The following is a 72,089-nucleotide window of genomic DNA, read 5'->3' on the forward strand; positions in this document are numbered from 1 at the left end:
ACAATTTCCTCCCACATCCCCCAAAAAATCATAAATTAATGTTTATAAGCGATAGGAGAAGAATGAAGCCATTCGGCCCATCAAGTCTACTCTGCCATTCAAAATGGTTGATCTATCTCTCCCTCCCAACCCCATTCTCCTGTCTTCTCCCCATAACCTCTGAAGTGTGAGTTAGTAGGTTAGGAGACCTATGTTAATTGCTCCTGGTTTGCGGGTGAATTATAGAATCTGGGAGAATTTGATGTGAAGATAGAGAGAACAAAATGGGTTAGGATCCGATTAGTATTAAAATAGCTGTTTGATGGTTAGCACGGACTCAATGGGTCAAAGAACCCTTTTCAGTGCTCTGTCTCTCTTTATGACTCTGTATTCATCTGCTTTAGAATTGCTTTGTGATTATATATCAACATGTTATCACAATGTGTTTGAAATTCAAAACAGTTTCAAATTCATTATTTTGCATTTTTGGCATTGTATCTATACAAAAATAATGAAGGATTGTTTCAAAGTTTACCAGACCAAACATAATATTATTCATATTTAAACATAGTTGGTAGTTCTAATTGTTAAATGCTTTAGGGATAATTTCATCTCATTTGTAAAGGCCATCTGAGAGTTTTATTTTAATTAAAATGTATTTATAATGAAATTTTATGCTCACCCCGACAGTGCCTTCATTGTTGCAGGGGACTTTAATCAGGTCGACCTACGAGCTGCACTCCGCAAATTCCACCAGCATGTGCAGTGCCCTACCAGGGGCTCAAACACGCTGGATAAAGTGTACACCAACATCAAGGACGCTTACAGAGCTCTCCCCTGCCCATCCCTGGGACAATCCGATCACCTTTCATTGTTTCTACTGCCTGCATACAAACCCCTCATCCGCAAGACCAAACCTGCAATAAGGACAGTCAAAATATGGCCCGAGGACGCCACCCTACAACTCCAGGACTGCTTTGATCGCACCGACTGGGACCTGTTTGCACAACAGTCAACCGGTGGTACAGAGGTAGACTTGGAGGAGTACTCATCCACTGTGCTCTCCTACATCAACTGCTGTGTGGAGACTGTCGCAGTGGACAAGGAAATAAAGATGTTCCCAAACCGGAAACCCTGGATGAACAAGGAGGTTCAGAATCTGCTAAGGGCACGCAACAATGCCTTTAAATCCAGGGACACTTCTGCCTACAGTGCGGCCAGGTCGAACCTGAACAAAGGCATAAAAAAGGCCAAAGACATCCACAGGCAAAGGGTGGAAGACCACTTCAATACCGCAGACACCAGAAGCATGTGGCAGGGTGTCAGGGACATCACTGACTATAAGAGCAGCCCCGCCTGCCCCCACGGTGATATCACACTGGCCAACAAACTAAACACCTTCTTTGCCCGCTTTGAAACTGGCAACACCACCAGGAGTGGAATAACCCCGGCCATGGCGGAGGGACAGGCCTGAACACTGAGCACACAGGAGGTTCAGTGCACTCTGCGTAGGATCAATCCACGCAAGGCTGCAGGCCCGGATGGAGTCCAGGGAAGGATACTAAAGGACTGTGCTGTACAGCTGGCGGAGGTATTCACGAGAATCTTTAATCTGTCTCTATCGCTGGCAACGGTCCCCAAGTGCCTGAAAACAGCCACCATGGTGCCGAAAAAGTCTAGTCACCAACCTGAATGACTACCGCCCGGTTGCCCTAACTCCAATCCCAATGAAGTGCTTCGAAAGGCTGGTCCTCTCCCACATCAAATCCAGCATCCCTGCCTCACTGGACTCTCATCAATTTGCATACAGAGCAAATAGATCAACAGAGGATGCCATCTCTCTGGCTCTTCACACTGTCCTGACTCACCTGGACAGACAGGGCAGGTGTATGTGAGAATGCTCTTCATTGACTATAGCTCTGCATTCAGTACGGTCATCCCCACCAAACTCACCACCAAACTCTACCAGCTAGGCCTCAGCTCGCCGATATGCGATTGGATCCTGAACTTTCTGACGGAGCGACCGCAGGCAGTGAGACTGGGCCCGCACCTGTCCTCCACTATCACCCTGAGCACCGACACACCACAGGGCTGTGTACTAAGCCCCATGCTCTACTCCCTCTTCACTCACGACTGTGTTCCTGCATTCGACACCAACACCATCGTGAAGTTTGCAGACGACACAACAGTGATTGGGCTGATCACCAAGGGGATGAAACAAAATACAGAGCGGAGGTGCAGAACCTGGCGGACTGGTGCGCACGTAACAACTTGTCCCTAAACACCTCCAAGACCAAGGAGCTGATTATTGACTTCAGGAGGTCCCATAATGGAGAATACGCCCCAATCTCCATTTACGGGGAAAGTGTGGAGAGAGTGTCCAGCTTTAAGTTTCTGGGCACTCACATTTCAGAGGACCTCACATGGTCCACCAACACCGCTGCGCTGGTCAAGAAGGCACAGCAACGACTGTTCTTCCTGAGGACATTAAAAAAGACTGGTCTGCCCCAACAGCTGCTGACAATGTTCTACCGCTGCACCACAGAGAGCATATTAACGTATGGCATCTCTGTGTGGTATCTCAGCTGCACGGAGGCGGAGAGGAGAGCTCTTCAGCGCGTTGTCCACAGAGCGCAGAGGATTATTGGGACACAGCTACCAGCCCTTGGAGGGCATCTACCACACACGGTGCCTCAGGAAGGCCGTCAGCATCCATAAAGACTCCTCACACCCTTGTAACGGACTGTTCAAACTACTTCCCTCCAGCAGACGTTACAAGGCCTTCTACACCCGAACCTCCAGGCTCAGAAACAGCTTCATTCCCAGAGCTATAGCGGCTCTGAACCGGCCCTGCTGAGTGCCCCAACCCCCCCCCCCTGGACTGTCTCCCTCGGATGGTCACGTCACACAGCTTATTTATTTATTTTACTTTTCTTTTACATCGGTTGGAAGCTGCATACTAAATCTTGTTGCACTGATGTGCAATGATAGTAAAAGATATTATTATTATTATTTTTATAATAATTTCGGTGAAATAAGTTATTGCAATGTATTTTTAAAACTGGGAACAGGCTGAAAGGGCCTCTTTATCAGAAGTTTAAAATACTGCAAATGTTTTTAAAAATAATAGGCGGGGGCGGTAATTTGGTGTGAGTGTGTGAGCAAGTAAGTGGACTGTCGGGGGTGCCCGTAAAACGTGTGCTCCAGGTGAGGCTCGAACTCACAACCTCGGCATTGCTCACTGCGTACTGCTGTATAAGTACCGCGCGCTAACCGATTGCGCCACTGGAGCTCTGACATCAACGGCAAACAAACCTCCCATATCCCGGCAGCTGCCCAGCGCCGTCGCCGTCGCTGCTGCTGTTGTCGCCGCCGCCGCCGCCGCCGCCGCCGTTGTTGTGTCTGTCCCTCGTCCCTCGTCCCTCGTCCCCACTCGGCGACGGCACCAGCCACACACCGGGCGGTTCGGTCGGCATTGCCAGGCCCACAGCGCGGGTGAGGAGGCCCTTTAGGCCGATGCAGCCATTAGAGGAGGGAGGCGGGGAACTGGAGAGTGAGGGGAAAAACAAGAATCTGCAAATAACCGCCATACACGCTCCGGACTTCACTGACGACATATATATATAGAGACAAATAAATAAGCAATAATAGGACATAGTATACTGTACTATAAGATCAGGCATTAATTTGACTTTGCACTATTATTAATAATAGTTACTTAATAATTACTTTCTTTGTATATATAAAGAGACAAGTAAATAAACAATAATAATGCAAAGTCAAATCCTACCGTACCTATGTGTGTATATATATATATATAATTTCATTGTTCCGTGGAGAAATAGAATTGTATATATATATATGAACAATTAAATTCTTGCAGCAGCACAACGGATATGTAAACATAGTACTCTGTGAAACCCATAATAAACAACAAAAAATAACCTATATATATATATATATATATATGTGTGTGTGTATCTGTTGTACAATATGTGTATATATATATATGTATGTATGTATGTATGAACAATGAAATTATAAATATATACTAGACCAAGTGGTTACCTTGTGTGTGTATCTGTTGTACAATATGTGTGTATATATATATATATATATAAAAACATATATATATGGGAACAATGAAATTATAAATATATACTAGACCAACCTGTTACCCCAAAGCAATATTCCACCACTCACCCATAGACACCACGGGAGGCGTGGTCCCCCAGCCCGTTCCCATCGCAATATTCCAGCACTCACCCGATCGCCCAATGCAACCCGTTCCCGAAAACAATATTCCACCACTCACCCATAGCCCCCAACTGTGCTGGGGGCTCATTTCCCCTTATTCACCCTCCCTCCTATTAAACTAAAAGAAAAATCCAATTGTACTTGCTGCCAAGGGAAAAAATCCAATTGCACTTGGTGCCAGGATTCAGTGTCCTGTGATTTGCCACATTGTAACAGGCAGGGCCAGCAATTGAATTTAGATTGTAGTGTGAAGTTAAGTGAAAAGTTAAAATTGTAAAGTTTAAAATGTGAATAACTTGTAAAATATACCATCAATCTGAACAAAACTTGATACAACACACCACAGGACAATCGTGAGTAAGGTGGTTCAAAAAATGGTAGCGCTATCATGTACCGTATTGGCTTAATTCAGGGCATTACTCACAGACAGAAACGCACGCAGACACACAAAACAAACAAGATGAGAGTTTCAGTAAAATACTAGATCCTTTTCCCCAACGCAATATTCCACCACTCACCCATAGCCCCCATCTGTGCAGGGGAAGCTCATTTCCCCTTATTCATCCTCCCTATATTTTAAACTTAAAAAAAAATAATTGCTGCCAGGAAAAAAAGTCCATAAGCGAGGTCAGAATTCTGAAAAAAGCAAGGAATCATGGGATTTGTCAAAGGTCATTCGCCATAAAGAAAAAGTGAACGAAGCGCTGGCTGAATAAACCATGTATACATTCCTATCTTTATTCATAATTTAGGTGTAAAAATATATTTAATCTGAGGAACAGGGGTGCCAGATAACAGGAGAGAGGCGACATGCGAGTGGGAGACGGGGAGAGACTGGACCAGCTACGCGCACACAGAGCCGCACCTCATCCGCAGCCAGGATTGAACCCGGATCCCCAGCACCGCAAGTGCTGCCAAACCGTCCCCTCCCCCCACCCTTCTTCATACATCTGAAGGGTCTCGACCTGAAACGTCTCCCATTCCTCTCCAGAGATGGTGCCTGTCCCATGAGTTACTCCAGCATTTTGTGTCTGCCTTCAATTTAAATCTGCAGTTCTTTCCTACATCATCTTTTATATGTTTAGTTTAATGATACAGCATGGAAACAGGCTCTTTGGCCCACCCCGTTCAAATTCCTGGGTGTGCATATTTCCGAAGATCTTTCCTGGACCCAGCACACGGATGCAATTATAAAGAAGGAACATCAGCGCCCTGAGAAAGGTACGGAGATTCGGTATGTCAAAGAGGATTTCTTGAACTGATACAGGTACACAGTAGAGAACATACTGACTGGTTGCATCGTGGCCTGGTTCGGCAACTTGAGTGTCCAGGAGCGGAAAAGATTGCAAAACGTTGTGAACACTGCCCGGTCCCTCATCGACTCTGACCTCCCCACCATCGAAGGGATCTATCAAAGTCGCTGCCTCAAAAAGGCAGCCAACATCACTAAAGACCCACATCATCCTGGCCATACACTCATTTCACCATTGCCATCAGGAAGAAGGTACAGGAGCCTGAAAACTGTAACGTCCATAGTTATTAAACACGGCAACAAATAAGCTCTGAACTACAACAGACATTTGTTTTATTTATTGAGTATGTGTGCATGTGTATATACACACTGAACTTTTTTTCCCCTATTATGTACTATGTTTACATATTCTGTTAAGCAAGAATAGTAAGATTAAACGAGAACTTACCAGTTCGAAGTTTGATCGTTATTTTATGAGGAGTACGGTGACGGAATACGTGAAGAACCCCGCCAGGACGCATGCGTGTCATTCTTCAAAGCAGCGGTGTGAAATCACAGATAACTGTAATAACTTAAACATAGTAAGATTAGAGAAGTAAGTAATACCAGTTGAGTATATGATCATGGGTGGGAGCGGAGGGCACGTATTCCCTCAACGCACTCCTCATAAAATAACGATCAAACTTCGAACTGGTAAGTTCTCGTTTAATCTTACTATTTTACCTCGGAGTCAGGTGAGTGACTACGTGAAAATTTCAAAGCTCTGTGATTTCATGCCGTGGAAATGAGTCCATGCATCACATCAGCCTTAATGACTGTAGGAGGAATTGTGTCAACATATTTTAGACATGAATCCAACATTGAAATCCATGAATTGATTAACACAAATTATAGCCCCTATTTATGGGGTAATTAAATTACAGAACTTAAATTGTTTCTGCAAATGTTCCAGGTTTAATGACTGGTTTATGATAAAATAGTTGGAATGTTTTTCCCCTGACCATCCTGCTGCCTTGAGGATTTGGTCCATTGGTACATCCAACTACATAGCTGCCGATGTAGCTGCAGCCCTGGTGGAATGAGATTTAAAAATATTAGTATCCATCCCAGCCTGTATTAGAACCTGTTTCAGCCATCTTGAGATGGTCTGGACCGTCACTCTTTTGTGTGCTTGCTTATGGCTGACTAAAAGTGCCTTCTCATTGCCTCTGATGATTTTCGTGTTCTCCATGTATAATGACAAATGTCTTACTATACAGAGACGATCATCTGTTGGGTAAGACCTAAATTCTATATTGAGGCCTGCTGATCCCTGTCTGTTCTGCTTTACTAATTCATAAATATGAAACGTAATATTTTCAGATGAAGAAGTCATGTGTCCAGTCTTAATTTATGTAATGACTGTACCCTTTGTGCCGTGACCAATGCCATTAGCATGACTGTTTTTAATGTCAGTCTATGTAGGGACAGAGCTGTTGCTGGAGACCAATTCCTGAGCATCTTCAGGACAATACTCACATCCCATATTTGGGAGTACCTGGTTCTTGGGGGATTGGTATTAAAAATTTCCCTCATAAGTTTTGTTACCAGTGAGTGAGTCCCAACAGAGTGACGCTCTGTTCCTTGCCATAGATAAGTTGATAGGGCACTTCTGGCGCAGTTGATGGCACTATAACTGAGCCCCTCATCATAGGCCTGCCAGGTATTCCAGAACAGACGGGATGTTCATATCTCTGTAGGTGATGCTGTTTTTGTGACAATACATCTCCCACTTCCTGATATAGACCAGATACTGTTTTTTGGTGGACTGTCTGGCCCGCCGAAATCATGTTCACTGTTCGGTCCATCAGCCCCAGCTGTAGTAGTGATATTTTTAAACTCTACAAATTAAAAAATTCAAATAGTTATGGCATGGGTGGCTATCCCTTGTTACGGTAAGTAGCTGATATCCAAATATCTCTCTGGATACACCACTGCCAAATTGTATTAGCCAGATTGTCACATGATGTCGATTTGTTTCCACCTATGTGGTTGATATATGTTACCACGGTGGTATTGTCAATCTGTAGTCTAACATGCTGGTGATATGACCCAGTACAATATGACTTTAGGCCATAGAATGCACCCAACATTTCCAGGTAGTTTATGCCCAGTGTTAGTAATAATGATGCCTCCTGAGCAGTCCATCTACCTCCACAGCTGGAGATGGAATTGGTGGCACCCCAACCAAGTGCACTGGCATCAGTTTGTAGCACCATAGAAGGGTTGCTGATAATGATTGGATTGAAACAAAGCCAAATGTTATCTATCCACCATTTTAGTTTCATTATAGCTTTGATTGGTAGCTTCATTGGTCTGTCAAAATGACCAGCATTGATTTTGAGTGCTTGTATTTTTGCTCTCTGTAAATTTTGGTAATGTAAAGGTCCAAATTGTGTGGCTGGAAAAGCAGCCATCATTTTGCCAATTACTTTTGCTACCAATCTGATGGATGGTTACTGATGTCAATGAGGTTAGTGCAAGCCTCTATTAAGTCTATAGCCTTTCCCTTTGGCAAAGTCACCGACATGTGAACTGAGTCAATGGTGAACCCCAAATAGTCCATAGTAGTGGAAGGTGTTAATTTAGATTTAACTGGATGGATAATAAACCCCAGTTTTTCAAATAACTGTTTTGTGGCTGTTACAGTTTGTTTGGCCAATTCCAAAGTTTTGCCCACAATAAGTATGTCATCTAGATATGCCATGACCATGTGTTTTCGTTTCCGTAGAAACGCAAGGGCTGGTTTCAAAATTTTAGTGAACAGCCTGGGGGCTGATGTTAATCCATTTGGCAGCGCTCTATACTGTCAGCGCTGTCCCATCCAGTTGAATTTTAAGTAACATCTGTGGTCACCTCGTATAGGCACTGAATAGTAAGCATTTTTTAAGCGATGCTAGCCATGAAGTAACCTTTGGAAATCAATTGTTTAGCAGTAACAAAGGTTTCCATTTTTAAATGAATATATTGTACAAATGTATTCAATTTGGTCAGAACTATGATGATGCGACAACCACCATCTTTTTTGTTTTTGGTAAAGATATTGTACACAAATTCTAGCGGTTCGTGTTGGGATTTTTCAATTATCCCTTTTGCGTAAAGGGGCTCCAGTTCAGCCTGCGCTTCTGATTTTTCTTTACCGGAAAGTACGAACATTCGGTTCGGTATATGTTGAACTGGAGGGCTGTACTTGTGTATAATTCTATTGTATATCCCTGGATACTGCTTAAAATATAAGTATCGGTAGTTAACATACTCCATGCATCCAGAAAGGAGAGTAATCTCCCCCCATCCCCCCAACCTCCATGCTCCCTGCAATTTGTAGGGAACCAGACCCACCTATCTCCATAGTTACCAGTGGCAGGTTTACTTCTTTTTGTAAATCCTTCTTGATGTTGAGGCGTCGGTGTCTGGGTTTGTGGTTTGGTTGATGTTGGCGGTTTGCGTATCTTCCAAGAAGGCTGGTCTGGGCCATGGCCTAAGAAAGACTCATGTTTGGTGTACTGGACCTTCGAGCTTTCACCAGTCGGTCTTGTTCTACTGGTGGGTGCGTAAGGGTGCTGTCTATGGCCGTGTGTTGCAAAGCAGTGCCAGTGCATCCTGTTGGTCCTGCGACATGTCCTTCTCATCCGCTGTGCGGGTGAAAGCTGTTATCCCCGCTGTTTAGGAGTTTCCATATACAATTATTTATTACAGGAACATTCAGGGATATACAGTTACCCGGTGTCAGGTGTCCTCCAGGTTTTGGCCAGTCTGGTCGGGCTGTATGAAGTTGGACACCATGTCCAGTAGATTTTCACGTTCCTGCACCCTCTGCACACTTGATTTCTGTTCTGCAAACCCCTCTTCAGGATCAGCCCAGAACTGACCCCCAGTACTCCCCTCTGACGAGGGAGAAGCACTGTGCAGCCCTACTAGAGGTGCTGCTGTGGGTTTTACATAGAGCCCACAGTGATTCGACTCCATCTCCCGGAGCCTGTCACGTTGGAGCAAATGCTCCACACACCGCTCCATCCAGCTCCAGCGCTCACGGTCGCTGGCCGCCCGCGGCTGCTCAAAGTCGGACTCATCTGAGTCCACGACTTTGATGGTTTTTTGTCTTGCCTTACCGCCCGGCCGCAGAGTGGATCTGGCTGGTGCGGAGGCGACATCGGGCACAGCTGATCCCATTATAGGTGATTCAAGTGCCGCTGGCCGCTGCTGGCCCACCAGCTTTGTCGCAGCCCTCGTTGGTTTCTTCGACTTTTCCATGCTCCCTACCTGTAATCAGCATGGGAAAACACAAAAAGACCGCAGAGTACTCTTACCTGTAGTTCCTGGTTTAAATTGTCGCTACGGGGGAACGTCGTTCCACCCCGCCTCCTGCCGTTTTCGACTTGTCAAAGTCGACGGCCCCATTCTGAATAGTCTCCCGCCCGGCCGTGGTGTTCTGGCCAGCGCGGGACCAAAAGTCGGCACAGCTGATCCCACTTATGGGGCTTGTGCCTTCAGCTGCTGCTGGCTCCCGCAACTTCGCGGTCCTCCCCAGCCAGCTTTACTCGCAGCACTTGTGGACACTATTTTGTCCAGCTTCTCCCCCCTGTGTAAAAACAGCGCGGGGACAAAAACTACCGCAGAGTAAATCACTTACCTGCAGGTCGCGGTTTCAAACTTACTGCTGCGGGGGAACGCTCCACCCCGCCTGTCGTTTCGCAAGCGTGAAAGCGATATGACACGCATGCGTCCTGGCGGGATTCTTCACGTAGTCACTCACGTGACTCCGAAGTAAAATTTCATTGCCCTATCTGGGACATATGACAATAAAACTCTTGACAACCTCGTGTCACACTAGTTTTATTATGTTAGCCCACTCCCTACTGGAGGCAATTTACACCGGTCAATTAACCTACAAACCTGCACCTCTTTGGGATGTGGGAGGAAACCCATGCGGTCACAGGGAAAACATGCAAACTCCACACAGACAACAACCAGGGCCGGATTTACGTATAAGCTAGACAAGCTTAAGCTTAGGGCCTCGAGATCTAGGGGGGCCTCAGCCCTCCACCAAGGTGTATAAAACATTTGACATAGTGGCGTTGTTACAAAACCTACCATCAGTGGCGCTGTGCTCTTGATTCCGGAGGCTTTGGTGGTGTGGGGGGGGGGGGGTGGGGATTAAAATGCAGGTGAGGTTTATATTTGTTGTGGAGAGAAATTTGCTCCAAAGATCCTTGGATCCTTGGAAGTGCAGGACAAAGCAAAAAGTATGTAGTTTATTTAACCCTTTTCCCCCGCCGCGCCTAACCTCGCCGCCGCACGAGGCCTCCCCGCCGCACCGCGCCTACCCACCTCTGCGCCGCACCGCGCCTACCCACCTCCCCGCCACACCGGGGGCCTACCCACCTCTGCACGGCACTGGGCCTACCCACCTCTGCGCCGCACCAGGCCTACCCACCGCCGCGCCGCACTGGGCCTACCCACCGCCGCGCCGCACTGGGCCTACCCACCTCTGCGCCGCACCAGGCCTACACACCGCCGCGCCGCACCGGGGGCCTACCCACCTCCACACCGCACCGGGGCCTACTCACCTCACTGCTTCACCGGACCAGTTGAACCTCACCGCCCCACTGACCATCCGCCCACCGGGACCTCCCACGCTTTGCCCACTGACCCTCGCCACTCCACCGCCCTCCAGCAGCCCGCAGCCATCACCTTACCTGCAGCCTGGACTCAGCACCGGGCCTGAAGTTTCCATGCTGCAGGCTCCAACTCCCCTGAGTTTGACTGTGCTGGTTCCTAGTGCTAGTCCCCACCAACCCTGGTAACCTCAATGGCTGTTCCACTGGATCCTCCCCATTCCCCTCAAACCATGTGAGTCCAGCTCTTCCCCACCCACACTACAGTCCTCATACCCCCCTACCCACTGACCACCCACCACACCAGACATCGCCTTGGCCTCAGTCCACTCACCTGCCTTCCTCCAGCCCTAACCCCATCCCTGCCGTGTGTTCACCATCCCCCCTGACCTCCCCCCCTCAGATGCTAAACGGTCTGTCCTCAGCAGAAGCCTCACCTTTGTCCCCCTCTGTCCCCACCTCAATGATGTTCCGCGCCGCCACGATTTGGGGCTCTTCTTCCGTCACCTCCGCCTCTTCACCGTTCTTCCATGGGAAGGAGTCCTCGCCTCCATTGATGATCCTTTTTCCCGTCTCCAATGGACCCCCTCCTCTTGGACCCCCCCCCCACTCATGGCCATCTTCCGGCTTTAGATTATTTTATTTCTTTTAAACTGCCAGTGGGACGTCAACAGCCTCAACAGTATATAATACCATGTAATTCTGTGTTCAGGGATGTGGAGAGAGGACAGCCAAGTGTCTATGTTGCTCACTTGACTGGGTAGGTACAAGGGTATGCAGCAAAAATCCTTGAAAAAAAAAAAATTTGCAAGATTTATTCCATGCTCATTAAATTTGGTGGGCCGTTCGGCTGTTGATTGCTGCCTTGATGCAGTCAACTGTGTTGGTATTATCGATAAAATGTATACCGTCTTTTCATCCTCCACAAAGAGATGGGCAGTTCTAAAATTATTTTTGCAACCTCAGTCAAAAGTGCCTAAATATTTGTCAGACACTAGGTGGGAGGCACATGCAAAAGCCACAGAAGCTATTTTGGAAAGTTACAACGCTATCACTGATGCCCTCAGTCATTTCTACTCTGATGTTAATGTGAAGGGTGATACCAGGCTTCAAGCTAACAATCTTTTGCAGAAAATGGAGGAACTGGAATTTGTGTTTATGCTGCATTTTTGGACCCGTCTGGTAGGTAATTTCCACAAGGTCAACAAAGCCATTCAGAAATCCAAACTGTTATCGAGTACTTGCGCAAGTTTGTACAGTTCACTTCAGGATTTTGTAAGCAAAATTAGAGAAGATTTTGATGAGCTTGAGCAACAAGCAAAGGTCGCCTTGCCAAATGTTACCAACAGAACTGTCACAGGGAGACAAAGAGTAAGTAAATGGCAAGGAAGATAAGTTTAGGATAAAATCTTTTATTCCTATAATAGATGCACTTGAAACCAATTTAAAAAGGTACTGTGGACAGTGAAGTTGCACAACAATTTTCCTTTCTTGCTAATCTGACCCCCATCTAAGCAAGAAATTCAGCAAGGTGTTGAACTGTTGATGGAAGCATACCCAGAAGATGTTGACCTGAAACTTACTGATGAACCTTTGCACTTTCACTCGTACGTGAGACAAAGCCACAGTCATACAGAAGAGCACTCTGTCTCATACAGACTTTTATCAAATAATATACAAGGAAACAATTCAGATGGCCTTCCCTGAGGTGAAAGCAATCTTGCGGCTGTTTCTTAGCTTAATGGTCACAAACTGCTCGGGAGAGAGGTCTTTTTCAAGACTCAAAAGAATTAAAAATGAATTAAGGTCCACAATGTCTCAAGAGAGGTTGGCTGCACTGAGCATTCTGTGCATTTAGATTGACAAACTTAGACAAACAGATCTTGGTGAACTTCTGGATGATTTTGCTATGAAGAAGGCAAGAAAAAAACATTTTTGTTCTTAGTGTATTTGTAGTTTCTTTATTTCTTAATATGCAAGATTCAATTCAAGAGATTGTCACATGCACCAATTGGGGGTCACCATCCGACGTCAGAGTGGGAGTACATTCACAGCGGCATGGACTTCCAAATCGGCCATTTCCTACCGGAGACCGCGGCTCCCGAAGTCCACAGGCTGAGCTGGGCGGAGGGAGATTCACGCTGACGGCCCTCGGCAAAGGGCTCAGGGCCCAGGGCTCCGCGATGTTCAAATCAGCATGGCCTGAGGCTGGGAACTCTGTAAACCACAGCTTCATGATGTTGAAGCAGCAGGCCCAACACTCCAGAGCTTCAAACGGCGATCCAGGTAAGGCATCGCCCGCTCCGCTGTGAATCCAATATGTATTTTAAAACCAACAGTTTAATGACAACATACAGTAGGATCTAAAAGTGGCACACTGTCACTGTCGGGTAGTCATGGTCCTCTAGTCGTGGGGGTGGGGGATAGGGAGGCCTCACAAGTGAAATAGCTTAGGCCTCGCTTCATCTAAATCCAGCATCGGGTCAGGGTCGAACTCAGCATCTGTACTGCTGTGCCTAAAACATGTGCTCCAGGTGAGGCTCGAACTCACAACCTCGGCATTGCTCACTGTGTACTGCTGTATAAGTACCGCGCGCTAACCGATTGCGCCACTGGAGCTCTTAAGAGTTCTGCTTTCAAGAAAGAGGACAAATTCAATTGCAGCATGTAGAAAGGAACTGCAGATGCTGATTTAAACCATAGACACAAAATGCTGGAGTAACTCAGGGGGACAGGCAACATCTCTGGAGAGAGGGAATGGGTAACATTTCGGGTCGAGACCTTCTTCAGTCTAGGGAAACGAGAGATATAGACGATGATGTAGGGAGATAAAAGAAGAATGAATGAATATGCAAACAAGTAATGAAGATAAAGGAAACAGGCCATTGTTAGCTGTTTAGAAACATAGAAAATAGGTGCAGGAGGCCATTCGGCCCTTCGAGCCAGCACCGCCATTCATTGTGATCATGGCTGATTGTCCCCAATGGCCTGCCTTCTCCTCATATCCCTTGATTCCACTAGCCCCTAGAGCTCTAACTAACTCTATCTTAAATCCATCCAGTGATTTGGCCTCCACTGCCCTCTGTGGCAGGGAATTCCACTAATTCACAACTCTCTTGGTGAAAACGTTTTTTCTCACCTCAGTTTTATATGGAAGAACTGGAATTTGTGTTTATGCTGCATTTTTGGACCCTTTGTTGGGTGAAAACGAGAAACTGGTGTGACATGGGTGTGGGAGGGATAGAGAGCGAATGCCGGGGTGACTTGAAGTTAGAGAAATCAATATTAATACCACTGCGCTGTTAGTTGCCCAAGAGAAATATGGGATGGTGTTCCTCCAATTGCAGCCTTTCCTGTCTCCTTTAGGGAAAGTCATTACTCAGGAGCGCTTTAACAGCCAGGTCCTAGTGACTGAAGCTGTTCCAGGCAACTGCACCATCCTATCAACAACCAGAGAGCAGTCCTGAGCTACTATGTCCCTTATTGGAGACCTGTGAAGTATCTTTAATCTTTACTGTACTTTATCCTGCGCTAAACATTATTCCTTTTATCATGTACATTGTGGATGGTTCGATTATTATATATAGTCTTTCTGCTGACTAGTTAACACGCAGCAAAATCTTTTCACTGTACCTCGGTATACGTGACAATAAACTAAACTAAACTAAACAATAATGAGTGTTCAAGAAGGAACTGCAGATGCTGGAAGATCGAAGGTACAGCGGGTGCAGTCTGAAGAAGGGTTCGGCCCGAAACGTCGCCTATTTCCTTTGCTCCATAGATGCTGCTGCACCCGCTGAGTTTCTCCAGCATTTTTGTGTACCTTAAATAATAATGAGATTCTGTTTGTAAACCTGTTACCAGCAGCAAATAACTAACTGTTGTTGGCAGTCAAGTGTGCGGGATGTAGGGAGTCAAACTTTGCAGAGGTTATTAAAGTTTTACAAAATTGCTTTTGTCAAGTTGTCTAAGAGACTGTCTTGAACCTAAATAGCAATATGTTTTGCTGTGTAGCGATTTGAACAACATAAGCCCAATATGGATCAGAACACCCCTAACACATGCTGAATATAGTTGATGGCGAAGCTGTAATTCCACTACACCGCCTAAGCCAACCTTCAAATCCACAAAGAACACTGTTTCTTTATATCCTTGATACTCAGAAACGCACATTAAAAACTTAGATGTTAAAAATGTCTATTTTTTACCACATTTAATAATGTTTTGATGCCAAAAAATAATATTTCTGAGTATCTAGGACAATACATTGCCTAAAATTTGTCGAGACCCTACACAACTTTTCCTCTCTGTTTGCTTGGGTGAACTATGTATTCCTTTGCAAAATCAATTTGGGGATATTGTTTTGGCTGAGCGTTTCATAGTCCAACGGTTCGTGAATTGCATATAAGACATGGACAGCAGCAAAGATCCCTATAGGATCTTTGGACAGCAGAACCGTGATGTAATGAATTGATGTCGGCTGCACCAATTAGAATGGCTGTACACAGGAGCCTTTTTAAAAAATTCAACGTCCCAAGTTTTCAAGAAATTCCTATTAGAAGCAAGCAAAATGGACAATGCCCTAAAGATGCCAATGCACAGATCCTTTCCAGGTTAAATTATGGGCAAACGACGTTTTCGGTCAGGACGCTTCTTCAGACTGAAGAAGGGCCCCAAGCCGAAACGCAACCTGTTCATATCCCTCCCCATATATTGTTGGCCCGCTGAGTTACCCCAGCACTTTGTGTTTTGCTCAATATTCAACAATCTGCAGTTCCTTGTGTCTCCAGCCAAATTATGCTTGATCCACGCAGATCACCTGTTTCATTTCATCTTTCCAAGTTTCATCTCCTCCAATGCAACGTAAAGACCTCCAGTGAAATTTTAAAAATGCCTATGTCGAGCGGTGCATAATGCTTTTAAGAAAGCTGGGAGCAAATATCCGATAGCGAGCTGGGAGAATCAACCGGCGCTTGCAAATTGCTTGCAAATATATCACTACCACGAACGCGGAACAGTCTCCTCCCACCAACAATAACCAATCGCTGTTTGCTCCGGGTTTCCCAACTCCGTGGTGTCTTTAAAATAGGTCTGAAATAGTCAGGGGGCAGTGGATTTGTGAACTGTTTACTCTGACCCGGGCTTCTCATTCACAAGGTGGTCTTTAAGACAGTCTAGTGCAAAAGCATGGCGCTGCTCGTGGACAAATGGATTGCAGAAAACAAATCAGACTTCAATCCTCCCGTTTGCAACAAATTGATGTAAGCCTTGCCTTTAATATTCACAGAGCAGAAACCAAAATCATTCTCAAAAACTCTGTAAAAACCGCGGAAACACTGTTCCGTGGATTTTGAACGGTTGGCGAGAACCATCGTCTCGGTAGCGATTGTCCAAAAATGCAACACCGCTAATGTTCTCTGGATGGGATCCCCTCTCAATAAAGTTAAAAGTCATTAGCAGTCTCGGTTTCATTTTCTATGTTTCCATCAGAATATTATAGTGTTTTTTTAATCCAATGTACTTGGTTGTAGAACTGGTGCCGTGATGAAGTCAATGACATAAATGTATTGTAAATTACGCTGATCCTGTTAGTTTATTTTTGTTTGCTTTACAATCCTCTCCATCCGTGCGATACAAGCAAAGTCAAGTGTTTTATTGTCATATGTACCGAAAGGGAACAATGACATTCTGACCTACCATTTGATACCTCAGTTGTCTCCCATCTCAGACTAAAATGTGAAGATTTGAAATGTTGTTAACTTTGAATCCCTCTGCTAAATTGTTGTGCTTTTGGTTAATATTTAATTCTAAAATAATACTTTGCAGGCACGCTGGCCAGCTAAAGGTTATGTTTGTTGGAGGACCCAATGAAAGAAAAGATTATCATATTGAAGAAGGAGAAGAGGTAAAACTGAATTGCTTGGTGTATGCATGTGCCTATTTGGGCCAATTGGTGCGTGTGTACCATACCGTTTTCCTTTTGCATTAACCACATCTAATGGGGGTGGGGGGTTTCTGGGTATCTTATTGTGTCTCCTTCCCTTGAGTACTCATCTATTTTTATTCAAAAGCATCACAACAGTTTACTTCAATCCCAGAGGGAAGGAGTTCAATTGCAGGTAAAAGAAATGGGTCTGGAAATTAATGCATCGTCTAAAACAGCATTGTGTTTCAACATAACACTTTTTTTGAAACTTCTGTAAATATTGCAATCTTCAATTACAAGATCCTCCAGGCAGACTTGCTGGGTCATTTTCAGCGCAGCACTAACTGCAGAAGTCTCATTTGATTAACTCAGTTGATCAACTGCAAGACCCCAGGAGCTACAAACACCCAGCCCAGAGGCTGTGATAGTGACTGTCATCTTGAAAGAGTCATATCATAACACACGCAACCCTCTTATTTTACCGAGGCTCAATGTTTGTGTGTTGAAGATATCTGTAGGTTGGTAAGTGCTCTGGCAAGGCACTGCTGGAAGAGTGACTTGGACAGACTTGTGAAGGAATCTGCAGGAGTATGGCCAACTGGGACTAGCTGTCCTGGAGGATATTCCAGGCAAGTCTCCGTAAACAGTAAAACCACAGATAAATGTATGTGGACGGCATGTTTGTATTCATGTATAGTCTGACTGGAGAGCACGCAAACAAAAGTTTTTCACTGTATGGCGGTACACGTGACGGTAATAAACTAAACCAAACTACTCAACTAAATTCTTGCCTCCATCTGTGATGCCCTGGTCCCCATTAAAATCATTGGGACGTGTCACCATTTTGTTCTTCCTGGAATTCTCCATAGTTCACATTTATTTTTGCTGCACATGTAGTTGTGAGTATTTGTCACTTTTTTTCACCATTCCCATTCACTTAGATGTAGCAATTATGAAACTTGCCAATTCATCTTAGCAACATTCATTTAATCTGATACTGTTTAAATTTCTAAGTGGGTAACTCTGGTGTGGTTATGTGTCAATGGAGAAATTATGATTTGTTTATAAAAGCATTTTCAAGTACCTGGCCTGTTTAAATCTAATTTCCCAGTTTTGTCCATCTGCCTCTCATGTCTAGGTGACTGACTTTATTTAAATTCAGACTCTGGTTTCTGACTGAACAATTTTTATATAATGTTGTGATCACTTTTCTCCAGTGGGTGCCTTGTCCCTTCACATAACAGGTTCCTTCACATAACAGGTTCCCTGTGGCAGAGTTTGTTTCCATGGCTAATTGCTCCTGCAATCTGAACGGACTGCACTCCGTGAACTATCCAAAGTACGGTTTGCCAATTTGATTGTATGAAAATTTTTAAAAAGCGGCAATTATTAACTTGGCTTTGCTTAGGTTTATGATTATTTCTTGATTAACTCTCTCTCTCCAGAAGGTTTGTTGCTGCTGGAGTGGAGGAGTGTGCTGCACAACACTCTTATCTTTTTTGTAAGCTTATAATAATCAAACCTTCTGATTTTTCTGCAATAGATGTACTGTTACCGTGCTTTTCAGGAAGTGCCATCTCACCATCCTCCTTTTTCATTTTATCCCTTTTAAACTTGTTTTGCCCTGCAGAATATACTTCCTATGTTGATTACTACATCTCCGTGACACCTATTAAGTCAAACCAAATGACCTTTTATTTGTTCCACAATTTTATTATGAATGCATCGTACATTCCAGTGGGTTAACATTTTATCGTACCTCATTACTTTGTTCAATGATGCACTATTTCTAGTAAATGCTCATCCCTTGAATAAAATCAGAAAATTATGAAAATACAGCAGATGGTAAAGCATTTATAAAAAGAGAGACTGTGTTGATGTTTCTGGTTGGGCAATCTTCGACCAGAAAAATGTGTTTGTTTTTTTAATCTGCTGATACTGCCTGATTTATAAAGTAGGTCAAAGGGCCAGTTTCCATATTGTATAGCTCTATGGCCTTGGGAGTATTTCCAACATTTTCTAATTTATTTCAAACTTTCAGCATCTGCAGGTTTATTTTGATCTTTTACCTTTAAATGAGAATTTGCCCTTCGTTGGTGCTCTGAATGAGTGCGCCATTTGGTGCTAATACTGTAATCAGGAGATATATTTCAAAATAGCCCAAAATATATTGGGATATTATTAATTTATCTTGAAAATAGTTAGGGCAGTTTTCATGTGTAGGAAGGAACTGCAGATGCTGGTTTATATCGAAGATAGACACAAAATACTGAGATAACTCAGCGGGACAGGCAGCATCTCTGCAGTAATAACAATAATTTATTTTATTGTCATTGCACATAAGTGCAATGAGATTTGGTATGCAGCTTCCATCCGGTCATTACTTAAATACCTAATAAAATTTAGATTTAGATACCCCGAGAACATGGTTTGTAAAAAGAACAGTAAAACAGTCAAAACAGACTAAAATGCAAATGTGTCTGTGCGATGTGACCATCCAAGGGATACAGTTCATGAGGGTGGGGGGCACTCAGCAGGGCCGGTTCAGTGCAGCTATAGGTCTGGGGATGAAGCTGTTTCTGAGTCTGGAGATGTGGGTGTAGAAGGCCTTGTAACGTCTGCCGGAGGGAAGTAGTTCGAACAGTCCATTACAAGAGTGTGAGGAGTCTTTATGGATGCTGACGGCCTTCCTGAGGCACCGTGTGTGGTGGTGTCCCAAGGCTGGTAGCGGTGTCCCAGTAATCTTCTGCGCTCTGTGGAGGACGCGCTGAAGAGCTCTCCTCTCCGCCTCCATGCAGCTGAGATACCACACAGAGATGCCATACATTAGTATGCTCTCTGTCGTGCAGCGGTAGAAGGTTGTCAGCAGCTGTTGGGGCAGACCAGTCCTTTTCAATGTTCTCAGGAAGAACAGTCGTTGCTGTGCCTTTTTGACCAGTGCAGCGGTGTTGGTGGACCATGTAAGGTCCTCTAAGATGTAAGTGCCCAGAAACTTAAAGCTGGACACTCTCTCCACACTCCACAGTGAAGAAATAGGTGACGTTTCGGGTCGCGAGAAGGGCGAAAAATCAACCCATTCCTTCTGTCCAGAGATACTGCCTGGCCCGCTGAGTTACTCCAGTATTTTGTGCAGTTTTCACCAAGATTGCTGTGTTAAAAACGGCAATGTTGTCGGGTTAAGTTGTCAGGTTCCTGCTGCCGCGTCGCTGCGAGGACTATTGAGAAGTGCGTTTTGGACTTGAATAGTTTTCTACAGGGCAGCTTCAGTGATACAACCCTGGAAGGAGGGTTAGCATGTGTTTAAAGTGTGTCTACTCCCTACCCACCCTCCCCCAAGTCCTAGTACTGTTCCCAGCCGTGCAAAAGCAAAATTCAATGCAACGTTGTGGGTGCGTCTTTCACAGGGATGCAGTAGAGAACACAACATGTATCTCTGACATGTATCACTGCAGTAAGCACTGTGAGATGGAGGATTGTGTGTGTATATACTTTTTGAAGTGTGACGGGCATTTAAAAATGTAAGGTGGTAGATTATTTTTAGAAACACGTGGCTGCAAATATTGAAACGGAAGTAAAAAAAACAAGCTGCAGGGGAAACTCAGTGGGTCCAGCAGCATCTGTAAAGGCAAAAGAATGGCCAACGTTTCAGGTTGGAGCATAGCCAATGTAAAGAGGTGCGATGGAGTGGTGAGTCAGGGATTGGTAGGTAATGAGTGGAACCAGGTGACTTGGGGATGATGGAGCCAATGGAGTGAGGATCATTTAGTCTTACATTTTTTATCTGTTCGTTTCTTGGGATTTGAATAATGTGAGGAGTGGCCTTGAATTTTTGCATTCTTTTAATCTGCTCAGTTCCTCCAGCAGTACGTTATTTTGTCACTTGTTAGTCCAGTTTCTGTTGGTAAGTTGGAGAATTACGCACACTGAGAAATAAAGTCTCAGGTTGATGAAGGGTCTCATCCAACCAAAAACATCACTTATCCATGTCCTCTGGGGATGCTGCTCATTGAGTTACTCCAGCACTTTGTTTTTGGTTTGTAAATCAGCATCTGCAGTTCCTTGACAAAATGATGTGGGAAAAATACCTCAAAATCATCAGCTGAGGTGAATAATGCACAGACCACTCTGCTGACAGGCATGAATAAATTTATACAAAAATAGCCTCAATTAATTAGTGTTAAATAAGTAATATGGCATTTGCAGTTCTTTTTTGATTTGTTAATATATGAGCCTATTTGTGGATTTTAGTGGTAACCTTGTCCAGTGGTAATTTACGTTTCTCGTAAGAAGGGGGTGGCGCAGCGGGTAGAGTGGTAGCTGGTAGCTGCCTCGCAGCGACAGGGACCCAGGTTCGGTCTTGTCCATGGAGTGCTGTTTGTGTGGAGTTTGCAATTTCTCCCTGTGACTGTGTGGGTTTCCTGTGGGTGTTCTGTTTCCTCCCACATGCAGGTTTGTAGGTTAATTAGCCTTTGTAAATTGCCCCTCGTGTAGGGAATGACCGCGAAAGTGGAATAACGTAGAAATGGTGTGAACGAGTGATTGATGGTTGGCGTGAATTTGGTGGGCCGAAGGGTTTGTTTCCATTCTGTATCTCTGAAGTTTAAAAAGTATCGAAAAGTCAAGTGCGATTCTCCATGTTGGTGTATCTATTCTAGAAGTTTTGAATTTTGTAACAATGTGTGTTACCAGAGCTTGGATCAATGTTTACACAAAATGATTGTGAAACTGCAACCTTTTTCTTCTGTACACATGTCAAGGTACATGGACACGAGTTGTGTGGTCAGTCATTAACAACATATTGCAAATGCAATCACAGGAGAAGAATGTGTGCAGACTGCCTTATTCAGTCTGGAAAAAATACTCCTGCAATTTTGAAAGTTCATTTCACCATGTCACACGGAACTGTAGATGCTGAAATCTTGAGTAAACACAAAGTGATGGAGAAACTCAGTAGGTCAGGCGGCATCTCTAGAGGACACGGATAGGCAATGTTTCTCCTTTGGCGCAGTAGTATAGTTGCTGCCTTACAGCGAGACCAATTAGGAGCAGACGAGGGCATTCGATCCAATTTGTGATCCCAGCTACAAAGACAGATGTATACAACAATTCGTTTTCCCCCCGCACAATTAAAGCATGGAATAATCTCCACCCAACTATAGTTACCCAACCAGATGCAACTAAATTTAAAGTACCTCTTTCTTCCCAATAACCCTTTCTGGCTTAAGCCCTCCCTTCACCACCTCCAGTTTCAATTCCATTGGGAATATTTTGGAGGAATATTTTGGAGGACCAAGAAACCAAGAACCAAGAGACCTGGGTTCGATCCCAACTATGGGTGCTGTCTATACAGAGTTTGTACAGACTCCCCGTGATCGTTTGGGTTTTCTCCGAGATATTCGGTTTCCTCCCACGCTCCAAAAACGTACAGGTATGCAGGTTAATTGGCTTTGTGTATGGGTAAATTGTCCCTAGTGTGTGTTGGATCATTTTAGTGTGCGGGTGAGGATCGCTGGTCAGTGTGGACTTGGTGGAACGAAGGGCCTGTTTCCGCAATGTATGTCTAAGTACAGTAAGTGAGGAGAAAGTTGAACTTCTTCTATAAACCCCTGCCCCTTTTCCAACTTTCTTTCCCCTTCTGCAATCAGGTTTGCTTTTTCTTGGAGGTGTTTGGTAGGTTATATATATTGTTTTTTCTTTCAATATTTATTTTAGCAGTCGTAGGGGAAATGTTTTCCACGTGTAGTGCTTAACACCGTGACATACATTTAACCTGCTGCTGATTTGTATAACTTGTTCTGTAAGTTTTTAGTTTCCTTTGATACCAAACCTAGTAAGTTTCTAACTTGATATTGGTGACATGAAATAAAATTATGGCCCAATTCCAAGCTAATCCTCCTGATTCCTTCGCCCGATGAACATTATTTCCAGCCTTAAAAGGAGTCCTCTCCTGAAACATTGCCTATCCATGTCCAGGAAGGCTGCTTGACCCACTGGTTTTCTCCAGCAATTTGTGTTGTAAGTAAGATTCCAGCATTCGCAGTTCCTTTTGTCAACATTAATTCCTCTCAGAATTACCTTTTTTTCCACCAGTTTATTCTCCTTGCCCATTTTAATCTTGAACTTCTCCACTATTGTAATAAGTTATAAATTATTTTTCAAGTTCTCGCCTGAATGATCGTGTGTTTTTGTTTGTTTACTTCCTAGTTGTTTTACCAGTGGAAAGGTGACATGTGCTTGAAGATCGTAGAGAAAGGAAAACACAAAGATGTGCACATTCGAGAAGGAGAGGTCAGTGGAGTTTTTGAGATTTAACAAATTTAAAATTTATTTATTGAGTATTTCCAGCAGTTTAAAAAAAATATATTTGGCTATATGTTGCATCTCCATTCCATGTTTGTGCACAGAGGAGGGGGTGAGAAAAGTCACCTATTTACGTTTACATACAGGTCAGCTGTAGCTAACAAATTCTCACTATCGTCTCTCAGCCAGCAAACATATGCCATTTAGTTTTTCTTTTCATTTCTTCTCCAACTCCGTCCAATTTATTACAGCTTAAAACATTCCTGTTTACTAAATTTCCCTCATACTGATTTTTTAAAGCCATCGACCTGAATGTTGATTATATTCCTCTCTCCTGTAAAAGCAAGGATGATGACTCCTTTTCCTAAAGATCTGGAACTAGGGGGGCACCGTCTCAAAATATAGCATCAGTTGTTCAGGACTGATATGACAATACGTTTTTTAAAACATTCATTCAGGTGGGAGTGAATTTTTGAGATTCTCTGTGAAGGAAGGCTCTGGAGGCTCAGTATATTGTATATTTGAGACGGGGTTCAATAGATCTTTGGATATTGAAGAGAATGGATGAATATAGTTTTAATATAAGAGAATGATGCTGAGGTGAAAGCATTTGTGATCTTATTGAATGGTCGAACAGTTACAAAGGGCCAAATGGCCTAACCTGTAGCGGCACCATACGTGGTGAATAAAGGTGAGATGTCAGGCCAGTTAAAAGAGTCATCTATTCAGTGGTGACACGTTAGATGGTGCGCTAACTATAATACAATGTTGCTGTAGCTGAGCGAGGTTGGTATCTCGGGCTCAGCTACCTGTCAACTCCTGTAAGGTCTCGAGGTGAGAGACCTTAAGTAGCAGGACACTCCCGCTAGCCCATGACGTCACGTGCCCGCCCTTGTATCTCCTGACGAGGGTTCGAGCATGTGTGGCCCGTGTTTAGGCTGACACCACAACCCTTCAATTTCTGATAATAAGGAACTGCAGATGCCGGTTTACCCAATAAAGACATAAAGGGCTGGAATAACTGTAGATCTGTACATATAACAGCAAACTTTCTACCTCCAAACTTTACAATTCGCCACTCTTCATCCTTTTGGGCTTGCTCCTGTTTTTTTCATCTCTGCCTTTTGTCCGACAAACTGCCAATCAACATAAAGCCCTTACCTGTGTTCACCTATTACCGAACATGCTTTGTCCTGCCCTTCTTTTCCTTTCTTTCCGATGTAATCAGTCTGAAGAAGGGTCCGGATGCGAAACGTCACCTAACCATGTTCTCCAGAGATGCTGTCTGACCCACTGAGTTACTCCAGCACTTTGCGTCTACTCTTTTATTTGTTTAGTTTAGAGAAACAGTGTGGAAACAAGCCCACCGACTTCATGCCGACCATAGATCATTCACACACTTGTTCCATGTTATCCCACTTTCCCATCCCACACACTAGAGGCCATTTACAGACCAATTAACCTGCAAACCTGCAGGGAGAACATATAAACCCTGCAGCACCCATTGTCAGGATCAAACCCAGGCCTCTGATGCTGTGAGGCAGCAGCCCTACCACTGTGCCACATTGTCTTATTTGTTATTTTGTGCAGAATGTTATTTTTGTGCAGTAGCTCCTTCCACATTTAACACCAAGCATTGATTGTACCAGGAGCAGCCTGTGACCTACGATTTCCTCTCCCAGTACAAAAGTGCCAATCCCACCTCAAATGAGTTAAGGTACCCAAATTAAAAGCTCCCTACTGCCATATTCCCATTTTGCCTGTAGATATTAGTAACAAAGACCTAAACGTGCATACATCACCTTTGATGGCTACATTAGATTGTAGAATCCAATTATTATTTTAAGATATATCTGCTGGTGATTACAGATTTTTTTTAACTTCAATTTCATTAAAACTGTTATTGGGTGTAGTAATTAATGTAGACAGTGGACTTAAAGACAAATTGAGGAGTCTGGGCAGCTGAAGACAGAAGATGCAACACACTGTACCTTATTTTCATGGTTTGTTTCTTTACTTAAGTATGTGGCAACAATCAGTGATAAAGAATGTATTTTCAAACAGATGATCCTCATTTGTAAATTACATTTTATAATTAACTTTGCAGACACTGTTGTTCTTTACTTTTCCATTTAATGTAATCACGCATCAGTAATTTAGATGTGTTTTCAGAACATGCAGCATTTGAGGCTGATGTTCTGAGGGAGATGGGTGAGAATAGATATGGAGAAACTTGACATTAATCCTCAATGGAAAGACCAAGGGAGTTTAGGTGGTTAAATGAAGAAAATGTTTTGATTAGTTCTCAAATCCAAAGTGTCAAATTAATTTATTTTATTCCCTTCCTAACCTTCCCATACACAATTCAGATGTTCTTGTTGCCAGCTCGAGTACCTCATTCTCCACAGCGTCAGGCAAATACTGTTGGGCTGGTTTTTGAGAGGACTAGGCTGGAAACAGAGCTGGATGCACTCAGGTAAAGAAAGAACAGCACGTTTTTCTTCATCTTGACTTTTTTTAATTTAAGGTAATAGTGAATGCAAACATTTTGTTAGATGATGAACCTTTTTAAAAACAAATATATTTTTATACTGGTGACATTTTAATTCAATTTATTTTAAATAGTTTCTAAATCATTAACCACTGTGTTGACATTTGAGCTGCTCCTCCCTGCAATTACTGCACTGCACTGGTTCAGAGGTAACAAAACAGTTACATTACCATGACTTTAGAGTTTAGATGCTCCAGTTTAGATGCTCCATGCCTTTGGATGCTCCAGTTTCCTCCCACATCCCAAAGAAGTGTAGGTTTTCAGGTTAATCGGCGTGTGTAAATTTGCGCCTAATGTGTAGGGAGTGGATGAGCAAGTGGGATAACATAGAACTACTGAGAACGAGTGATCAATGGTCAGTGGGGACTCGGTGGGCCAGAGGGCCCAATTCCATGGTGCATCTCTAAACTCTAAACCAAGTCCTCCATGAAATGAAGATCAGGAGCTGAATGGGATAACATCAAAATTAAACTGCAAATAGCAGGAAAAGAGTTTTTTTCCAAAGGAGGCACACAGGGAAAATAAAGAATTTATCGTATAGGGAATTCCTGGTCATTTCTGAACTTGAGAGGTAGGCAACGTGATGCTTCTGTGTCTTAATTTCTGTTCTGCTGCTGACTAACATAATGATTTGGGTGGACGGAGTATTGGGCTCAACCTCTTGCCAAGGAGGAGTTGATTAACTGCGATTTTATTCCTGTTTTTCCCACAAAAATCAAGGTTGCAGGAAAGAAAATTGCACAGCTTCCCAAAGGATGCTGTGTAATGATCTTAACCACACACTAAGTTTGTTGACATTTTTCTTAAAAATCTGATTTTATTATTCTTTATAAATCAAGCACATGGAGAAAACATTCTACCATTGTTGCTTGGCGATTAGAGGAATGGTTCTGTTGATTAAAGAAAACGTTCATGTCATATCGGTTTACGGTGAAGGGGAAACGATTTATTAGGAATCTGAAGGGAAACATTTTCACACAAAGGGTGGTGGATGTATGGAACAAGCTGCCAGAGGAGGTAGTTGAGGCAGGGACTATCCCAACATTTAAGAAGCAGTTAGTCAGGTACATGGATAGGACAGATTTGGAGGGATATGGACCAAAAGGTGGGACTAGTGTATCTGGGCAAGTTGGGCTGAAGGGCCTGTTTCCATACTGTATCATTCTATGACACAGATAAGTTAATTAATTGCTGATGAGTAGTATTCACCAGTGTGGTAGCTTTGATGAACTCTTATAAAAGTAAGATAGCTTTGAGTAAGCCACGGGATAATTTCATGGACATCGTTCAGCCTCTGTTATAGTAGAGTCCTTGATTTGTGTATACGGAGCCCTCCATAATGATTGGGACAAAGACCCATCATTTATTTATTTGCCTCTGTACTCCACAATTAGAGATTTGTAATAGAAAAAATCACATGTGGTTAAAGTGCACATTGTCAGATGTTATTAAAGGCCATTTTTAAACCTTTTAGTTTCACCATGTAGAAATTACAGCAGTGTTTATACACAGTCCACTCATTTCAGGGCACCATAATGTTTGGGACACATGGCTTCATAGGCGTTTGTAATTGTTTGGGTGTGTTTAATTGGCTCCTTAATGCAGGTATAAGAGAGATCTCAGCACCTAGTCTTCCAGTCTTTCCATCACTTTTGCAAACTTTTTTGCTGTTTATCAACATAAGCACCAAAGTTGTGCCAATGAACGTCAAATAAGCCATTATGGGACTGAGAAACAAAAATACAACTGTTAAGAGACATCAGCCAAACCTTACGCTTACCAAATTCAACTGTTTGGAACATCTTTAACAAGAAAGAGAGCACTGGTGAGCTTACGAATCGCAAAGGGACTGGCAGGCCAAGGAAGACCTCCACAGCTGATGAGAGAAGAATTCTCTCTAAAATAAAGAAAAATCTGCAAACACCTGTCCGACAGATCAGAAACACTCTTCAGGAGTCAGGTGTGGATTTGTCAATGACCACTGTCCACAGAAGACTTCATGAACAGAAATACAGAGGCTACAATGCAGGATGCAAACCACTGGTTAGCCACAAATATAGGATGGCAGGTTACAGTTTGCCAAGAAGTACTTAAGAGAGCAACAACAGTTCTGGAAAAAGGTCTTGTGGACAGATGAGATGAAGATTAACTTATATCAGAGTGATGGCAAGAGCAAAGTATGGAGGAGACAAGGAACTGCCCAAGATCCAAAGCATACCACCTCATCTGTGAAACACGGTGGTGGGGGTGTTATGGCCTGGGCATGTATGGCTGCTGAAGGTACTGGCTCACTTATCTTTATTGAAGATGCAACTGCTGATGGTAGTAGCATAATGAATTCTGAAGTGTATAGACACATCGTATCTGCGCAAGTTCAAACAAATGCCTCAAAACTCATTGGCCGGTGGTTCATTCTACAGCAAAGCAAAGATCCCAAACACACTGCTAAAGCAACAAAGGAGCTAAAGCAAAAACATAATAAATTCTTGATTGCCAAGTCAATCACCCGACCTGAACCCAATTGAGCATGCCTTTTATATGCTGAAGAGAAAATTGAAGGGGACTAGCCCCCAAAACAAGCATGAGCTGAAGATGGCTGCAATACAGGCCTGGCAAAGCATCACCAGAGAAGACACCCAGCAACTGGTGATGTCCATGAATCGCAGACTTCAAGCAGTCATTGCATGCAAAGGATATGCAACAAAATACTAAACATATCTACTTTCATTTACATGACATTGCAGTGTCTCAAACATTATGGTGGAGTAAATAAGCAAATAAATAAATGATGGATTTTGGCCCAAACATTATGGAGGGCACTGCACTAATCATGATGTAAAATATTATTTTGGCCAGTTTCTTCCCAGCTATTATCAGGCAACTGAATCATCCTCTCGCCAACTAGAGAGTAGTCCTGACCTCCCGTCTCCCTTATTGGAGACCTTTGCACTAAACGTTATACCCTTTATCCTGTATCTATACACTGTGGATGGTTTGATTTTAATCATCCATATTCTCTTTGCTGATGGAATAGCACACTACAAAAGCTTTTCACTGTACCTCTACACACGTGACAATAATAAACTAAACTACTTTTTCCAATAAGATACAAATGAAGGACAGCTAATAATGTTATTTCTTTTGACAGATATTATGTAGGGGATTCCACCGATGTGCTGTTTGAGAAATGGTTCTACTGTTCGGACCTGGGCACTCAGCTTGCACCAATCATAAAGGAGTAAGATTTCTTCTATGACACTTTTGTTTTTCATAACTTGGGGTACAGTGAAGTGCGCTGGATCTGGGTCTTAATTGCTGTTGCTCTTAAAGATGAGATGTTTGCAGAGTCGGCATGGAACCTTTGCCCCCTGGTTTAAATGCAAAATTTCAATTGGTAGGCTTTTAATGGCAGGCGACACTGTGGTCCAAACATTATGGAGGGCACTGTACTTCAAAGGTTCAAAGGTTATTTTATTGGTCACATACACCTAGGTGTAGTGAAATGCTTCTTGCCATGCAGCACATAAAGAAAGAATACAGACATAACAGTAATAAAGAAATTTAAACATAAAAACATAAAAACATCCCCCCACAATGGTTCCCATTATGAGGGAAGGCACAATGTCCAGTCCCCATCCCCAGTTCACCCATAGTCGGGCCTATTGAGGCCTCCACAGTTGCCTCCACAGAGGCCCGATGTTCCAGGCCGTTCTCGGATGGTGCTCCGGCATCGGGAGAATCCTCAAAGCGGCATGGGACACCTGGAACGGCCGCTTCCCATACCGGAGACCGCTTGGGTCTCTGGTAAGGGAAGTACCGATTAGTACTTGGGGTACTCATCATGATGAAAAATCTTATTTCGGACAGTTTCTGGTAGAGTTTCCAGTCAGCATTCATAAACTTGGTGATAGAGCCATACAGCATGGAAACATGCCCTTCATTCCAACTTGCCCATGCTGACCAACATGCCCCATCTACACTTGTCCCATCTGCCTGTGTATGGCTTTTATCCCTCCAAACCTATCCTTGTACCCATCCAAATGTTTTTAAACATTGTGAAAGTACCTGCCTCAGCTACTTGCTCTGACAGGTCGTTTCACATACCCATCACCCTTTGTTTGGAAAAACTTGCCTCTCCGATTCCTATTAAATCTTTCCCCTCTCACCTTAAACCTATGCCCTCTGCTTCTTGATTCCCCCACTCTGGGTAAAAGACCATGCATTCCCCCTGTCTATTCTCCCTCCTCCCCCGCCATACGAACATACACACAAACCTGGTGATTCTGGATTCCTCCCAACCCAGCGAGGACACCCGATTGGCACAGCCCGCAGAAGCCCACAACTCCTGGCCTCAAGCAATCCATCCGCCTTCACCTCCCAGTAGCCAGAGTCCAGACTCATGTGCTCATTCACACTATTTATACAAATCATTCAATTTGTTTGCAAGATTTATGCCATGACATCACTTTTTATTGCATAAGTATTCCGAGAAGATGGTTCTAGATAGGTTCCAGTCTTTGTCATTAATGGCAGGAGAACATTTCCCCATAATTCGGGGCGGCACAGTGGCGCAGCAGTAGAGTCGCTGCCTTACAGCGCCAGAGACCCTGGTTCGTCCAGACCACAGGTGCTGTCTCTACGGAGTTTGTATGTTCTCCCCGTGACGTGCGTGGGTTTTCTCTGGGTGCTCCGGGGTTTCCTCCAATATTCCAAAGACGTTCAGGTTTGTAGGTTAATTGGCTTCTGTAAATTGTCCTTAGTGTGTAGGAAAGTGCAAGCATATGGGGTGATGACTAATCGGTGCGAACTTGGTGAGTCCAAGGGCCTGTTTCCACGCTGTATCTCCAAAATCTAGCATCTTCATTTCTGTGCTGCCTGCTCCAAGTTTCTGCATGGTGTTCACACCAATTCTATGTTATGAATCTTTCTCATCCACTTCCCGTACACGAGGGACAATTTACAGAGGCCAATTAAACTACAACCCCACACATCTTTGGGCTGCGGGTAGAAATCCATGCGGTCACATGGAGAAGGTGCAAACTCCACACAGACAGCTCCTCAGGTCAGGAATGAATCCCTGTCTCTGGTGTTGTGAGGCAGCAGCTCTACCAGCTGTGCCATTGTGCACTCTGTGTGAAATGGAAATGACCAGTTCCTGGTGTGCACTTATTTCCTCTGCTCCACTTTGGCAACCTTTTTACTTGACTTGACTTTATTAATTAACATTATCCGGTAGGCGGCGCGGCTCTGGCCAGCAGCGGCCTCTGCAGCCTGTCCGCGTTTTTATTATTTTTTGTCTGTGTTTTTATGTAGTTTTTTGTTATTTTATGTTGGGGTGGTGTGTGTGGGGGGGGGGGGGGGGGGGGTGGGAGGGGGGGGGGGCAAACTTTTTGAATCTCTCCCTGCACTGGAGACCCGACCTTTTCTCGTCGAGTCTCAGGTGTCGTTGAGGCCGCAACGAGGAGCGGCCTCCAACAGGAAGAAGCCGGGGACTCAGGTGTCGACTCACCGTTGCCGTCGCGGAGCTGGCCGAGTCCGGAGCGGGTGGAGCGGTGGAGGAGCGTTGCCGCTGCCGCTGCTGCTGCTGCTGCTGAGTCGGAGGCTGCTGCTGCTGCTGCTGCTGCCGATGCCGCTGCTGCTACCGGAGAGTCGGAGGCCCCAACGACAGGTCTGTGGACGGCGGCACCGGGAGCCCACGGCTCCCTGGAGGGAGACCGCTTTTCAGGGCTCCTGCAACGGCGACTTCTCCCGCCCGAGTTGCGGGGTCGAAGAGCTCCTGGAGCGGGGCCTACATCACTGCCCCGCGCGGCTGGAATGGCCGCGGACTCTGCGAGCGCACACCGGGGGCTCTAACAGCAAGACCCGGTGTGCGACCTCGCACCACCCGGCGTGGCTTTAATGGCCGCGGGACAATCGCCATCGCCAGCCGGGGGCTTTGACTTTGACTCTGACATCGGGGGGGGGGGGGAGAGTGCAGTGGAGAGATAAGTTTATTTGGCCTTCCATCACAGCTATGTGATGGATGTTTATGTTAAATGTAATTATGTTGTGTCTGGGGTCTATTTGTGTGTAATGTATGGCTGCAGAAACGGCATTTCGTTTGGACCTCCAGGGGTCCAAATGACAATTAAATTGACTCTTGACTCTTGACTCTTAATTTATTGAACATGTTAAAAAATACAAACACAAATAAAATTGTAAGCAATAAAAAAATAAAATAAAACACAAAGGAAAACAAACAAATAAGTAACTCAAATAATACAAATAATATCGTTCATGTTCAAAAGGGGTAAGAAGAAGTTCTAAAACGTTTCTGGTCCTACCCCCTCTTATTTTCTATACATTTTCATGGAAAAACAGAATAATGGGAACAAATGGACCCATAATCTGGTGAACAGTCCATAAACAAGAAATAACCAAACAGAAAAGAAAATCACTGTTCCAGCTCATAACCATTCAATCTTTTGTTTCTGAAGAGTGTTTTTAGTTTGAATAGAGCCTTACATTTTTTCAGCTCATCATGGCAGTTATTCCAGAGACTAACACCCTTTGCTGTAACACAATGGAGTTTTGCATTAGTTCTTATTGCTGGTTTTTTGAATATATAGGTTCCTCTCAGGTTGTGTTTGCTTTCTCTCCGTTGGAACAATTCCTGGATATTACAAGGCAATTGCTGATTAGCTGCTTTGAACATAATTTCGACAGTTTTATAATCTGTCAGATCTTGAAATGTTAATGTTTTTAGTCTGATAAATAATGGTTTTGTTGATTGTAGGTGGTTTTATGTATAATTCGTATTGCTCTTTTTTGGAGGATGAAGATTGGATGTGTATTTGTTTTGTATGTGTTCCCCCATACCTCCACACAGTAGATCATGTATGGGAGTATGTGGGAGCAGTACAACATATACAGAGAGGCTTGATTTAGTAGGTCTCTGGCTTTAATCAGTATTGCAATTGATTTGGATATTTTGGCTTTAATATAATTTATGTCAGGTTTCCAAGTTAATTTGTTGTCAATTAATACTCCAATAAATTTTATTTCAGATACTCTTTCTATTTCTGTGCCATTTATCATGAGCTTTTTCTCTGTGTTGGTTGATCAATTTCCAAATATTATGAATTGTGTTTTACTTAAATTCAATGTGAGTTTATTTTCATCAAACCAGATCTTCATCCTGCTCAATTCCTTTTCCATACTATCCAGGAGCTGTTCCAAGTTGGCTCCACAACAGAGTAAGTTAGTATCATCAGAGAAGAGAATAGTTTCAAGAGTTTTTGACACTTCACATATATTATTGATATACAAAATGAATAACAATGGCCCTGACCGATGCCAGGATCAAACCCAGGTCTGTGGCACTGTGAGGCAGCAGCTCTACAGACTGTGTCCATTGAGCTGTAGCATGCTCTATACATCCTCTCCCATCTTTATTCACTCCATGCTATGCTCCACTGTAGAACGATACCAGTTCTCTGGCCAGTCTGTACAGGGCCCTAGTGAGACCACACCTGGAGTATTGTGTGCAGTTGTGGTCTCCAAACTTGAGGAAGGATATTCTTGCTATTGAGTGAGTGCAGCGTAGGTTTACAAGGATAATTCCCGGGAAGGTTGGACTGTCATATGTTGATAGATTGGAGCGGCTGGGCTTGTATACTCTGGAATTTAGAAGGATAAGTGGGGATCTTATTGAAACATATAAGATTATTAAGGGTTTGGATATGCTAGAGGCAGGAAACATGTTCCCAATGTTGGGGGAGTCCAGAACCAGGGGCCATAGTTTAAGAATAAGTGGTAAGCCATTTAGGACGGATATGAGGAAAAACGTTTTCACACAGAGAGTTGTGAGTCTGTAGAATTCTCTGCCTGAGAGGGTGATGGAGGCAGGTTCTCTGGATGCTTTCAAGAGAGAGTTAGAGAGAGCTCTTTGTGATAGAGGAGTTAAGGGATATGGAGAGAAGGCAGGAACGGGGTACTGATTGTGGCTCATCAGCCATGATCACATTGAAGGCTCGAAATGCCGGCTCGAAGGGCCGAATAACCTACTCCTGCACCTACTGTCTATGTCATCACACCAACAAATCAGCTGAAAAATAATCTTTGTTTCAGATATTTCAACTCTGAAGAACATAAAACCGGGAAACCCAATCCAGGTACAGAAAATATGCATAATTCATATCCAATCTGCTGATGACATTTTTTTCGGTGAATTTGGTTAAATATTATGCTAGGCATATCTATCTATTATTATATAAAACGGTGTGCCGTCCGTCCGGCTGCCTGCCTTTCTTCCTTTTGATTCGTTCCATCGTGTGATGTCACAATGCCCAATGTTCACATATGTCCAATCTGAATGGATTCATTTACATATGCCTTTGCAGGAGCCCCAGCCCCTGGTGAACGTTCCATCGTGTGATGTCACAATGCCCAATGCTCAAAGACATTCTTGCCATAGAGGGAGTACAGAGAAGGTTCATCAGACTGATTCCTGGGATGTCAGGACTTTCATATGAAGAAAGACTGGATAGACTCGGCTTGTACTCGCTAGATTTTAGAAGATTGAGGGGGGATCTTATAGAAACTTACAAAATTCTTAAGGGGTTGGACAGGCTAGATGAAGGAAGATTGTTCCAGATGTTGGGGAAGTCCAGAACAAGGGGTCACAGTTTAAGGATAAGGGGGAAATCTTTTAGGACCGAGATGAGAAAAACATTTTTCACACAGAGAGTGGTGAATCTCTGGAATTCTCTGCCACAGAAGTTAATACCCCTACCCCACTCTCCTTTCCCTCCCAAATCCCTCCAGTTTCCTCTTCCTCCTCTCCCCTCCCTCCTCTCTTCTCACCCTCCACTCCACACCCCGTCTCCCTCTCCCCCCCACCTGTGTGTTTGGGGGGTGGTTAGTGTGAGTGTAATGCCGCAGCCCCCTCCCCACAAACGCGCGTTGGGGAAACAGACTCTCCCCCCCACCCCCCTCTTCCCTCTCCTCCCCCCCCCCCTCCCTCCCTCTCTCTCCCCCTCCCTCCCCACCCCACTCCCCTTCCCCTCCACCCCCGCCCCCCCTACCTCCCCCTCCCCCCCCCCCACTTCCCTTCCCTCCCCCCTACCCCCACCCCCCTCCCCTTCCCTCTCCCCCCCACCTCTCTTCCACACCCCTCCCCCTCCCCCCCCCTCTCCCCCCCCCCCACCCCCCCCCCCCTCTCCCCCACCCCCTGTCTCTCCCTTCCCCCTTTCCTCCACTCTTCCACTTCCCCCCCACTCCTCCCCCCCCACCTTCTCTCCCAACTTTTTCCCCTCTCTCCCCCATCCCCCCTCCCTCCACACCTCTTACTCTACCCCTACCCCCATATCCCCCCACACCTCCTCCCCCTCCCCATCTCGCTCTCCTCAGCCCTCTCCCATTCCTCCTCCCACCCCCATCCCTCTCCCCCCCCCCGCTTCTCCTTCCCCACTCTTCCCCCTCCCTCCACATTCTTCCCCCTCTCTCCCCTACCCCATCTCCCTCCTCCCATCCCTCCCTTCTCCCCACACCTCTCTCCCCCTCCCCTCTCTCTCTTCCCCTTGCCAAAGACATTCTTGCCATAGAGGGAGTACAGAGAAGGTTAACCAGACTGATTCCTGGGATGTCCTGGGATGAAGAAAGACTGGATAGACTTGGCTTGTACTCACTAGAATTTAGAAGATTGAGAGGGAATCTTATAGAAATTTACAAAATTCTTAAGGGGTTGGACAGGCTAGATGCAGGAAGATTGTTCCCGATGTTGGGGAAGTCCAGAACAAGGGGTCACAGTTTAAGGATAAGGGGGACATCTTTTAGGACCGAGATGAGAAAAACATTTTTCGCACAGAGAGTGGTGAATCTCTGGAATTCACTGCCACAGAAGGTAGTTGAGGCCTGTTCATTGGCTATATTTAAGAGGGAGTTAGATGTTGCCCTTGTGGCTAAGGGGATCAGGGGGTATGCAGAGAAGGCAGGTACGGGATACTGAGTTGGATGATCAGCCATGATCATATTGAATGGCGGTGCAGGCTCAAAGGGCCGAATGGCCTACTCCTGCACCTAATTTCTATGTTTCTAAGTTTCCCTCTCCTCACCCCTCTCCTTCTTCTCCCCCTCCTCCTCCCACCCCATCCCTCTCTCCCCGCCCCGTTCCCCCTACCCCTCTGTCCCTCCTCCACTACTCCCCTTACCCCTCCCTCCCCACTCTTCTACTTCTCTCTCCCCCTTACCCCACCCCCCCTCTCCCCCCCCCACCCCTCCTCCTCCCCCCTCTCCCCTTCCTCCCCTCTTTATGCCACCCTCCCCTCTCTACCCACCCCGTCTCCCTCGCCCTCCCCCCCCTGTGTGGTGAGAGTGTGATGCCGCAGCCCCCCCCCCCCCCCCCCTCTCCCTCACCACTATTACCTTACCCTCCCCCTCTCCCTCACCACTATTTCCCCTCTCTCCCCACTACCCCTCTCCCTCTCCCATCCCACTCTTCCCCGCCCCTACCACTCTCCCCCCTCCCTCCACACTCTTCCCCTCTCTCCCCTTCTCCCCTCCTTCTCTTCCTCCTCCTTCCTCCCCCCCCACCTCTCTCCCCTTCCCCAACTCCTCTCCCCCCCCTCCCCCCCCCACTCTCATCATCCCCTTCCCCCCTCCCCTCCTCTCCATCTCCCTCTCTCCTCACCCCTCCCCTCCCTCTTCCCTCCCCGCCTCTCCCTCCTCCCCTCCCACCCCCTCCCTCCCCCCTCTCTCACCCCTCTTCACCCCCATCTCCTCCCCCCCCCCTTCCCCTCTCTCTCTTGCACCACTCCCCGCTACCCCTCTCCCCACCCCCTACCCCCTCTCCCCCCTTCCTGCCCTCTCCACTCTCCCCGTCACCCCCACTCTCCTCCCCCATCCCATCCCTCTCTCACTCCCCCTACCCCGCTTTGCTCTCCCTCCCTCCCAAATCTCTCCCATTTCCCTCCTCCCCCGTCTCCCCCCCTCCGCCCACCTGTGTGTTTGGGGGGTGGTTAGTACAAGTGTGAGCCCCTCCCCCCCCCCCCCCCCCCCCCCCCGCAAACGCGCGTTGGGGAAACAGACCTCAAATTTCTTGTACTCTGCACATTCAATTGGAATGATGGCTCATAGTTGTTTAGGAGAATAGAATGAACAGCATTTATGTTTCAATAGCTGTTATGTTTCATTTAATTCACAGACAATTTAAGGAAAGAACTTCCATTTTGCATAAATACTGTCAGTACTGTTATGAAGCCCTTTATCTTAAAAGACTGGCTCCATAGCCACAGTAAGGATATTAAAATGAAGCCGCTTGTGGATATGTTTGGTGACCACTTTGAAACTCAGGTGAAATTATTTAATTGAACTTAACACCAATTAAATTTGGTGATTTGTTTTTTTGGGTGAGGAAGGAGCATACCTTTATAACTTGAAGTAATAATGCACCAATTATTACAGGGTTACAGGAATAAGTGGGTTAGCATATGATGAACGCTTGATAGCACTGGGCCTCTACTCGCTGGGGTTTAGATGGTTGAGGGGGGACCTCGTTGAAACTTACAGAATAATGAAAGACATAGATAGAATGGATGTGGATAGGATGTTTCCACTGGTGGAGGGTCTAGGACCAGAGGTCATAGCCTCAGAATTAAAGGGTACTCTTTTAGAAAGGAGATGAAGAGGAACTTATTTAGTCAGATGGTAGTTAATCTGTGAAACACATTGCCACAGAGAGCTGTTGTGACCATCAGTGGATATTTTTAAGGTAGAGTTAGACACATTTTTGACTGGAATGGGTGTCAGGGGTTATGGGGAGAAGGATGGAAAATGGGATTAGGAGGCAGATATCAGCTATGATTGAATGGCGGAGTAGACTCTATGGGCCGAATGGCCTAATTCTACTCCTATAACTTGTGAACTTGTAAATTACAAATATTAACCAAATGTCTTATTGTTTTGTTCTGATAGACCATAGTGTATGGGACTGGAAAGGGTGAAGGCAAAGTGAGTGCAGACATTTGGCTATGGCAGTTGGTGAGTGATTACTATTGTTTTATCTCTAATATTTTGGCAAAGTGTACAAATTTAATCAGATCTCACTTTCCCCATAATACTTTAACTGTGTTATTTTATCTGTTATAAAACCTGGAAAAGGTACTGTACCAAAAGTAATGTATCGCTGTGCAGATACTGCTGATGTAAACGGTTTGCAAATTGCTGCCACCAAATTACCCTGAAGTAATAAAACATTCGCTGTGTGGATTAAGGCTCTACAAAGTTAAGGGCAAGTTTTCTCTCTACTTTTCAACACCACTGAAACAGAAGGAGAGAAAAATTGATTAAGACCTAGGGAAGAAAAAACACAGCACTGCAGTAACTCATTAATAAGTAATGTTTCAAGCCAAGGTCTTCTTCAGACTCACTGACCCACTAAGTTGCAAGCACAGTGCGAGCTCACACCCAATCACACGGATATATTTTGTTTTGCCTTCTCCCCACTTCAAATGGTTTCTGAAGGAAAGTTTAGTGGAAACGTGTTAAAGCTGAATGAGCTCTGCATACACTTTTGTTCTTAATTTTTATCAATCATACTTTTCCGTGTTTTTTTAAATTCCACAAATGGAGAGTTTGAGAGGGGTGGCATCTGTTCGCTCATTTCGTTATACTACCATTAAAACACTCCAATAAAATAAACCACTTTTGACCAGAATGTCACTTGGAGAGATACAATGTATGAACCGGGCCACTCTGTCCCTGCTGAAGGCTGTTTAGAAAGTCTGCATTCATTTCCCCTTTCTCATTGGACCCACACATGTTCCCTCAGTCACTTCTCAGTCAGCTAAGCACAGTGAAACAAAGCTCGAGTGATTAATGCTAACCCATGCCTTCTGTGCCATTTATTTCATAACAATAAAACTAATGGTGGTTGTAAATGACTGAATGGTGAGAAGATGAGGAAGTGGAGGTCAAAAACGAAATCAAGATGAGAGGTGAAGTGAGTTATAATGTATGACAGGATGCCAAGGGTCTTGGTTGGGAAATTTGTTTTCACCTGGGAGGAAAACTGGTTAGGAAGGCGGAGGAATCAGGAGACTGTAAGGTTGAAACTGAAGCCATCCGGGGATGAGCAGTTATTCAATGCTGAGATGGAGGGAGACTAGTTGATTGATAGATAGCAAGAGTTTTAAGGAATGGTGCAATGACAAAATAATAACATTTGTGGAAAAGAAAGCACCTGAGGAACAAAGAAATGAGGTTGGACCAGATGATTTGCAAGTTCATGGAAGTGTTGGCTTTTGTGAGTTTTGGACATGCTCACAGGCAAAACCTACCTCCTGCTCGATTGATCTGGGAGATCTGGGGTCTGATGCCTGACTCAAGTCCAGGATCTGCGGCCTTTCCAGTGGCAAAGATGCAAATGTTTTGGAGAGGCTGCAGAAGAAATTTACTGAAATAACTTTGGGGAGAAAGTACTTTAGTCATGTAGACAGACTTAAGAAACTAGGTCTGTTCTCCTATGGTGGAGATATTTGTGAGCAAAGGATTAACAACTGATGGTTAAGAACATGGTCATTGGCAACAAGGACTACAAGTACAGTGAGGAAAAGTCCTTCTCTACAGCCAATGGTTTGGGATGCATTACCAGAGCTACTGCTGAAAGGAAATCTACTCACAGAATTCAAAAGGAAAGCTGGTTAAGGACCAAAGAGATCGCCATGGAAAAAAATCGATACTTTTTTTTACTCGTAGGTTTAGTCGCAGTAGGTCAGCATGTTAGTTGAGGGGAGTCGAAGGTAGTCGTAGATAGTCTTCATCATAGTTGAAGGGAGGTTGAAGGAGGTCGTCTTCACTCTCCACTATTCGGTCCAATTTACCCAAAGAAAGTCAAAGCTGGTCTTCAACACAGTCGAAGAAGGAGGTCTTCTACATAGTCGAAGAAGGTCTTCAACATGTCCTTTTTTTCAAACTCTCCTAAACTCTTCTAAACTCGCCAATTAGGTCACCCAAGTGGGACAGCCCCTTAAGTAAACTTAAACCAAAGAAATATGTTTTCTTAAAATTCTTCTTCTTTCGTGTCCATCTTCCATGTTTCAAATGTTGACATTGCTGTAATCGTCCATCCTGAAAATGATGGAAGCTAGCGGCGACAATCAGTGGGAGCCATCATTTGTTGCAATAGATGATGGTGATAGCAGAATATAGAATATATATTAAGCAGTACCTGTCCCCTTTCTCCACTTCCATCTGTGCTATACATCATTGACGTTAATGTGTTTGGCATTTTGCGCTGATTAGACCTGGCACAGGATCTGAGTGTCAATGTTCCCCAGAGTGTAGAATGTCAGCAAGATTGAACCACACAGATCAATCGATCAAATGGTGCCAGAGCAACATGGCTTTCAATGTCAGTGAGTTCAAGGATTTGTGGACTTTGGAAGAGAAAGGACAAGGGTCCCCAAATCTGTCCTCATTAATGGGACGATGAAGATCTGTCTTGGACCCAGCACATTGATGCAATTTTAAAGAAAGCTCATGAACTCTCTACTTTCTTAGAAGATTGAGGAGATTCTGCATGTGAACGAATACTCTCTTGAACTTCTACAAGTGTACTGTCGAGAGCATGTTGACTGGTTGCATCACGTTCTGGTTTGGCAACTCAAACTCCCAGGAATGAAGATAATTGCAAAAAGTGAAGAACACAGCCCTGTTTCAGGATGTGTGACCATAAAACACTCATGACTCCTGAATTCATAAGTGGTAGTTGACAAAGCTCTGCATGGTTGCTGCCTTGTTTGGATCACCAATGTCCAAAATCAATACCTCTGCTCAAATTTAATTTTCTCCTTCAATATATTATTTTTCAGGAGGGTACATCCAGGGTGGTAATGGATGGCAAAACTATCAGCCTAACAGCCGGAGACAGCCTTCTCATCCCTTTAAACACAAAGTAAGTGTGTATTTTTGCATAGAAAGGGATCATTTGCTCATTGAGGACCTAATGACGTTGTGTAAAAGCAATCCAACTAGTCTCCCCATCGCTACTCATAATTCCTCATAATCCCTGAAAATTCTGTCCTTTCAGGTACCTCCCCAGCTCCTTTCAAATGCTGCAATTGAGTCTGCCTCCACCACTAACCTGAGCAGTACATTCTAAATCCTAAGCACTTAAAGAAAAATTAATATTTCCCTTATTTTGTTTTTTTCCCCTCTATCCTCATTTATTCCACCTCCTGATTCTTGAACCCTCGGTCAATGGGAGTAAGTTATTTGGTCAATCTATAGCCTGCATGAATTTAAATGCCTGTTGGACTTTTGTTCAAACCTTCTATTTTCCTGGGAGAATTACCTTGGGTTCTTTAGTCTATCCACATAAACAAAATCCCTCATCCCTGGAATCATGACGATAATAGTTACGATGATGCACAGTCTTTTGCCCATGGTGGGCAAATCAAAGGACTTGAGCTTAAGGTGAGAGGGGCAAGATTTAACACAAATCAAAGGGCCAACATTTCTACTCAGAATGTAGTGGGTATATGGAATGAACTGCCAGAAGAGGTAGTTGAGGCAAGTACTAAAACAGTGTTTAAAGGACACCTGAACAGGTGGGACTAGTGTAGATGGGGCATGTTAGGCGGCATGGGCAAGTTGGGCCGAAGCGCTTTTTTCAAAGCTCTATGACTCAGTTCAAGCAAGTGGGACTTGCTTGGTTAGGTAAATTGGTAGGCATGGATGAGTTGAGCCAAAGGGCATGCTTGTGGACTCGACATTTTTGGAATAGAAAGTATGGGCAGATAACAAATTTGAATGTTGCTGGCAACATCTGCACCTTATAAAAGAATGAAAACAAAATCAACTTCTTTCTAAATATAGCCACAAAGTGCAGGGGTAAATGAATGGATAAGGCAGTATCTCTGGAGAAAAAGGATGGGTGACTTTTTGGGTAGGGCTCCAACACGAAATGTCGCCCGTCCTTTTTCTCCAGAGATGCTGCCAGACCTGCTGAATTGCTGCAACATATGGAGCAGGAGGATGCAGGGTTTTATTTACTGCGCTCTGAGTCCAGAGATAAAGTATTAATACTGCTGGAAAAAGAGAATGCATGTGTATTAAGTTCAAGCCTGCTACCTTTTTCTTTACATTACCAGGTACACATGGAAAAGGGATGAAGGAACTATCGCACTTTGTGTCATTCAAGATGCAGGAAGAAAAAGATCATATGAGAAATAAGATCTAAAAGCAATGAATATTTTAATTTTACTCGAATAATTTTAACTTAATTCTCAATATTGCAATCATAGATTTTGTATCAGTAATTAATATCCAAAGGTTCCTATAAAAGACTGAAAACAATAACATTATTCTGTCAATCATGACGTGAACAGAACTATAACAATGATTCAGACATGCATCATCATGAATTTGTAACCAAATATATTCCAATTATTGAAAATCATTGCTTTGGTACTATAACATTGTGCTATTTAATTTAGTATTTTAATAGTAAGATTAAACGAGAACTTAAAAGTTTGAAGTTTGATCTGTATTTTATGAGGAGTTACGATGAGGGATTATGTGAAGAACCCGCTCAGCACGCATGCGCGGCATACTTCAAAGCAGCGGTGTGGAATCACAGATAGACACAGTTATTGAAGTAAACATAGTAAAGACAAGGAGACATCAGTTTATGAATTTGACCCATATTATTGAGGGTGGGAGCGGAGGGCACGTAATCCCTCATCGTAACTCCTCAAAAAATACAGATCAAACTTCAAACTGGTAAGTTCTCGTTTAATCTTACTATTTTACTTCGGAGTCAAGTGAGTGATTCCGTGATGATTTCAAAGCTCTGTGATTTCAAACCGTGTAACAGTTATTACTACATCACTGCCGAAGTCTTTGAGGGAGGAAGTGTGTTATCGTACCAACCAATGAATCTGTTTGTAGAAAAACACAATGGTATTTTTAAACAATAACAACAAAGAAATTAAATTGCTCCCCTGGGCTTAAATTAAATATTTGCAGTCTGTAAAATCTTTCCTGCAAATAAATCAGGTTTTGCCAATGGCTTATAATAAAATTTCTGAACGGTCTTTCCCCCCACCATCCTGCTGTAGCCAGGATGTGGTTTATAGGCACGTCGACGTGGATGCTGCCCTGGTGGAATGAAATTTGTACATGTTAGTTTTTATCCCAGCAGCTTTTAGTACCTGCTTGAGCCATCTCGACATGGCTCGTCACCCGACCATAAGATTTTTTATGACTGACCCACAAGGCTTTTCATCTCCCTCGAGTATTTTGGTTGTGTCTATGTAGGATAATAGGGTCATGGCACATAACCGTGTTTCTGATGGGTAAGCCCGGAATTCCACGACTGGATTAGGTGTTCCTGGTCTGCTCTGTTTGATCATTCCCTGGATAATGACAGAGATCTGGTCTGGAGCTGTGAGCATGGTGTCCAGTCGCAATAGGTGTAGTGACTGGACCCTCTGTGCAGATACAAGTGCCATCAACATTAGTGTTTTGAGCATAGATTGTTCCAGGTTGAGGGATCTGGCTGGTGGCCATCCCCTGAGGTATGTCAGGACCACACTGACATCCCATATATGGGTGTACCTTGGTCTAGGGGGTTAGAGTTGTAAATACCCTTCATTAGTTTGACCACCAACTGGAGGGACCCCATGGCCTGTTGTCCTGGAGCTGGTTTTAAATAGACAGGCAGGGCAATTCTAGCTGTGTTGATGGCTCTGTAGCTGAGTCCTTCATCGTGGTGAAGGTTCGCCAGGAATTCCAGTACGTAGGTAACTGTAGCGGTTGAGTCCCTGTATCCAAGCAGTGCTTCTCCCATTTTTTGACGCTGGCCAAGTGCTGTGTTTTAGTGGTTGTTCGGAGGGATGCTGACATGGTGTCGACAGTTTGTTCTGATAATCCCAGTCCCAGAAGTGGTTTGTGCAGAATCTGCAACCCAGGAGTTTGATTTTTTCATGGCACGGGTGGCTTGTGCCCGACACTGGGTGTTAATAACTCTGGATCACTGGGGAATACCATCGGAGTTTCAACAACCATGTCATGGAGTATTGGGAACCATGTGTAGGCCAGTCAGGTACTATCAAAATACCTGAAACAGAGTCCATTTGTACTGTGCGTAGTCCCCGACTGATGAGGCAGAAGGGAGGAAATGCATAGAAGAAGAATTTCCCCAATCTAGCGCGAACGCATCTACCGCTGCTGCCTCAGGGTCTGGTTCCCAAGCGACATACATAGGTACCTGGTGATTTAGCCTTGATGCAAATAAATCAATATCTGGCGTGCCATATTGCTTGATAACTTTTGATTCGTATGTCTACTATGTAAATGAAATCCTTGAATTTAAAAAGGTTTGTTTTAAATGATAAACTAAAAATACTGAAGCAACCAAAAATCGTGGAAAATAAAAATGAGGCAATGCTCGAGGAATTCTCAAAGGCATATTCTGTAACTAAATAAATAATGACATTTCAGCTTGATAACCTTTCATCAGGTCTTAGCAAGAAAAAGATCCAATGATCAATAAGTCCTTAAGGCATGGATGGGTCAGGGCCAGAGGGGAGGGAACTGGGTTCTGGCCTTCTATGTCCTAGTAGTCGGCTGTGGGAGGCACTCTTTGGGAACGCAGTTTGATGGGAGAGGGACGTGGCACCCAAGGAAGGAGATGTCTGGAGCCCTGCAATAGCATGGGGCTTGCCTGGAACTGAGCGTGGACTTTGAAAATAGCTCAAACATGGCACCGCTTACATGTGGGCTCAGTAGATTATTTCTGTGCATCGGGAGTATGGCAATACTCTACTGGGCTGTTTGTAAAAAAAATATTTCACTGTGTTAGCACTTCGTATGTGTGACAATAAAAAGCACCATTGAAATTGACCTGGAAAGGTGCACTCAAAAATCTTTGGGTTTAATTGCTGTGGTAGTGAAAGTATTGGAAAACATCCCGAGGATAGAATTAATCTGCACTTGGAAAGAGAGGAATTAATATAAGATAGTAAGGAGTCCTGCCCAACAAATATAATAGAATTTTTCAGAGGTGACAAAATATGTCAATGGGGACAGTGAGGTTGATAGAGCCCAAATGGAATTCAATAAACCCTTTGACAAGATGTCATAGGATCCATGCAAGATAACAAATTGGATCCAAAATTGGCTTAATTGAAGCCAGAAGATAATGGTGGGTGAAAATCTAAAATACTGCAAATGCTTAAAATGGAAAATAAAAACAGAAAGTGGTGGAGGATTATTTCTGTGACCAAAAGCCTGACTTGTGGTATATGGGACTAGGGGAGATTATGTGTTCGGCACGGACTAGAAAGGTCGAGATGGCCTGTTTCCGTGCTGTAATTGTTATATAGTTATATGGTTGTGGTGAACCACAGGAATCAGTGCTGAGACCTTTGCAGTTCATCATATGCATTAGTTATTTAGATATGTGTGCAAGAGATAATCAGATGACCTAAAAATGAATGGTGTGAATGATCTGAGGCTGTAGGAAGATATTGATCAAATGGTAAAATGGGCAGAACAATGGCAGATGGAATTTAATCCTGATAAGTGTGAGAGTTAGGGTCAGACATATGCAATGAATGACATACTGAGGAACAGAAGGATCTCGACACACAAATCCAAGAATTCCTGAAGGTGGCAGCACAGGTAAAGAGGTGAAGGTGGAGAGAATATTTGCCTTCCTTGGCTGGGGTGTAAAACTGGAAGGTTACGGGACAATTTTGGAAAACATTGGTAGTTCATAGTTTAGTTGAGTTTAATTTCTTGTCATATGTACCAGTGAAAAGCTTTTGTAGCATGCTAATCCATTTGCACAAAGACAATACATGATCACATAGCTGGAGTATTGTGTGCAATGCTGGTCATAATTGCACTTGAGTGGATGCAGAGGAGATTCACCAGGGTGTTAGATAGGCGCATAGATATGCTGGAAATGGAGGGATTGGATCAAATTCTGGCAGTGGGGATTAGTTTAACAACACCATGTTTGGCATGGACATTGTGGGCTGAAGGCTGTCCTTTGCTGTGGGATGGAGTGTTTGCTGGAGTTATGAGGAGAGATTGGTTAGGCTGGGTTTGTTCTTGGAGTGGAGGAGTACTGACAGGTATACAAAATAATGAGTGGCATAGATACCATAGATAGTAAGAAACTATTCCCCATAACCAAGGTGTCAAAAACAAGAGGTTATAGGTTTAAGGTGACGAGAAAGCGATTTAGAGCCTGGATAGAGTGGATGTGGAGAGGATGTTTCCACTAGTGGAGGGTCTCGCACCTGAGCCACCACAAATCTGTGTGCCTGTTATGCTGCCTCAAGCAAGATTTGTCATTGTACCTATACCTCACTATACTTGTGCATATGACAATAAACTTGATTAGACTTGATCCCAAACTATACTGCTCTTATCAGACTGCCTTAGGTAAGTATTAGTATATGCTGAGAGTTCAATAAATTTTGATAAGTAAGGATGGTTTTTAATCGAGTTTGCATATGGGAGAGCTAAAAATAAATAACAGGAGTAATCTTTTATTACTCTGTTACTCCGTGTCTGTACACGGGTCTCAACCTGAAACGTCACCTATTCCTTTTTTCTGGAGATGCTGCCTGACCCGCTGAGTTACTCCAGCTTTTTGTGTCTATCTTCGGTGTAAATCAGCATCTGCAATTCCCTCCTACACAATCATTTATTCAGTTGGCACGATGGCATTAGGCAGCATTGTCTTCTATGCCACGTGATTCAATGTGTGCTTTGTATACACCTGGGCAAACCTGAAGAGGGACATATCTTTTCAAACTAAAAGAGGACAAGGCCAACCCCAGCCCCGCATGGCCCGTTTTTTCCTTCTCCCCAAAATCCACAACCCCGGCTCTCCCGGCAGACCCATTGTCTCTGCCTGTTCGTGCCCCACCGAACTCATCTCCACATACCTTGACTCCATACTATCCCCCTTGGTTAAATCCCTTCCCACCTATGTTCTAGACACCTCAGACACTCTCCGCCGCCTCCACGCATTCCACTCTCTAGGCCCCCACCCCCTCATATTCACCATGGATGTCAAGTCACTCTACACCTCCATCCCCCACCAGGATGGCCTCAAAGCCCTCCGGTTCTCCCTCGACCAGAGGAGCAACCTATACCCAGCCACTGACACTCTCCTCCGCCTAGCGGAGTTGGTCCTCACCCTCAACAACTTTACATTTGACTCCTCCCATTTCCTCCAAACACAAGGCGTAGCTATGGGCACATGCATGGGCCCCAGCTACGCCTGCCTCTTTGTCGGGTACGTTGAACAATCCTTGTTCAATACGTACCAGGGCCCCATCCCCGACCTCTACCTCCGTTACATTGACAACTGCTTTGGGGCCACCTCCTGCACCTACACACAACTGACTGACTTCATCCACTTCACCACCAACTTCCATCCGGCACTCCAATACACCTGGACCATTTCCGACACTTCCCTACCATTCCTTGACCTCACCATCTCCATCGCAGGACTTCTGACCGACATACACTACAAACCAATTGACTCACTTGGCTATCTGGATTACACGTCTTCCCACCCTGCCCCCTGTAAAGATTCCATCCCCTACTCCCAATTCCTCCGCTTATGCCGCATCTGTTCCCAGGATGAGACATTCCATACCAGGGCATCGGAAATGTCCTTGTTCTTCAGGGAACGGGGATTCCCCTCTGCCACCATAGATGAGGCTCGCACCAGAGTCTCATCCATACCCCGCAACACTGCTCTCTCTCCCCATCCCCGCACTCGCAACAAGGGCAGAGTCCCCCTGGTCCTCACCTTTCACCCCAACAGCCGGCAAATACAACACATAATCCTCCGCCATTTCCGCCACCTCCAACGTGACCCCACCACTCGCCACATCTTCCCATCTCCCCCTATGTCTGCCTTCCGCAAAGAATGCTCCCTCCGCAACCCCCTTGTCAATTCTTCCCTTCCCTCCCGTACCACCCCCTCCCCGGGCACTTTCTGTTGCAACTGCAAGAAATGCAACACCTGTCCCTTCACCTCCCCCCTCGACTCCATTCAAGGTCCCAAGCAGTCGTTCCAGGTGCGACAAATGTTCACCTGTATCTCCTCCAACCTCATCTACTGCATCCGCTGCTCTAGATGTCAGCTGATTTACATCGGTGAGACTAAGCGGAGGTTGGGCGATCGTTTCGCCGAACACCTCCGCTTAGTCCGCAATAACCTACCTGAACTCCCGGTGGCTCAGCACTTCAACTCCCCCTCCAATTCTCAATCCGACCTCTCTGTCCTGGGTCTCCTCCATTGCCAGAGTGAGCAACACCGGAAATTGGAGGAACAGCACCTCATATTCCGCCTGGGCAGCTTGTGTCCTGATGGCATGAACGTTGAATTCTCCCAATTTTGCTAGCCCCTGCTGTCTCCTCCCCTTCCTTAACCCTCGAGCTGTCTCCTCCCATCCCCCCGCCCTCGGGCTCCTCCTCCTCCCTTTTTCCTTCCTTCTCCCCCCCACCCCCCATCAGTCTGAAGAAGGGTTTCGGCCCGAAACGTCGCCTATTTTCTTCGCTCCATAGATGCTGCTGCACCCGCTGAGTTTCTCCAGCAATTTTGTGTACCTTCGATCTTCCAGCATCTGCAGTTCCTTCTTGAACACAGCAAGATCAGTTTGTTCTGCATTAATGTGGCTTTGCGGAGATGGTCAAGCCATTCTGTTTATCTTTGGATTAGTTTGGAAACTCCTGGGTGCTGTCAGATCTAAATTAAACATGTTTAAGGATTTCCCTGAAACTTTCTGGATACAGTTTTACTGCAAGGACTGAACTAATACAATATGATGCTGTCACACAGGACTCCATTGATGGCTGCCTTTACCTGCCTAGCATTGCAATTCCCTCTGCAGCTCAATCATTTACTTTTATAAGTCTTGAGATACAGCGCAGAAACAGGCCCTTTGGCCCACCGAATCCATGCCGACCAGCGATCCCCATACACTAGCACTATGCTACACACCAGGGACAATTTACAATCATTATTGGTCAATTACCCTACAAACCTGTACAGCATTGGACTGTGGGAGGAAACCAGAGCAGCCGGGGAAAACCCACGTGGTCACGGGGAAAAAGTACAAACTCCGTACAGGAACCCGGCTCTCTGGAACTGTAAGGCAGCAACTCCACTGCTGCTCCACCGTGCTGCTCGATATACTGAATATTTATATACTGAACTTGTATAGTGAAATTATTTTATTGTTATTTACTATGATGTTTACGGAGTGTTATGTTTACATTTCTGTTGTGCTGCTGCAGGTAAGAAACTCGTTCTGTTTCGGGTCACATGACAATAAAACACTCTTGACTCTTAACTCATGAACAATGCCAGGAAACATTGTTAGCTGACTGCAGCTAAGCAATAAATGGAATGGCCACAAATGGCCACACCTCAAACCCAAACATAGCATCAATGACAGTATTGCAGAGGACAGGTGCAAATTGGGACGCAAGATATTAAAATAATTTCAGTTTATTTTCTTCAAATTAAGATTCATTTTCAATTTATTGCAGTATATCGAGACTGGGCTATCTATTGTGAATCAGACACATGGCAAGTCATGCAGTTAAATGATAACAACAAAAATCAGCCATTTATTTTGTCACTTTATTCTCTTTCAATAATATTGACTGATGTTATTGGTAAAATAACTGGAATGATTTTGTGGCCTTGGAAAAGCTAGTAAATGCAGATAATGTACGTCAGTGATAACCAAGAGAAGAGGAAAGTGAAAGTCTGGACTCAATTTAATCACTTTGGAATCTGGGAGGCTCACGAGATGCAAAAGAACATATCTGTGCTCAGGGTCCTTCGGGCCAAAGGTAAATTAAGTAGCAACAATATATTTTAGATGACCTTTGATTCTTCGAGCCTGTCAGAGTCATCGATTAACCGTAGGACAACAGAAATGTGCTCAAAATTGGTAGTTGCCAAAAAAAAAACAATGAATGATTGATGGGGCAATCGTATACATTAAAAATTGGATGGGTATTTGAGAGTGGTTTAGGGGACCACAGAAAATTATTATAGAGGCCTTCCTGGTTCAAGGTTAGGACACAGCTATAAAGCATAAATCAGATTTCCAATACAGACTAAGTGAATTTATCTTAAGGGAGGAATTGCCAGAAAACGTGAAATAGCAAAGGGTTAAAAAAAACACTTAAAATGCCATGAATATTTGCTATTGATGTTGCTCACTGATAAATTAGATATGTAGGCATGGAATCAGAGAGTCTTACAGCATGGAAACAGGCCCTTTGTTCCAACTTGCCCACACCGGCCAACATGTCCCATCTACACTAGTCCCACCTGCCTGTGTTTGGCCAATATCCCTCTAAACCTGTCCTATCCATGTACCTGTCTAAATGTTTCTTAAACGTTGCGATAGTACCTGTCACAGCTACCTCCTGAGATTAGGCATTAGGTTAAAACAGAATTAGTCTTATTTGTGATACTTCGAAAGGATAGAAGAGAAAGAAGCAAGTTTATGTACGCAAAATTCTCATTCACCTTTATTGGTATCTTATGGAACTGTAAAAAGAGTTAAACATTTCAGAAATCAAGGTGAAAACTGGAAGCAAACAAAAAAAAAGTTAAGTAGACCCCAAAAGAGAATTCAACTGATGGATGTTACGTGGGTAACATTAATCAAACCAAATTCATTTAGAAGTGCTTTTTCAGTGTCACATAACTTGAAGTTGAGTCTCCCTGTTCATCCAGACGTAACCGCAAAATGTTTTTAATCACCATCTGCTCGGCAACTATCGAAGCGAGGAACCACGGCATTGCATATTCAAGAGTAATTAGTCCCATAAAGTTCCCCCGGAAAGAGGAATAATCCCAGGGGCAAGCATTAAACTGCTGCAGGATTAAGCCTGTTGTAAACTCCCAAACGTACGTCCAGAGTGTATAAATGAAGCCCCTTGTTAGAACATTATACTTAGTCCGAAGGTGAAGGTACATCTTTTCCACAACGAGGATTGAAGTACCGTAGATAAGAAGCGACCATACACTGGTAACTCCACGGAACTTCCAGTTTGCATTCTCCACAAAGTCCCATCCAGCTGTAAACATTACCTCACAAAAGTAACCGTGTATGGCATACAAGTACCATCTGGAAAACGGCGTGAGGGCCTCCATGATGTTTAGCAGTTTAATTGCTGTGATTCTTCTTTTCTGCAAAATACTTTATCTGTCAGAATGCAAGAGAATATTTATAACGTTAAAAACAACTTGTACAGGAATGAAGACAGAGCGCTGGAGTAACTCAGCTGGTCAGGCAGCACCTCTGGAGAAAAATGATGAGTGACATTTCGGGTCAGAACCCCTCTTCAACATGAAAGGGGAGGGAGGAACTGGAGGCAGGAAAAGTCCACAACAAACCAGGACTGACAATAGTTGATCAAGGAAGGGTGGAGCCCATAATGGCTGGGGAAGAAGTGATAACGAATGGATACAGATGCCAACAGTGGAACTAGTACAATGACTAGGTTGGGGAGGGGAGAGAGAGAGGGAGGGAATGCAGGAGTCACTTGAATTTGAGATATCAATGTCCAATGTCCTCAGTATTTTTTTAATTAACCTCACCGTTTTTTTGCTTAACATCTCAGAATGGTTGAATTTAAAGATGTGTTCTTGGTTAATACATGGGAAATAAAATCAAATTTGCTGAAAAAGATTTAATAAGTTTAATTGTTTCTTCTGGTTCCATACTTAACTACGTTCTTACAGGCCAGATACACACACAGTGGTGTTTTTATACACCCATAATCCTTGTCTCTCTAGGTAACAACAGCATTCATTGCTAAGATTCTGTCTCCCTGAGAATGCAGTTCCCGTTGCAGGTAAAACGTGAGATCATTCCAAATCTTTTCCTCCTGCTTCTGTAAATCCAGAACAGAGCAGACACTTGATTAACAACCCCATCATCCACTAAGTATTTGCTCTCTCCACCACAGATGCACATTGGTTGCAGTGTGTAGCATCCACAAAATGCACTGTAGTTGCTATTTAAACCAACAGTGATAGCACCTCTCACATCTGCACTGCCTATCACCAGAAACGTCAAGGGAACAATTTCATAGGAACTCCATTACCCAAAGGTTCTTCTCCAAGTCTCTTGGACTTGAGGGCTTGAGTTATATTGAGACTTTTAGTTTTAGTTTTAGCTTCAGAGATACGGCGTAGAAACAAGCCCTTCGGCCCACCGAGTCCATGCTGACCAATGATCCCAGTACATGAGCATTATCCTACACACTAACCAAAGCCAATTAACCTACAAACCTGTATATCTTTGGGGTGTGGGAGGAAACCAGAGCACCCGGTGAAAACTCACCCAGTCATGGGAACAAAGTACAAACACCATACAGACAGCAACCGTAGTCAGGATCAAACCTGGGTCTCTGATGCTGTAAGGCAGCAACTCTACCTCTTTTGATTGGGACATTTTTTTTGGAGCATAGGAGGCTGAGGGGGTGTCCTTTTTGAAGTATGCAAAATCATGAGGCCACAGATAAAAGTCAGTCTTTTCCCTAGAGTGGAAGATTCTAAATCTAGAAGTCATAGGCTTACATTTTGGGGGGGGAAGAGATTTAAGAGGGATCTCAGACGCAAGCTTTCCACTCAGAATCTGTGCATAGAATGAATTGCCAGAGGGAGCTATAAAAACAAGTACAGGCATAAGAAACAAGAACCAAGAAGCTAGAGAAACAAGGGTTATGGGCCAAATCCACACAAATAGTACTAGCCCAGAATGCCAACTTGGTTGGCATGGACAGGTTGGATCGAAAGGCTATATAATGTTCATGCTAGTCTTGGTGAGACCACACCTGGAGTATTGCACACAGTTTTGGCCTCCTAATCAGAGAATAGACATTCTTGCCGTAGAGGGAGTACAGAGAAGGTTCACCAGACTGATTCCTGAGATGTCAGGACTTTCATATGAAGAAAGACTGGATAGACTCGGCTTGTACTCGCTAGAATTTAGAAGATTGAGGGGGATCTTATAGAAACGTACAAAATTCTTAAGGGGTTGGACAGGCTAGATGCAGGAAGATTGTTCCCGATGTTGGAGAAGTCCAGGACAAGGGGTCACAGTTTAAGGATAAGGGGGAAATCTTTTAGGACCGAGATGAGAAAAACATTTTTCACACGGAGCTAGTGAATCTCTAGAATTCTCTGCCACAGAAGGTAGTTGAGGCCAGTTCATTGGCTATATTTAAGAGGGAGTTAGATGTGGCCCTTGTGGCTAAAGGGATCAGGGGGTATGGAGAGAAGGCAGGTACAGGATACTGAGTTGGATGATCAGCCATGATCATATTGAATGGCGGTGCAGGCTCGAAGGGCCGAATGGGCTACTCCTCCACCTATTTTCTATGTTTCTATACTATATAACTCTATTACACTAGTCTCAAACCATTACAATTTGGAACTATATCACCATTTCTCCCATATTGTTGGGTTTTTTTATTGTGGAACTCCCTGCGTGACCACATATAGGAGCATGCTTATCAGTTGGGCTGCAATAGGCCAAGAAAATGGGCCACCATAATCTTCTCAAGTGCAGCTAGCTATGGGCATGACAAAAACACCTAGATCCTCGTAATTGATTGAAAAGTCAGCAATTCAAATCACATTGATAATTCAGAAAACCTTGCAGCACAGGGTAAAGATACTCAGCCTGTACCACTGGTGCACTTTCTGAGAAAGAATCTTCCAGTTAGTTGCCTTACCCTTTTACATATTTATTTATTATTTTTTTAAAGGTTTTTATGGATGCAAATTATGAGACTAAGTGTCATATTTCAAATGGGACCAATTATTCCTAAAGCAAATCATAACCTAAATCATAACCATCTGTGAAATAATTTAAACTTCTACCCATGTAAAAAGAATTTAAGTTCATATAGTGTGGCAAAGTGTGGAGTCATGCATTTTGGTAGAAAGAATAAAGGCATAGACTATTTTCTAAATGGGGTATAAACCAGGGATGCGAAGGGACTTGGGAGTGCTGGTGCAGGATTCTAGCTAACTCAATGCTAGCAATGTATACAAAAACTGATAAGGCCGCATTTGGAATATTGTGAGCAATTTTGGGCACCATATCTGAGGAAGGGTGTGCTGGAGAAGGTCCAGAGAAGGTTTACAAGAATGATTCCAGGAATGAGCAGGTTAACCTGTGATGAGCATTTGAAGGCACTGGGCCTGTACTCACTGGAGTTTGGAAAAAATGAGGGGGGAGCTAATGGATACATACAGAATAGTGAAAAGCTTGGATAGACTGGATGTGGAGAGGATGTTTCCACTAGCGGGAGAGTCTCGGACTAGAGGTCATGGCCTTAGAATTAAAGGACATTCTTTTAGGAAGGAGATGAGGAGAATTATTTTTAGTCAGAACGTGGTAAATCTGTGGAATTATTTGCCACAGAAGGCTGTGGAGGTCAAGTCAGTGGATATATTTAAGGCAAGATAGATAGATTCTTGATTAATACAGGTGTCAGAGGTTATGGGGAGAAGGCAGGAGAATGGGGTTAGGAGGGAGAGATAGATCAGCCATTATTGAATGGTAGAGTAAACCTGATGGCCCGAATGGCCGAATTTTACTCCTATTCCTTATGAACGTATGACCTTATAAGTTATAGGAACATAATGAGGCCATTCGGTCCATCAAGTCTACTCCACCATTCAATCATGGCTGATCAATCTTTCCCCCTCAACCCCACTCTCCTGCCTTCTACCCATAACCTCTAGCACCTTTACTAATCAAGAATCTGTTAATATCCACCCCAATAATATCCATCATCCGTCGCCACAGCCTTCTGTGGCAATGAATTCCACAGATTCATCACCCTCTGACAAAATAAACTCTTACTCATCTCCTTTCAAAAGGTACGTCCTTTTATTCTGAGGCTATGGCCTCCGGTCCTAGACTCTCCCACTCGTGGAACCACCCTTCCCCCATCTACTCTATCCAGGCCTTTCACTATTTGGTAAATTTCAATGAAGTTATCCCTCTTTCTTCTAAACTCCAGCGAGTACAGGCCCAATGCCGTCAAACGCTCATTATACATTAACCCAATCATTCCTGGGATCATTCTTGTAAACCTCCTCTGGACCATCTCCAGCACCAGCACATCCTTCCTTAGATATGGGCCCCATAACTGCTCACAACACTACAAATGTACCAGTGCCTTATAAAGCCTCAGCATTACATCCCTGTTTTTTTTTGTATTCTAGTCCTCTCAAAATAAATGCCATTGCATTTGCCTTCCTTACTACTGATTTGACTTGCAAATTAATGTTTTGGGTATGCTGTGCCTGGACTCCCAAGTCCTTTTGCACCTCCAATTTCTAAATTCTCTCCCTATTTAGAAAATAGTCTACTGTGGCGGCACCTGGTGGTAGGCCACGGGCAGAACGAACCCTCGGCTCTGGAGGGAGGAATTAGGTGTCTCGATGTGGGAGGCGCAAGGGTTGATCCTTGGGGGTATTTAAGGTTGGGCAATGCCCGTGCCCATTTGAGGAGTAGGGAGCAGCACTGTAATAATAATAAATATGGTTCATTCACTTTGTGTTCCGACTGATTTTTGGCTGGACTCCTGTGAGTCCCCTCTATACTACACCTTTATTCCTACTACCAAAATGCACGACTCCACGATTTGCTACGCTGCGTTCCATCTACCACTTTTCTGCACACTCTCCCAACCTGTCCAAGTCCTTCTGCAGAGTTCCTGCTTTCTCTACACTACCTGTCTCTCCATCTATCTTCGTATCACCTGCAAGCTACAAAACCTTAAATTCCCTCATCCAAATCATTGACTTACAACATGAAGAGAAGTGGCACCAGCATCGACCCCTGCGGAACACCACTAGTGACTGGCAGCCAACCAGAAAAAAAAAAACCTTTATTGCCACTTTTTGCCTTCTGCCGTCCACCTCTCCTGCGACGCATGCTAATGTCTTCCTTCTGATACCATGGGCTCTCATCTTCTTTAGCACCTCACGTACAGCACCTTATTAAAGACCTTCTGAAATACCAGGTGAACCACATCCACTGACTCCATCCTTGGTTTTAGTTGTGCATCATGGATATAGCAAAGTTATTGACAAGTAAGAAAAGTTTCCTCCTTTATTTCAAGAAAGTGTTCTAAATTTTGGACCCCACTTTACACCACTATTTTTCCTTCTAATAGGATACTCAGTATTAAGAAATTTGTCAGGAATAACATCAAAAGCCAGCCCGACTATAGCCAGTCCAAACGCAGCCAGATCCTAAGGAATTATATTTATTGTTATACCAATCAATGCTGGGTATGGGACAGGGGTACTGTGCCCTCAGCAAAGTACTGGGCCTTACTGCATTTTACACTCTGCACAGGATTTGATGCTGAGCCGACCTGGTTCTACGGAATATTGCTGAAGAACTTGCAAACCTTCTTTGAAATACAATCTAGTTGAAACTAGATTACTAGTTGAAGCCTCACATAGATGCCAACTTCAGCAAGTCCTCATATTCTATCTAAAGACGCTGCCCAATAGTATCACAATTTTTAAAATTTTACTACTTTACTAATCTACTTTAGATATTCTACCAAATTATGTTTAATAATATCATGTACTCACGGCATACCTGCTCAATAGTTGTCGAGAAGGCACAAGTGGCTGTAAATGCTGGAATCTGGAGCACAACACAAACTATTAGAGGAGCTCAACCAGGCAGAATCTGTGGACAGATCAGTCAGGCAGAATCTGTGGAGAGAAATGGATAGTTGACATTTCGGGTGAGGCCTTGCTTCAGGGCTGGTGTTTGTGATAGAGAATTACAACAGAAACAAGCCCTTCGGCTTAACAAAGCTATAATGACCATCAACCACCCATTACATTGGCCCTGCACGAATCCCATTTTATTCCCATCCACTCCAACCCACTCACCCGACCGTGCTTATACTACTCGGCTACAGACCAGAGGCAATTTACAGTGCTGAATTAACCCAACAAACTGCATGGCTTTGGGATGTGGGAGGAAACTGGAGCATCTGATGGAAACCCCTATGGTCTATATGAGAATGTGCATACTCCACGCATCTGGCTCTCAGTCTCTGGCAGTGTAAGGCAACAGCTCTGTCTAATTCAGTTCACTTCAGAGATACAGTGAGTCCGCACTGCCTATCGATCACCCAGACACTAGTTCTATCCTACACATTAGGGTCAATTTAAGAAGTCAATTAACTTACAAAACCTGCATGTCTTTGAGATGTGAGAGAAAACCAGAGCACCCAGAGAAAAACTACGCGCTCACAGCAAGAACGTACAAACTCCGTACAGACAGTACCCGTATTCATGATTGAACCAGGTCTCTAGTGCTGTAAGGCAGCAACTCTATCACTACGCCACCATGCCAACAATGGGCATTGGTGTCAGAACTCATTATAACTTGGCCTCAGAGACATTCTCAGCTCAAACCTCTTTAATCAACATAAGACAGGTTGAATGGTTGAGTGGATATTTTTTGTCTTATATTTTGGTGCAAGTTGCACTAACACTCAGATAGACATAAAATGCTGGAGTAACTCAATGGGTCAGTCTCCAACATTTTGGGTCTATCTTCGATGTAAACCAGCACCTACAGCTCATTCTAACACCCGCGGTCTCGTTACAGGTCTTTGCTCCTCTTATCTCCAGTATGGACGCACAAGCCTAGTAACTCTATCACCACAGACCTTTTATATTTTCATCCCGCAGCTCTGCATACAGACAACAGCCAACAAGTGCTTTTCTTTGATGCAGCTCCTCTAACTTTGACTCCCACGAGATACTGCTCCACTTGTACTTCTTCGTCTCATAGCACCACATTCAGCAGATCACCTGCAACACTGTCACCTTTTCTCTGCAAGGAACAGGTACCTCTGTAAATTATTAACATGATGTTTATTAACTTTGACTTCCCTTCAGCAAACAATGGGTCCCATCACAAGATTGCACCAAGCTCATTGTAAGGAGAAGAAAATACACATCCAGTGCGTTTATTGGATTTTCAGCTTCATATACTAATTGTACCGCACTTTAAACAGATTTTAATTTGCAGATTCTTAGGAGATACCAATAGGCCTAAAACATTTTGTGTATCTCTTCAATTTTCATTCCTTATTATAAGATAGTGCTGATTGATTGATCAGATCAGATCAAATTAGTTTATTGCCATGTACACCAAAGTGCAATGAAATTTATTTTTCACATGAAGCTCGTAGAGTAAATAGCACATATATAGTAATGATGAATACAATAGTAGGTACAAGTGCAAAACAGCAGAATGGTGAACACCGAAGAAGAGAAAAAAAAAGTAAGTACAATAATAGGATAATAGAGTGAGATAGAATAAAGAGCAAAAGTACTTGGAACATCTCCCCCACATGCTCTCAACTCTACCTCCGTTCAGGAATCGCACATCCATGGACAAGAAGCTGTTCTTAAGAATAGATGAGATTTCAAGCTGTTGTATATTCTCTGACAAAGTTGAAGTGAGAAAAGAACTTGGGCCCCATATCTGAGGGGGGGTGTGCTGGCGATGGAGAGGGACCAGAGCAGGTTGACAAGAATGATCCCGGGGATGATTGGGTTCACATAGGATGAGCATCTGTTGGCTCTGGTTCTGCAGTCATTGTAGAGAAGGATGAGGGAGGACCTCACTGAAACTTTCCGAATAATGAAAGGCCTGGATAGAAAGGATGTGAAGAGGCTGGTGTACAACATAGAAATGAACCCTTTCACTCACCACTTCCATGCAGACACTTACACCCATCTACACCAAGCCATTTGCCCACATTAGATCTGTATCCAACTAAGCCTTACCTATTTAAGTTTTTATCTAAATGTTTCTTAAATTAGTGATTGTTTCTGATTCATAGAAAATAGGTGCAGGAGTAAGTCATTCGGCCCTTGTTTCCTAGAGACCAGATGCCGCAGCCTCTGAATAAAAGGATGTATATTTAGAAAATAGATGAGGAGGTATTTCTTTAGCCTAAGGGTGGTGAATCTATGGAATTAATTGCCACAGATGGCTGTGAGGCCAAATCATTAGATATTTTTAAGACAGAAATTGACAGGTTCTTGATTAGTGAGGTTACGGGGATAAAACAGGATAATGGGGTTGAGGGGAAAGCTAGATCAGCCATAATTGATTAGCGGAGTAGACTCAATAGTGCAAATGACCTTTTTTATGCTTCTATGACGTACGGATATATGAAGCAAAACTATATGCCAAATTCTATTGTTCATAATCTTGCTGGTGTTTTAAATAAAAAAAGCTTTTAAAACATGTGAATTCCAAATTTATTTTACACAATTTTCCAAATTAGTCACTGTGGCACGGTGGTCGGGTTGCAGCCCTTCAGTGCCAGAGACCTGGGTTCGATCCTGAGTATGGGTGCTCTCTGTATTTAGTTTGAACGTTCTTCCTGTGACCTGCACAACTTTTCTCCAGGTTACTTCCCACACTCCAAAGACGAACAGGTCTTGTAGGTTAATTGGCTTTAGTAAAATTGTAAATTGTCCCCAGTGTGTAGAATAGTGCAAGTGCATATCATAGAAACATAGAACAGAGAAACATATAAAAATAGGTGCAGTAGGCCATTCAACCTTCGAGCCAGCACCGCCATTCAATATGATCATGGCTGATCATCTAAAATCAGTACCCCGTTCCTGCTTTTTCCCCATATCCCTTGATTTCTTTAACCCTAAGAGCTAAATCTAACTCTCTCTTGAAAACATCTAGTGAATTGGCCTCCACTATCTTCTGTGGCTGAGAATTCCAAAGGCTCCCAACTCTCTAGGTGAAATATTTTGGCCCTAAATGATCTACCCCTTATTCTTAAACGGTGGCCCCTGGTTCTGGACTCCCCCAACACCGGGAACATGTTTCCTGCATCTAGTGTGTCCAATCCTTTAATAATTTTATATGTTTCCATAAGATCCCCTCTCTTCCTTCTAAATTCCAGTGAATACAAGCCCAGTTGTTTCATTTTCTCAGCATATGACAGTCCCGCCATCCCGGGAATTAACTTTGTGAACCTACGCTGCACTCACTCAATAGCAAGAATGTCCTTCCTCACGTTAGGAGACCAAAACTGCACACAATACTCCAGGTATGGTCTCACCAGTGATGGAAATGGGGGGGTACACAGTAAACCTGTAAACACTGGAGGTCTTCCGTGGGCGCTGGTCACGGCGTGGGGTTGAGAGCATTGTAAATAATGACTGCATCATTGTATTTGTTAGGCGCTGCCCCCTCCTGGTGAATGCTATGTACTTACCTTTCTCTGTTTAGATAGATAGATAGATAGATCCTTTATTGTCATTCAGACCTTACGGTCTGAACGAAACTATGTTGCCTGCAGTCATACACAGAATCAATAATAACAAAACATACAATAAACACCAATTAAACATCCACCACAGTGAGTTCACCAAGCACATCCTCACTGTGATGGAGGCAAAGTCTTAGTTTCCATCTCTTCCCTCCTTGTTCTCCCTCTGCGCTGAGGCGGTCGATCCAGGCCGGAGATGCCGCTCTCCAGTCCAGCGGACCTCCGTGGTGATGTCGCCGCTGCCGATAGCCGGAACGCCATCCCCGCTCCGAGACGGCCCGCCACAGTATCAGCTCCGGGCCGCCGCCCCAGCTCCAGGTCGATGCCCCAGCTCCAGGTCGCCGCCCCAGCTCCAGATCCTGCAGTCTCCGCACCGGGCCGCTGCCCCAGCTCCAGGCCGATGCCCCAGCTCCAGGTCGCTGCCCCAGCTCCAGGCCGCCGCGCCAGCTTCTGGTCCCGCAGTCGCTGCTCCAGGTCCCGCCGTCTCCGCTCCGGGCCGCTGCCCCGGCTCCAGATCCTGCAGTCTCCGCTCTGGGCCGCTGCCCCAGCTCCAGGCCGCTGCCCCAGCTCCGGGCCCCGCTGCATCAGCCCCAGGCCGCCGCCGAAAGCCAGAACGCCGCACCAGCAAGTCGGGCCACCGCTGCTCAGCCCCGAAGACGGCCAGCCTCTCGTTGGTAAGTCCTGGCTGGCTCTGCCTCCGGAGCCTCGGGGTCGGTCGCAGGCTGGAGGCCGCCAGCTCCGCCATTAGGCCTCAGCGCAGACGGAGGCAGAGAAGGGGGATACGACATGAAAAAGTCGCATTCCCCCGAAGGAAGAGACAGAGAACATGTTCCACCCCCTCTAACACAACCCAACAAACTAAAACTTAACCAAAACAAGACAAAAAAAACAACAGAAAAAAGTAAAGACAGACGGACTGCAGGCGAGCCGCAGCTGTTAACAGCGCCGCCACTTCCGGATTTCTCTTCCGTTTCTGTTTCTCTTCCGAGTACAGGCCTCGTGGCTGTGAGTCTGGAATCAAGGGGTTAAAGGCTCCTGTATCCAATTGGCCAAGCTGCGTCAGGTGATGGGTGACTCATCTGAAGCTTAAATACCAGAGCTTCCCAGGATTCTCTCTCTTCTTCATCGACCCTGACTGATGAGCAGACGGCTGGTGTGAGCCGAGGGAGGCCTGGCCACATGGCATAGAACTTTGTGTACTTTCACCATTCCTTGGTAACAAATATTGAATTGGGACGGATAAGGGCTGACCTTAGTGTTTTCGTGTATTTTGTTTCAGGGTTATATCTCTTTAGAGTCTCCGGTTCGACGGTCCATCACGTGGCTGGCTGGAGCACTGTTAAATTGTTTGTCAGTTCATCCATATCCCTGACTGGGTTGTTTAAATCAGGTTTGGGTTTTGTGTTCCATTGAATAATTAAAACTATTTTTGAACTTGAACCTGGTTTTTGCCTTGTGTTACGCGGCTCTGAAGTACCTGCATTCGGGAGTCGTAACAGTATTATAATGATTATTTAATGTATTGTAAGCTCTGAATGTGTTTTAGATGTGTGATGTATTATGCGTTTTTGCTGAATAAAGTTCTTGGGAAAAAGAAAAAAAAAAGTGCCGTAATACACAATAAACGATATTATAAATACGCAATAAACAAGTTATGCATTATTGTACTCTTACATGGGTATGACTCATATTAACCCCCCCCCCCCCCCCCCCCCCCCCCCCCCTTCCTTCCCAACCACAACTTCACGGACCTTAGAGTACCCGTAGTTCCTAAAACCCATTTCCATCACTGGGCCTCACCTGGCCCTGTACAACTGCAGAAGGACCTCTTTGCTACTATACTCAAATCCTCTCATTATGAAGGCCAACATGCCATTAGCTTTCTTCACTGCCTGCTGTACCTGCTTGCTTACTTCCAGTGACTGATGTTCAAGGACACCCAGGTCTCGTTGCACTTTCACTTTTTTCCTAATCTTAAAACATTCAGATAATAATCTGCCTTCTTGTTCTTGCCACCAAAGTGGATAACCTCACATTGATCCACATTATACTGCATCTGCCATGCATCTGCCCATTCACCCAACATATCCTAGTCACCCTGAATCCTCACGGCACCCTCTTCACAGTTCACACTGCCACCCAGCTTCGTGTCATCTGCAAATTTGCTAATGTTACTTGGGATGAACAAATAAATATTGTTCACCATTATTGTTCTGTTCCACAGCAGGAGCAGCTTAATATGGTGGGGGCTTCACCCTAAGTGTGCTTGGTATATTTCATGAGCACTGTGATACCTGGGAAACCAAAACATTTTGATGGCACAATAGCGCAGCCTGTAAGTGACAGAAACCCAGGTTCAATCCTGACACTAGGTGCTGTGTGTGGAATCTACTTTTGGGTTTTCTCCACGTGCTCTGGTTACACCCTGCATGCTAAAGACTTTCGACTTTAGGCATACAGTGGAGAATTGGGCCCTTTGTTCCACCGTGTTGGCGCCGACCAGCGATCACCTGTACATTAACACTATCCTTCACATTAGGGACAATTTACAATTTTTTACCAAAACCTATTAAACCTGTACGTAATTGGAATATGGGAGGAAACCGGAGCACCCAGAGAAAACCCACACAGTCACAGGGGAAACATACTAACTCCATGCAGATAGCACCCACAGTCAGGATCAAACCTGGGTTTCTGGTGCTGTAAGACACTGTGTCGCCCAAGTCGGTAGGTTAAATGGTCGCAATAGATTACCCTGAGGGTGAAGATGTGTGGTCGTATCGGGGCAGAGTTGATGACCATGTGGAAGGAATGAAACAAAGGAGACATAGAGTAATAATGTAAATGGGCTGTTGATAGTCTGTGTGGAGAGCCTGTTTCCATTCTGTATCACTCTATGACAATATGAGTCAATGTATTTAAGGAACGAAGGCATGCATTATAAAAACAAACTAAGTTAATACCAGAAGTGAAACTTTTAGACTAGCCCTATTCTTGCTGGCACCAGCCCCACACCAGAAGCTTCTGAGTGCAGGCTTGCCAAAATCAGAAAAGTACGTCTTCCAATTCCAAATGTACGATTCCTCAGCTCAGTCTTAATTTATATTCATGGGTGGTAAATGAATCCAGGTCTTCCTTTCTCTGAACAAAACAAGGCACAAATATTAGAAGTATTCTGGATGTCTGAAGAAGGGTAGCGACCCAAAGCTTCGCCCATCCTTTTTGTCCAGAGATGCCGCCTGGCCCGTTGAGTTACTCCAGCACATTTGTCTAACTTTGGTATAAACCAGCATCTGCAGTTGCTTTCTACCCACAAGCCCCAGCCCACTTTTGAAATAGCTACCAAATATGCCACGTTTATTATTTTGCATCTTATTCAGTGTTTTAGGTCAATAAAAAGGCTGCTTATCAAATCAGCAACTTTTCCAATTACCAGAAGTAATGTGTTTCGCATTCCCATTTCATTATAAAAAATTAAATCATTAATCTTCGATTATAATATAACTACTGTATTCCTAATTACTAACAGGCATTGCATGACTCATTAACTTCCTACATTATTAAATTTGTTTGGCTTATATCCTGAATGCAATGAAATTGTTCTTGTATATCCACATTTTCTGTCAAAAGAAGGATGCATGTAATATTAGAGAAATATATTCCCGCAAGGAGAATGAATAAAATGTCATCGGACAACATTGTTACCAGTTCCATGCCAAGGAATGCTCTGGTGCAAGTATATAGCCCATAGTTTACTGTGAAGATAGACACAAAATGCTGGAGTAACTCAGCGGAACAGGCAGTATCTCTGGAGACATGGAATGGGTGACGTTTTCGGTCGAGACCCTTCTTCATACCTTCTTCAGATGGGTCTTGACACAAAACATCACCCATTATTTCTCTCCAGAGATGCTGCCTGTTCCGTTGATTTACTCCAGCATTTTGTGTCTATCTTCGGTGTAAAGCAGCATCTGCAGTTCCTTCCTACACCATGGTTTACTATATTGGCTGGTCAACCAGAGAAGGCATTCCCCATTAAGTAATTGGGACTATCAGCAAAACTGCAGCCCCCTGCAATTATGGGGCAATGTTACTCTAAACATTAGGGTGAATTTGAACTGCTTCCAGTTTTGTTGCCAAGGATGGGGATAAGACAGTTAAAATGGCTGCACCATACCGACACCGTTGCTTGGTTTCAACCCACCCCTTTTATTGCATTACACAACCTCTGAACTATTACCGAATGATCTGTGAGGACATTTTTTAATAATCTTGTCAGACTAGTTTGTTTGATCTTCACGTTCGAGAATGTTTGAACAGATTATATATCTCACTTACAACACTTCTGTAAATAACTCTTCTAATGTTTAAAGCTGTTCAATTATGTTGTCTTTGACTGGGAATACAAATACCAACACCACACTTCTGAAGGTGGAGACACGAGCTTAGTTAGATGATTTACCTTACCGCAGAATTCCCAGCTCTGATCTGCTTTTATAGCCACATTGCGTATTTATAGTTGAGTTTAGTTTATTGTCATTTGTACCAAGGTCGTGTGGAAATAATTTGTTGCCTGTTAACAAGCTTACAAATGAGCCATCCACAGTGTACAGATGCATGATAAAGGGAATAATGTGAATAATGTTTAGTGCAAGATAAAGTCCAGTAAAGTCCGATCAAACATAGTCCGAGCATCTCCAATGAGGTAGGTATTAACTCAGGACTGCTCTCTAGTTTGGAAGGATGGTTCAGTTGCCTGATAACAGCTGGGAAGAAACTGTCTCTGAATCTGGAGGTGTGCTCTTACACACTTCTATAGAATAGAATAGAATAGAATAGAATAGTTTCTTTATTGTCATTGTAACATGGGCCATGTACAACGAAATTTAAAATGTCAGCCAGTCAGTGCAGCATTCAAACATTTCTAAAGCTAACGAAACATCCACGGTAAAATAATAAAGATAAGCAAATAAATAAAAATCACAGACAAAGCACGCATACACACCCAACCCTCCATCCTTCTGTCGATTTCACCGTTACCACAGTCCCTTAGTCTGTATCGCCCCTGCGTTCCTTGGCGGCCACATTTAGTGCTTTTATAGCAGTGGGATAAAAACTGTTTTTTAGTCTATTTGTCCTTGTCCTTGTGGATCTGTACCGTCTGCCTGACGGCAACAGTTCAAACAGGGAGTGTCCGGGGTGGGAGATGTCCTTTATTATATTCTGGGTTTTTTTGGTGCAGCGGGAACTGTGTAGGTCCTCCAAGGTAAGGAGAGGGCAGCCGGCAATCCTCTGGGCGTTGTCAATGGCCCTCTGGAGCGCTTTCCTCTGAGCCGCTGTGCAGCTGGTGTACCACACGCATACACAGTATGTTAGTATGCTCTCAATGGAGCACCGATAAAAGGACAGCAGCAGCCTCTGATTGATGTTGTTCTTCCTGAGCACCCTCTTATACCTCTTGGCTGATGGAAGAGGGGAGAAGAAGGAGTGGCCAAGGTACAGTGAAGAGCTGTTTGTTGTGTGCTATCCAGTCAGTGAAAAGATGATCATAATGAAGCTACCCACAGTGTACAGACCTACAACTACTGAGTTCCCGTACACTAGCACTATTCTACACACTGGGGACAATTTACAATTTGACTGAAGCCAATGAACCTACGAACCTGCACGTCTTTGGTGTGGGAGGAAACTGGAGGGGAAAACACATACGGTCACAGGGAGTATGTACAAAGTCTGTACAGACAGCACCTGTAGTCAGGATCAAACCCGGGTCTCTGGTGCTGTAAGGCAGCAACTCTACCGCTGCACCACTGTGCCGCTCTGTCTTTAATTCCATTCAGACAATGAGCACGGAAAATATTCTTGGATAGATGAATCAAGAAAAATCAATTACCTTTGACAAGAATGATAATTTTGAGCTTGGTTATATGATACATACAATAGAAACCTATGCCCTGAGTTTAGTAATTGTACATTTGATCATAATTGGTTTCATCCACTCGATGCTGGTAATAACACTTTACAACTGATTTTTTTATTAAGGAGTTTTATTGATGATTAATGTCTTGGAATTATACTGCAAATGATTTGCCTCATGTCTTTGTTCATCCTCAGCTGGATGAGTGTGTCAGAGTGGAGAGAGAACACACACACACAAGAAGGGTCTTGACCCGAAACGTTGCCTATTTCCTTCGCTCCATAGATGCTGCCTCATCCACTGAGTTTCTCCAGAATTTTTGTCTACCCACACACACACACAAACACATCGCTTCATTCCCCAGGCCGTTATGCAGGCGGAGGACAGAGCAACTGGGGGAAGCGCTGTCTGAGTGAAATTCACACGGTGCAAAGACAATGTGATACAGACACACACCGCGATGAACAGGAAGGTTGGAGCTGTAATTAAGAAGCTAAAAAGCACATTGTACGGTGAGTCCTTTAAAAGGACGAGAGAGGGGGGAGAAGGAGTGGAGCCAACTTTTAAGAAGCCAGAGATACACAGCTGTGAAGCTTGGTGGACATTAACATTACCGGTCATTATACTTGGTTCTGAAAACTACTGCTTACGTTTTTTTTCCCCCAATGAGCCAATGAAATTCACCGGTCAGCACAGGCTCTAACCTACGAGAACCTCTGAGAACCTTCGATCTCCTGGCAACCCACTAAGACCTTCTGGCAACCCACTTACGGCACGAGAATTCTCGCTACTCTCCATGGCGGCTTCATTCTAGATGCGCTAATTTTTAACGACGACCATGATGCCGCGACAAGTTCCCAGAATGTGGGAACTCCTCATGACCATGAAGGAGACTTCCCACCAACGAACATGTGGCAACCATGTGGTGACTGCATTGTCTCCTGCAGTCGCCTAAAAAGTCACCTACGTGGTACAGGCCCATTAGTCTTTCTGTGAGCTGAAGATTCTTCCAAACCATCTCCTCACTCTTGCATTTGTTACATTAAAAATGTTGCCCCATTTATGATCATCCTGTCACCAGCCTAAGTCCCGCCTTTTTCAATTCGTGTCTTCTGTGCCTTTAAATTATCAAAATGTTTGTATTTTATTACTTACTAGACTAAGTGGGACCTATTGGATCCCATGTTCACATGGGTGGGCTGGTCCCCCAATGCAATATTCCACCTCTCCACCAATTCCAATATTGGTGGCCAGTGGGGGAGGGGGCTTTCTGGAGTGCTGGTATGGGTGTTGTGGACTGAAGGGACTGGTCTCCAGAGGGCTAGTATGAACATTGTGGGCCAAATGGATTATTGGGGTGGCAGCTCAGTCCCTCAAGCCTGAAGTGCTGGCAGCTCACTCATGGCTGGTGGGCTGGCAGTTGACTCACGGCTATTCCTTGAAATTCTATTTCAAGCAGGGTGCAAGGCCACCAAATTCAAGTGCAGTTTCTTACCACTTCAAGCAGGGTGCAAGGCCACCAAATTCAGGTGCAGTTTTCTACCACTTCAAACAGGGTGCAAGGCCACCGAATTCAAGTGCAGTTTCGTACCACTTCAAGCAGAGGAGCAAGGCCACCAAATTCAAGTGCCGTTTCTGACCACTACCACTTCAAGCAGGGTGCAAGGCCACCAAATTCAAGTGCAGTTTCATACCACTTAAAGCAGGGTGCAAGGCCAACCAATTCAGGTGCAGTTTCATATCACTTCAAGCAGGATCCAAGTCTACCAAACTCAAGTGCAGTTTCATACCATTTCATGCAGGGTGCAAGGCCACCACATTCAAATGCAGTTTCATACCATTTCATGCAGGGTGCAAGGCAACCACATTCAAATGCAGTTTCATACCATTTCAAGCAGGGTGAAACCACCATAATGCCACCATAAAACTACACAAAACACCACACTCACAGTTCAGTAGACATTCAGTATGTTCAGTTGATTCATTGCTCAAATAGAGTCGTGACCTCTCCCTCCCCCATCATGCAGAGACTGAGCCACACCTACACTTCCGGGTTTTATAATCCTTCCCCCCTCCCACCGGAAAAGCTGTGGCCTTCATAGCGTGATTGTCAGGAGAGAGATTCTCAACATTTTTAAAACACTAATAACACTTTCATTTTTCATTGATGGGAAGAATCTTCTGCACCTGATGAGCGGAGGGGGACTGAGTAAGATGGCCAAAAATTACAACCGTAAGTGGTAGCGTTTTATCTAAAATCAATATACAGTGCAAACAGGAAGTTGTCAAGCAAGCCCCACCAACCATTTGCAGTGCTTTTACTTCAATACCAAGCCCCACCAACCATTTGCAGTGCTTTTACTTCAATACCAAGCTCCACCAACCATTTGCAGTGCTTTTACTTCAAACCAACCACATTTTCATTTTCAAACCACATTAAGGGCACTCAAGGTCAGTAAAACAACACTCACAGTTTAGTAGACATGTATTCAGTGTTATTCACAGCTCAAACTGAGAGACATGACCCTCTCACTTCCCCCATCTTGCAGAGACTGAATGAGGCACAACACTTCCGGGTTTTATTGTCCCTCCCCCTCCCACCAGCAGGGGCAGCAGAGAGAATCTCAACATTTTTAAAACATTAATAGCTCTTTTATTTTTCATCAATGGGAAAAATTCTTCTTGAGGGGGACTGAGTAAGATGGCCAAAAATCACAGTCATAAGTGGCAGCGTTTTTTTTCTAAAATCATGAAACAGAAAAAATCATGAAACAGAAAAAAAAAGGAAGTGGTCAAGGTCTGACTTTTAGTAATATAGATTCTTTTTAAGTTCTGTTTCATATAAAAGCAATAAAAGGCAGTTGTTGGAAAAAAGAAAAAAAAAACAGATAGCTGGGGGAAACACAGCTGCAGGGAAACAGTTCATATTTCAGATCAATGTCTTTGTTCTCACCGTAGATGCAGCCTGTCGACCAAGGATTTCATGTATACTCTGTGTTCATTCCATTCCTCATTTTTCTCCCATCATCACTATAGTAATTGAGATCCACCTCAAATTCCTGGTCATTATTGCCATCACACTTTGTCATATCCTAGAGCATTTTAAAGATACCTCAATTAAGCAACAATCCAGATAGAGTTTAGGCTTTAGAGACACAGCATGAAAACAGGCCTCTCAGCCCACCGTGTCCAGTGATCAGTGACTGACCAGTGATCATCCTGCACACTAGCACCATCATGCAGCTAGGGACAATTTACGACCTACAGAAGCCAATTAACCTACTTGCACACATTTGCAGTGTGAGAGGAAACCAGAGCACCTGGAGAAAACTCACGTGGTCACATGGAGAACTCAGCACAGACGGCACCCTTAGGCAGGGACTAACCCGGGTCTCTACCACTGTAAGGCAGTAACAGTACCGCTTCACCACTGGACCTCCTATAATCATTGCATTATACTTAGAATATGTGCCAAATGTACGCTGGTGCCTTGGAAATCAAAACCCAACACAAATTGGCATTTTAAGAAAAGGAGCTAACTAGAAATATCTGTAATGAACAAGCTCTTAAAACATTTTTTCTACCGTAAGTATGCAGGTCAAAGTGTATAGTCCATGAAAGCCCCTCCCAAATTTCAGCAATCCAAATATTTATACAACCCAGTTGCAAAAGGAAAATCATCACCCAAATCTTTTTTATTAAACTAACAAATGGATGTTCAATGTTATGCATTGATAGTGAATGGCCACGTTTCACGTACGAGTGAGATGAACGCTATATTAGTTGTTACCTGCGCAGTCCACACTAGTTTGCAGAGCCTCTTGTCACCAGATTCGCTCTGCGGGCCCCTACAAATTCGTTCATCTGGAAAATCCAGAGACAAAATGATGGTGTTAAGAATAGTGTTAGATTAAGGAGGGGCGGGATTACTTAAACAAAACAACAACAAAGGGGGCAGAATGTGACCTGTCACAACGAAAGAAAACGAGAACCTTTTTTTTCTGCGTGGCGAAAGCAAGATTTGCGAGTAGTCACTCAATGGACGAGACTTGTCTAGGACATAGTCACTTTGTACTGGGGCAGAAGGGGAATATCAGGAACTTCTAGAGAGGATATTCTATTTGATCCAACATTAAAGGTTATTATCAGATGCTTTATATTAATATCAGAGGGCCCATTCGACAAATATTATGAGGATTGTATCAATAATCTGCGCTGTAAATGCTTTGAATTTAATGCGATTACCCGTTCGTTTGATACTATTTGTTGGTATGATCTGAGATCTCTCGCCCGTGTTTGGATTTCCCCTGATCTTTATTCATTAAAGGACACCGTTGGGCCATCGGGCAGGTATTCTTCAGTCTGTGGCACAATTAACCTCATGTAGAACAAATCTTGTGGCCCAGTCACAGTCCTGCAGTCTTTATGATCAGTGTGAAAGCACCATGAGTGGGGGAAGGGTTTGAGAAAAGAGAAAAGAGAAAAGAAAAGAAAAGTAATGTGAAAGGCACATAAACAAGGGAAGTGACCTGCCCTTGGAAATCTGGAAATATTGGGTGTTGGTCGCTCTATTCCAAAGGCCAAGGTGAGATTCCCACACGTGTCTCCAGGCAGACTTGGCGAACCTTTTCTTACTCACCTTTTTTTTCACTGTCCAGCTGCCGAATTAAGAGTACCCACGAGTTAATACGGTAAACTCACGGGTCTCTACGGTAAACTCACGGGCTACTACGGTATTACAACGAGTTTAAAAGTATCAACATTTTTCTTCAAGAGTATATTTGACTCGTGGAAATCTTTCAACATGTTGAAATTTTTTTAAGAGTTAACACGTTTCCCGAGTACCTGCCGTTAGCGTTACGAGTCGCTAAGTTACGTCCACGAGCTCCGAGGATCCCGCTATGTTCATTCTACGTGATTACTACGAGTTTGATTTGTTTTTAACTCGGGATAACTCGTGGGTGGACTTGCACCGTGGGACAGGGGTTTAAAGATTTAAAAAAGGCCATAGAGTTAACAGTCAAATTTTACTATTAAAAAATAAATCATTATAATAATATAGATTCAGCATATCTCAAGAACTAAGGCAATTTTTGAGTCCGTGTGACTTAAAGTTAATATTTAAAAAAGCAATTGATTTTAAAAATCATTCAATGATATCACATTGATAACAAAAATCTCATGGATGACAGTAGATTTCCTGTACCAGGTACAAACAAGATTAGAGGAGGTCATAAAATAAAACATCCAGGCCGCCCATAAACAATGAACTCATTCACAATTCCCTGCTCAGACAGTGTGCAGGAATGTCATGCAGATATCTAGGGCTCTTTCCAGAAATATCTTTGAGAAAGAATTGAGTGAAATTACAAACAACCATTATGGCCATAATGGGCTCCACCCTTTGTTGGTTTCGCTATCACCTCAGCCCACAAAGGGCCATAACAGGCGTCACCCTCCTCGTTTATCTGTTGCCGGCTCTGCTTTGTTCGGGTCTTTTCTTCTTTCCAGTTCCCTCCCTCTCCTCTCAGGCTGAAGAAGGGTCCTGACCCGAAATATCACCCATCCTTTTTCTCCAGAGTTTCTGCCTGACCCGTTAAGTTACTCCAGCAGTTTGTGTCTATCTTTGCTATAAACCAGCATCTGCCGCTCCTTTCTTTGCACTATTTCATTCTTTTCATTTATTGAACTTCAATATTTTATTTGTTTATTCATGTTCATAGGTTATAGGAGCAGAATTAGGCTATTCATCCCATCAAGTCTACTCCGCCATTCAATAATGGCTGATCTATCTTTCATTCTCAGCCACATTCTCCTGCCTTCTCCCCATAACCTCT

General features: G+C 44.1%; 1 protein-coding gene, 2 long non-coding RNA genes and 2 other non-coding genes across 5 annotated transcripts; 2 read left to right on the plus strand and 3 right to left on the minus strand.

Moving 5' to 3' along the window:
• Window positions 1–3,178: 3,178 nt before the first annotated feature.
• Window positions 3,179–3,271, minus strand: trnai-uau (transfer RNA isoleucine (anticodon UAU)). Its single transcript is given in 2 exon segments — window positions 3,179–3,214; window positions 3,234–3,271. It is a non-coding gene; the product is annotated as a tRNA-Ile (tRNA).
• A 12-nt stretch (window positions 3,272–3,283) lies between these two features.
• Window positions 3,284–5,809, plus strand: LOC129699675 (uncharacterized). The gene is made up of 2 exons (XR_008723908.1): window positions 3,284–3,474; window positions 4,989–5,809. It is a non-coding gene; the product is annotated as an uncharacterized LOC129699675 (long non-coding RNA).
• A 7,859-nt stretch (window positions 5,810–13,668) lies between these two features.
• On the minus strand, window positions 13,669–13,761 carry trnai-uau (transfer RNA isoleucine (anticodon UAU)). The gene is given in 2 exon segments: window positions 13,669–13,704; window positions 13,724–13,761. It is a non-coding gene; the product is annotated as a tRNA-Ile (tRNA).
• Window positions 13,762–16,190: 2,429 nt separating this feature from the next.
• On the plus strand, window positions 16,191–42,435 carry haao (3-hydroxyanthranilate 3,4-dioxygenase). The gene is made up of 10 exons (XM_055639664.1): window positions 16,191–16,403; window positions 16,969–17,047; window positions 23,273–23,356; window positions 25,738–25,844; window positions 29,068–29,157; window positions 34,029–34,072; window positions 37,102–37,250; window positions 37,872–37,937; window positions 40,769–40,851; window positions 42,050–42,435. The coding sequence occupies exons 1-10, from the start codon at window positions 16,330–16,332 to the stop codon at window positions 42,129–42,131; spliced, it is 858 nt and encodes a 285-aa protein (XP_055495639.1). The 5' UTR covers window positions 16,191–16,329; the 3' UTR covers window positions 42,132–42,435.
• An 8,148-nt stretch (window positions 42,436–50,583) lies between these two features.
• On the minus strand, window positions 50,584–59,132 carry LOC129699677 (uncharacterized). Its single transcript, XR_008723909.1, has 3 exons — window positions 57,693–59,132; window positions 56,603–56,721; window positions 50,584–51,166 (listed from the first exon to the last, which is right to left on the minus strand). It is a non-coding gene; the product is annotated as an uncharacterized LOC129699677 (long non-coding RNA).
• Window positions 59,133–72,089: the final 12,957 nt, after the last annotated feature.

Source organism: Leucoraja erinacea, chromosome 8 (assembly GCF_028641065.1).
Source record: "Leucoraja erinacea ecotype New England chromosome 8, Leri_hhj_1, whole genome shotgun sequence".
In the NCBI taxonomy this organism is placed as follows: Eukaryota; Metazoa; Chordata; class Chondrichthyes; order Rajiformes; family Rajidae; genus Leucoraja; species Leucoraja erinaceus.

What these genes read in the sequence shown, in the direction of transcription:
- haao (XM_055639664.1), top strand. Translation starts at nt 16,330, where the DNA reads ATGGCGCTGCTCGTGGACAAATGGATTGCAGAAAACAAATCAGACTTC. An exon ending in CCCGTTTGCAACAAATTGAT is followed by an intron (nt 16,404 to 16,968) that starts GTAAGCCTTGCC and finishes AATACTTTGCAG; the next exon opens with GCACGCTGGCCAGCTAAAGG. An exon ending in TGCACATTCGAGAAGGAGAG is followed by an intron (nt 23,357 to 25,737) that starts GTCAGTGGAGTT and finishes TACACAATTCAG; the next exon opens with ATGTTCTTGTTGCCAGCTCG.